The 72089-nt window shown below is 37.9% G+C and overlaps 4 protein-coding genes and 1 pseudogene across 5 annotated transcripts; 4 read left to right on the forward strand and 1 right to left on the reverse strand.

Moving 5' to 3' along the window:
- Positions 1–6376: 6376 nt before the first annotated feature.
- Positions 6377–13300, forward strand: LOC120106531 (calcium-dependent protein kinase 29-like). Of its 2 annotated transcripts, XM_039119474.1 has the most exons (8): positions 6378–7135; positions 8876–8999; positions 9110–9253; positions 9503–9655; positions 10213–10328; positions 10411–10578; positions 12392–12622; positions 12861–13300. In XM_039119474.1, exons 1-8 carry the CDS (start codon positions 6572–6574, stop codon positions 13002–13004), a joined length of 1644 nt encoding a protein of 547 aa, XP_038975402.1. In that variant the 5' UTR covers positions 6378–6571; the 3' UTR covers positions 13005–13300. The 2 variants fall into 2 exon arrangements, with proteins under 2 accessions (XP_038975403.1, XP_038975402.1); XM_039119475.1 differs by lacking the exon at positions 9503–9655 and having other exon boundaries at positions 6377–7135.
- A 4216-nt stretch (positions 13301–17516) lies between these two features.
- On the reverse strand, positions 17517–21805 carry LOC120106530 (annotated as a pseudogene).
- Positions 21806–23796: 1991 nt separating this feature from the next.
- Positions 23797–26350, forward strand: LOC103722104 (nicotinamidase 1-like). The gene is made up of 5 exons (XM_008812544.3): positions 23797–24055; positions 24646–24829; positions 25060–25193; positions 25364–25549; positions 25964–26350. Exons 1-5 carry the CDS (start codon positions 23894–23896, stop codon positions 26078–26080), a joined length of 783 nt encoding a protein of 260 aa, XP_008810766.1. The 5' UTR covers positions 23797–23893; the 3' UTR covers positions 26081–26350.
- A 20436-nt stretch (positions 26351–46786) lies between these two features.
- Positions 46787–52180, forward strand: LOC120106532 (protein farnesyltransferase/geranylgeranyltransferase type-1 subunit alpha-like). Its single transcript, XM_039119476.1, has 5 exons — positions 46787–47092; positions 49425–49534; positions 49826–49946; positions 50256–50351; positions 51594–52180. The coding sequence occupies exons 1-5, from the start codon at positions 46856–46858 to the stop codon at positions 52026–52028; spliced, it is 999 nt and encodes a 332-aa protein (XP_038975404.1). The 5' UTR covers positions 46787–46855; the 3' UTR covers positions 52029–52180.
- Positions 52181–55527: 3347 nt separating this feature from the next.
- Positions 55528–71366, forward strand: LOC103722106. The gene is made up of 9 exons (XM_026810408.2): positions 55528–56002; positions 63834–64356; positions 65751–65901; positions 66140–66247; positions 66358–66952; positions 67364–67547; positions 68165–68340; positions 69621–69693; positions 70823–71366. The coding sequence occupies exons 1-9, from the start codon at positions 55826–55828 to the stop codon at positions 70969–70971; spliced, it is 2136 nt and encodes a 711-aa protein (XP_026666209.2). The 5' UTR covers positions 55528–55825; the 3' UTR covers positions 70972–71366.
- The last annotated feature ends 723 nt before the right edge of the window (positions 71367–72089 follow it).

The raw sequence follows: 72089 nt of genomic DNA on the forward strand, positions 1-72089 counted from the left end.
GCTCCACGGGTTTGGTTCGCCAAGTTCAGCTCTGTGATTTCACAATAGGGGTTTGTGCCCAGTTCCTATGACTCTGCATTGTTCCTCCGATAGATTGATGTTGGCACCATCATTGTCCTTCTCTATGTGGATGATATGATCAGTACAAGTGATGATGCCATTGGCATTCGAGCTCTCTAGGATTTTCTTAGTCAGCAATTTGAGATGGACTTAGGTACTCTCCATTACTTTTTTGGCATTGAGGTAACCTCCTCCTCAGATGGCTATAATCGCTCTCAAGCCAAATATGCTTTGGACCTTATCTTCAAAGCAGGCTTGACAGATAGTAAGACAGCCAGCACTCCTTTAGAGTATAAAGCCTGACTTAATCTCATTGATGGTGTGCCTCTACCCGATGTCACTCTCTACAGACAACTGGTCGGGAGTTCTATCTATCTTACAATTACACAGCCAGATATCGCATATGCAGTTCACATGGTTAGTCAGTTCATACACCAGCCTCGTTCTCCCTATTATGCTGCTATCCGTCGGATTCTGTGCTATATCAAGGGAACTCTCCTTCATGGTCTGCACTACTCATCACAGTCTTCCTTTGACCTACAAGCCTACTCTGATGCAGATTAGGCCGATGACCTTACTGATCATCGTTCTACTACAGACTATTGCTTCTTATTAGGGTATTCCCTCATTTTCTAGCAGAGTAAGAAGCAGACACCTGTTGCCCGTTCCACCACTGAGGCTGAGTATCGTGCACTTGCCAATGCAACTTCTAAGCTCTTATGGCTACGCCGACTATTAACTGACATGGATGACCCTCAGCTCTCTAGTTCTCATCTTTATTGTGACAATCAAAGTGTCATTTAGATTGACCATAACGATGTCTTCCATGAGTCACTAGATTGATTGTCACTTCATTCGACAATATCTCAACGAAGGCATTTTCTACTTACGATCTGTTACTTCTACAGATCAGCTTACTAACATCTTCACAAAGTCTCACCCACCGGATCGTCTTAGTTACCTTACCAGCAAACTCAACATAGTTTCTACATCACCACCTTGAGTTTGAGGAGGGATGTTGAGATATATAGATATATTCCATATATCTCCTTCCTTTATACTCTTGTACTTATCCTTTGTACTACACTTGTACTTCTTTTTTGTAGTATACTTTGTACTACTCTATACTCCACCTCCTTTGTACTTCTCCATCTCACTCTCTATAAAAGGGTCACTCCTTGTATAGCTTAAACACCAAGAAAATATATAAAATTTTTCCTCTTCTATACTTCCATTTTCTTCTCTTTTATATCGGCTTCCTCCTCCACTGCTAAAAACAGCATCAACACTCATGAGACCGCTTGGACCTCTAATATCTCTCTCCCTGTATATGTAGTTTAAAGTCTATACTCTAATATAAACCACCGGAACATACCATATCAAATACAGTCAGGGGCGGCCCAATACATTTGGGGGCCTTAGGCGAACTCATTAGAAGGGGCCTTTTTTATTATTATTTAAATAATAATTTTTTAATAAGTATAAGAATATTTTAAAATTTTTATTTAAAAATAATTCGCCTAGCTTTTTGAGAAGCAAAATTACTAATTAAACTTTTATACTCAAGATTCATTAAAATACTATTTTCAATCGATAATATAGCTAATCCATTTAATCTTTCTTGTAACATAGTTGATCGCAAATAAGATTTTATCAACTTTAATTTTGAAAAACTTCTTTCAGCAGAAGCAACTGTTACAGGTATTGTTAATAATATCCTATATGCAATGCATGCATTTGGAAAAGAATCTGTTTTTTTATAAAACTTAAAATATCAATAGGGGTACTAGTTTCTGTTTGTAAAAATTCTTTTAAAATTTTTAACTCTGAAAACAGATCAATACCATCAATATCAGAATATTCACCATGCTTTAAAAAATTTTCAAGATTAAGACAACACTTTTTCAAATCATCTTCATTCAAAGATTTTAACTTTCTAAAATTAAACAAAAAACCAAAAATATTTTCATATACGATAAATTGTTCAAACCTATTTTGAATTGAAAAAAATAGCTTGATCTACTATATATAAAAAGTAATCAATTCTAAAAGATTCTTCAGCTGATCTTGTTATCTCATCATCATTATTTTCATCAAAATATTTTTTTCTACGGATCACACGTTTTTCACGAAATATAGGTTCTATTTTCATTTCATTTGCAATTTCTTTAGATGAATTCAAAGCATTCATGAATCTATTTTTCCTATAACTTTTCAAATAAGAAAGAAGACCTTTTAATTGATCTATAGCAACATCAATATGCATGTCTTCAGATTGTAAAATCTTACTAACTGAGTTAACAGCAAACAATATATCATACCAAATATTCATGCCTAATAAAAATTCAAAATTTTCAATCTCATATGTAGCTAAACATGTGGCTTCACTCTTTATTTTAGGATCTTCACTAGTTTCCGCTAATTGAACTAAAGCATCTCTTATTTTAGGCGCTTGGTTTTTAATTGCTTTGACACTTTCAATACGACTTTTCCATCGTTTTGTAGAAGAAGAAAATAAGGTATAAATTCATTCTATCACTCCAAAAAAAGATATAGCTTTAGGACACGAGTTAGCAGTATCACATAATACTAAATTCAAGTTATGACATCCACATGGTGTGTAAAATACTCTAGGATTTATATCTAATAATCTTCTTTGTACACCTTGATGTTTTCCTTTCATATTAGATCCATTATCATACCCTTGTCCTCTTATATCATTAACCTCAAGTTTATGTTTTTCTATTATATTTATAAGTTCATTAAAAAGGCCCTTTCCAGAGGTATCATCTATTTCTAAAAATTCTAAAAAATATTCTTCTACTTTTACTGAACTTGTTGAAGTATCTACACATCTTAAAACTAGGGTCATTTGTTCCTGATGGCTTGCATCAGGAGTGCAATCAAGTATTACAGAAAAATATTTTGTTTCTTTAATCTTTTTAAGTATTATAGCTTTAATTTCATATGCTAACATTTGAATCAATTCATTTTGAATATTATGACCTAAATAATGATTGTAAATTTCACCATGTTGAATGCGTCGAATATGTTCTTGCATTATTGGATCAAATTCTGCAATCGTTTCAATAAAACTTAGAAAATTTCCGTTATTGCTTTGATAGATCTTTTCATTCTTTTCTCGAAATACTAAATTATTTTTTGCAAGATTTTTTACGACAGCAATAATTCTAAATAGAACTTTTTTCCAATGATCCTTCTCTTGGTTTATTTGTTCTTGGAGATTTTTATCAATTATATTATTTTTTAGCAATCTCACTTCTAACTCAATCCACCTATTCATGCTAATGATATGTTCATTAGTTGTTTCATGACTTTTAAGCTTGATACCTAGATTTTTCCAATCCCTACTTCCTTCATTGACTAATTGACTCGTGCTAGACTTTGAATCAAATAATTTACAGCAAAAACAATATACTCTATCCAAATCTTTCGAATACACTAACCATTTTCTATTATGTTTTTCACCATTAGGTAACTTACGAATATAATATATCGTAGAAAAGTGTCTATTGTTTTCATCCTTAGAAAAATGAAAATCATAATCCCTAATTGGACCTCTTTCCACTATTAGATCTCTAAATTTTGTATCAATTATTTTCCATTGACCAGGATCATATAAATTTGTAGGAATAGAACTAGTTTCACAATCTTTTTTCTTGTTTATCCTATCTCCATCTGACTCTCCATTGTGTTCTTCACTAGATATTGTTTCACTGGCAATCTCATTTTTTAACTCTATTTCGGATGCCTGTTCTATTACTAATTCTTGAGTTGAATTTGATGTAGTGTTATGTTTGTTTGTAACAACAAATCTATCTAGAGCTCCTTTTTGAGATTGAATGAGTTTATCGATTTTTCTTTTTTTTTTTTGAGTTTTTCATACCCACAGTCATATTTTCTATTAGACATTTTAATCTATAAATAATATTATCAAACTAAGCAATTAAAAAACCACCACAAACAAATCAAAATATAAAAAGTTAAAAATGATAAAACTTAATTGTGTCAAGAAAAACAAACTCGGGTCCCGACAAGTAGTGCCGAACTTAATTGTGTCGAGAAGAGGTGGAATAGTTCCGAACTCGACAGCGAGAAGAGGCCGAATAGTGCCGAACCGCTGAAGTAGTGAAGTCACAACCAATCTACAATTGAACCAAAAAATAACAAATTTTAAATTAATTACTTAACTAAATATAATTTAATTAAACCAAAAAATAATTAATAAACTAAGTAACTACATACTACAGTTACTTACTCACCTCAGTGGGATTGGGGAATCGGAATCAGTGGACTGTAGACAGTGGCACAGTGCCACAGTGGGAACTGGGATTTGGGAACAGCCGAACCTCGGGAGGTGGCCCGGTGGGACCGTGGGACTGGGAGCCTGGGAGTGGGAGGAGGTCGGGTGTCGGGTCCGTCGGCCGTTGGGACTTGGGATTTGGGAACCGGGAACCCCGAGGACGAGGAGGCCGCCGGCCGGAGCGGCGGAGGAGCTGAGGTCTGAGGAGAGGACGGGGCCACCGCCGGCGCCGGTCACAGCCTCACGACTTGCCCGTTGCTTGTCGGAGAGAAGGGGGGAGCCGGGGAGGAAAAAGCCGTTGCCCACTTGCCCGTTGCTTGTCGAGTGTCGACGACTCGACCGCTCGACCACCGACCACGCCATCGCCCGTCGCCCGTCGCCGCAGTCGGCCTCAGCCTTTCACCGTTTTACGTCGCGTCGCCGCCGCCCAAACCCGCTGCCCACTCCGCCACTCGGCCACTTCCTCCATAGCTGATAGCCCATAGCCATAGGCATAGCCAGTCCCCTCCGCGATAGCCCTGAGCTGGAATAAAAAAAAAAAACAAGTGGGTGGTGGCCCGTGGGGGCCTTCCCTGGGCCGGGGGCCTTAGGCGACCGAGGCGGTCGCCTAAGGCTCGAGCCGGCACTGAATACAGTGGCTTTGAAACCTCGTCTCATTTGGACGACTCGTGAAATGGTTGGGTTGTCTACTCTTCTTCGACTCAAAAAAGTGTAGCCATATATAACCATTTTTTGCTTTAAATGATTAGGAACAACTTATTAGCCCCTCCTGTCTTCTAATGGTGGGTCTGGATAGGGGTGAGCTTCACACAAAAAAAAAAAAAAAAAAAGCCTTGGTTTTCAATATAATTACTTAAGGAAGCTTGGTTGTATCAGTTTTTTTACAGGACAACGTATTCTCAACTTTTTCTTTTATTTTAAATGATTTTTCTTATACGTTACGTGTTGCAAATGTTAGACATCGAACCTTGTCAGCCAGCTGAAAGCGTACTTCATTAGTTTTGACATGTATTTTTAATGGTAAATGTTCAACTTTTTCAGAAGTCCCAGACGAACACCGGTTCATACTATTTTACCATCTCGCTCCCTGACTGATTTTAAAGGGTCGCATTTAATAAATATTTATTTACTTTGCATAAGTGATCTTCTTATGACTTCATTTATTTTACCAAACCATGGTGTCCCTACCCTCACAGGAGTATTTAATTAATGCACGCTTACCAGTAATGAATACATAAATAATGCTAGTTGATGAACGCTTAAAAATTCTTTTATAAATAGTCACAGCTCACAAGAACCTGGATACAACGGTGACTCGGTGACATAAAATTTGAAATGAACTCTTCCGGCAAAATTGAGAGAAAATTCTACAAATTGAATAATTAAGTAAGGCCCGTTTGGTTCGCGAGAAAAAAAAGAAGAAAAGTATGGTCAACGAAAAAGTAAAAAGATGTTTCTTATTTGGTTGGAATTTTCAAAGGAGAAAGACAAAAAAATTGTATTCTCGTAGGAATATGAATCTCATGTTTTATGAAAAAGTCTTTCTCATGAAAAACTTATTTTTTCATGAGACGTTAATCAAAATATTTTTATTTTTTTCAAAAGATTCTTCAGCTATCCTTATTTGATCTGAAGCATGAAAGATCTAATTTTTATTAAGGATATAATAGAAATTACACATAATTTTTTCAGAAAAATGGATGGTCAATCAAAAATAAGCACTTTGAAAATCTATTACTTTTTCATAATCAACAAAATATACCAAAAGTATTTTTTTAGATAATTTTTTTAAAAAAAATTAAATAAACAAAAATAAAATATTTAAAAGATTGGATTTTTTTTCTTAGCATCCTAAGTAGCTGCCAGCTAAACAAGTAAAGACAATGCAGTCCATGAGTGGCCCTACAGCCTGCGTAGCTGCTTCTCTTTTGAAATCTAATCTTATGCGTGCGTATATCATATATATATCCAGCTGTGATCAACAACTCGCTTACGAAACGGCGAAGAGCCCGAAAGTGGCGGGAAGCCCGGGCGACCGCCCGAGAAATGAGCTCTTCCGTCCCCACCAGAGCTAGTATTATGAGAGAGCATTAACCTTTCTCTCGATCGAGAGAGACAAAGAGAACGAGCGAGCGGGGAGAAAAGGTGACGAGGAAGAGTGGGGCAGAGAGAGAGAGAGAGAGGGAAATGGGAGGCTGCTACTCCGCCCCGTCTTCCAGCGACGCCTACTTCCGGCGCTCCCGGAAGCTCCGCTGCCTCCCTTCCATTTCCTGCGACTATGACGACGACGACGACGACGACGGTGATGGCGTCGACGATGACCCCCTCAGCCGCCTCTCTTCCGGCAGCGCCTCCCCTGACTCCGTCCTCCGCGGCCCCCACTCCTCCGCCGCCGAGTTCCTCCGCCGCTTCCGCCTCGGGGTGGAGCTCGGCCGGGGAGAGTTTGGGGTGACGCGGCGCTGCTGCGACGCTGCCACCGGCGAGACCCTCGCCTGCAAGTCCATCTCCAAGCGGAAGCTTCGCACGACCATCGACGTCTCCGACGTCCGGCGGGAGATCGAGATCATGCGCTGTCTCCCGGAGCACCCCAACATCGTGCAGCTGAGGGAGGCGTACGAGGATGGGGAGGCCGTCCACCTCGTGATGGAGATTTGTGAGGGAGGGGAGCTCTTCGATCGGATCGTGGCCAGGGGACATTACACCGAGCGTGCAGCGGCCATCATCTTCAAGACCATCGGCGAGGTCGTTCAGGTATCGCATTAATTTATCGAGATTTTGATTCAATTCGATGGAATTGAGCTGTTTGTTTCTCCAAAATCCAATCTTTCTTTCTTTTTGGTGAAAAAAATTCCAATCTTTCTTAGAACGCTCTGTGATTTGTCATCAGTCTTGTTGGATCATTACTGTGTTCTCTGCTTCCAGTCTTTCTTTAGAGTGCTAGTGATTGTTCTTCTTCTTAGATCCAGATGGACCATGGTCTTGGGGAAGATCTTGACTAGTGAATATTTATAAAAGCCCCGAAATGTTAGCAGTCGACACATTTGCCTTATGTTAATGGACATGTATTCTATGGGCTCGTTTGGTTCGCGGGAAAAGAAGGGGGGAAAGTGTGGTCAACGGAAAAGTAATGAGATGCCTCTTGTTTGGTTGGAGTTTTCAAAGGAGAGAGAAGGGAAAGTTGAATTCCTATGGGAATATGATTCCCACATTTCATGGGAAAGTCTTTCCCATGAGAAACATGGGAAAGTTACTTTTCCATGAGGCAGGAATTACTCTATTTTTACTTTTTTCCAAAAAGTCCCTTCAGCATTAAAGAAGCATTAAAGAGACATTAAAAATCTAATTTTTATTAAGGGCATAATAGGAATTATACATAACTTTCCTAGGAAAGTGGATGGCCAACCAAACATAAGCACTTTGGAAATTTGCCATTTTCCCATGGTCAACCAAACATGCCAAAAGTACTTTCCTAGGCATCCTTTTCCTAGGAATTTGTTTCCCAGGAATCATATTCTTAGGAGGAAAAATGCTTCCCGCGAACCAAACGAGCCCTATGTGTCTCGGTGGAACAAGAGATTGGTTGATTGCTGGAAAGTTTATTCGAGGAATAGCGGATAGCAGATTTTTGGAGCTTTGTTTCTGCGGGTGGTCATAGAATGATTTGGAACAAGAGTAACCAGGGACAATTTGAAGATAAATCCAAATTCATTATTCATGGGATTCAAAGGAAAGCTGTATTTTGGTTACTGGTTTCCTTAGAGGATATCAATGTCTTATGTAGCGTGTGATCAGGGTTGATGAAATGATTGATGACACGGCTTTCAATTTGACATGGTTGGAGTTGAAGCAACAATGGAAAGTCTAGAGGATTTCTGTATTTGACTAAATCCTTTGGGAGTTCTTCGATTAACAAACTTTTGCTTTCTTTCTTTCCTTTTTTTGGGTAATTCAGGACTTTCAATTTGGTAGGTTGATGAGGATCCCAATGGATTCATTTTAGAAGGAAGTTTTCTTCGAAAACTTGCTTCCAACACGAATGAGGTTGTGAATATAGCTAAGGATGCTGGGGCATCTCTGGTTCATACTTGCAGGAGGGCCAAGTATTTGGACTTATTAGAATCATTTGTAAAGGAAGTGGATAATAGATCTTAATAGATAGGGCTTCTCCTTTGCTCCCCCTCAAGTTATTTCAATAATTTATTATGTAATTAAAAGAACATTAGGATTTTTAAAGAATCAAATACCTAAATCAGATGCAAAGCCTTCACAGTTGTTTAGTGCACTAAATGTTTATGAGGCACTACAATGCTTATCAAACTTTTTGTGTCTTTAATTTAATTGGAGGATGTTGTCTGTTTTCCACTATTTGTCTATAGTTACCGTAGAGCTCATGTGAGAACTGCTAACTACACATGCAAGATCTTGCTTCTGTGTTTGTAGATTGATGGAGTTGTACCTTGACAACCTAATTTTTAGTAATCTGTGCCGCAGATCTGCCATAAGCATGGGGTAATACACCGGGACCTGAAACCAGAGAATTTCTTGTTTGCAAATGAATCAGAAGATGCTCCATTGAAGGCAATAGATTTTGGCCTCTCTGTATTCTTCAAGCCTGGTAGGCCTCTCATAGATTTCTCTGACATTTGGCTAGCTCAAATTGTGAGACATAAATGCTATCATTGGTTTTCAGCTGTATAAAAATTTCCCTTTCCTTTGTTGTTAAAGGTCAGCGCTTTAGTGAAGTTGTTGGAAGTCCATATTACATGGCCCCTGAAGTCCTGAAACGGAACTATGGGCCAGAAGTAGATGTATGGAGTGCTGGAGTGATTCTCTACATCCTGTTATGCGGAGTCCCACCTTTTTGGGCAGGTAAATCTCCGGCACCAGCGCAACACCCCCCCCCTCCCCAATTTCATCTCACAACCCAAAATGAAAATGTAGGCATATGCATCTCTGCCCACTGTCTTGTCTGTCTGTTTTATGTGTATATATGTATGTTTGTATGTACATATGTATCTTAGATAGTTATATATTCAAGATGGGCAAGCTTATTAAATTTGGAGGCCAGCATATTAGAGACAGCGGTAGTCTAATTAGCCTCTGATACAACTAATGCAGAAACTGATGAGGGAATTACCCAGGCGATTATCCGATCTGTTATTGATTTTGAGAGGGAACCTTGGCCGATGGTATCCGACAAAGCTAAAGACCTTGTGAGGCATATGCTTGATCCTAACCCAAACACCCGGTTGACAGCTCAGCAAGTTCTTGGTATGCTGTTTCTTTCTTTCTCTATATAAAATGTAGAACTAGTCTAATGGATCATAAAATGATGATATTCTCCCGATAATACTAAAGATATGCATAAATCAAGGGGATTGTGACAGAAAACCACCATGCTTAAATAACAAGTCTAGATGCTTGGAGGATCAACATTAGTTTGTACTTATCATTATTTGTGTTGGTTCCATATAATTGATATTTTGCAGTCTTGAGTTACTCATTGATGTTTTATAGTCTAGAGTTATTCTTTTTATGCTTTAGCTTACATTGTTGTTTTTGTGTCTTGGAGGCTTTTCAAATGGAGCAGAAATAACCAGCAACATATCCCATCTAATGTGTATATTCATCACCTTTGCTCCTTTAAGAGCATAAACAAAGACTTGACTGTTTTATAACAAAAATTGCAGTGCTTTTCACCACTTACCGTTGACTTCTCTCTTCATCTATTGCATAGTTTGTACACTTATAAGTTCTCTCATTCTACTATAGGCAAATCTTCAACACTGTGACTTTGATTAATTTTCTCTCTTGCCTTTTATATGAAGAACATCCTTGGCTTCAGAATGCTAATACAGCTCCCAATGTTTCACTTGGAGAAATTGTCAGAGCAAGACTGAAGCAGTTCTCAGCAATGAACAAATTTAAAAAGAAAGCCCTAAGAGTAAGTTTGTGACCTTGCGAAATCATGCCACTCATTTTTTTTTTCTTCTGATAAAAGCTTTGACTAAGATAACATTTTGTAGGTGGTAGCTGAACAATTGCCTGTGGAAGAAGTAACTAGCCTTAAACAGATGTTTCACATGATGGATAAGGACAAGAATGGACACCTAACATTTGAAGAACTCAAAGAGGGCTTGCACATAAATGGAGAGCGTGTACCAGAACCTGATCTTCAGATGTTAATGGAAGCAGTGAGCCCTTTTAACGCTTCACATCTAATTCAATTTTTGCATTTCCTTTGGCTCTCTGAAATCTTATAAAACTGTAATTATGAGTCTATGACACTGTAACAAGACATCAGCCAATTTACTACACACTCTGCTGAGCAGCAGCGGAATAAAGTTTCTGCTGGATGTTGGTGCAGAAGACGTACAACTGAAGTTAGAAACTTTCTTTTTGCACTGTGCAGTGGGGCTAATCCACATCTTTTACAATTAGGTTTGCACAGTCATTAAAATGACACCACCCCTAGCAGCTCTAACATCAGCAGGTAGAAGGCAAACCACACAGTTGCACCATAGGAAAATGATGGTTTCTTTCTTTCTTTCTTTTGTAATTATCTTTTTCTGAGTTTCTTAGATTTAGCGTCATCATCTTGTGGAGGATCTACTGTGTGAGATGCCAGAGTGACTGCTGCACTACATAGGCCACATAGCATTCAGCATGTGGAATCCATGTGACTGATTATAGAATGAGGATGAATGAACAATCAGTTCTACTTTGATGGTTTTGATAGAGCAGTTCCCTTCTTTTCCTCATACATAGGGAGAGAAGGGGAGTTGAAACCAAAAGGGATTTACTTATCATTATGGCATTTATAAGGGAAAGAGATAGAGACGGTCACAATATTTATGGGATCTGAAATATCTCAGGGGAGGTTCTTCCTCATGGCGTTGGAGATGCCCCTTAATTAATTTGCATCATATATATAGAGATCAGCAGCTGGCACATACATGAGTATTATGTAGTGTGTCATGGCTAGCAGTCATGATCTTAGGATTTGCTGTTTGACCTTTAGCAGAATGGTGCTCTGAGGCATACATAGGACATCTACTAACTATTATCTTTAAGACTACATTAAGAAAAGGATTTCTGCAGAAGGCTTAGCCATAGGTAAAAAAATTGCATAGACACCTTACTAGTAATTAAGCATAAAAAAGAGTAATTGTGTGGCAGAATACAAGTCCATCCGATGAAACCACATTGGGCTCTTGGAACTGACATCAGGAGTGGAAGTCCATGTGCCTGGATGGTGATTAACCTCCGTACATGTTGGTGATTAACCTCCCTGCCGGTAAAACTTGCATTGGAATGGAATGGAGATTATATGGGTATAATTTTAGTTGTGTCAAAGCATTTTCCAAGAAAATTATCATGCATATCTACAAGCTGCATATATGATTTCTTAGAATGTGGTAACAATTTGTTAAATATGTGGATTCTACTATAGATGAGGATAGGGAATCATAACATACACCCATGAAACATGCATTGGAATTTCATTTTAATGCAAGCAACAAGTTCATAAATAGGACAGTTTAGTATCATTTTAACAAAGGAGTGGTGAGGCCTGGTGGTAGAATGTAATGACCAATTCATACACTGCCATCCTTAAACCAAATGGCTGCATTACTGTTCTTGCCTATGCATGTAAGTGCTGCAGGTGTTTTATAATCATTATTTCATGTGCTTAATATGCTACATATATTTGGGTTTAGATTGATATTTTGCAAGTTGGTTAGCAAATATATGGCTGCTTACACTCATACGAGTGCATCTATTGGTTTGAATCCAGCTGTATGCTAAGTCATTTCAGATTTAACCATTTATACATGCATTTGTATATGTGCACACATATATATCCATGCACATAGACATATGCATGCACATGATTATACATGTATGTATTGTACATACGCTTGTACATATATAATGTCGTCAATCTCAATACTATCATGTCTGTTGCTTGTGTTACTCCATCATGCTTGCTTTTTCCTATTGTAGGCTGACACTGATGGAAATGGAACTCTGGACTGTGAGGAGTTCGTGACCGTCTCCTTGCACCTGAAGAAAGTCAACAGTGAGGAACGCCTAGCCGAAGCATTCAACTTCTTTGACAAGGATGGGAGTGGCTTTATTGAAGTTGAAGAACTGAGAGAAGCTTTAGGTGAGGGTGATCTAGGTCCAAATGAGCAAGTAATCTGGGAGATCATCTCTGATGTTGACAAGGACAAGGTCAGTTTCTTATATCCATCATTGTTTACGTATCTTGGTTGTCTGGTTTAAATCACAAAAATATTGCACATAACTCGTGGTCTAATGCCTTGAACCAATAGCCACTATTTCACCATTACCAGATTGCTGCTTATTAAGCACAATCCACAAATGCATCATATCCTCAATTGCTTCTAATCACTTATAGCCTCATAATATTGTCAATTGCTTTACATTAATTTATGTATAAATATTTCAGGATGGACGTATCAGCTTCCAAGAATTTGAGTTGATGATGAAAACTGGATCAGACTGGAGAAATGCCTCACGGCAGTACTCAAGACAAGCACTTAGTACCCTTAGTCGCAGGCTGTTTAAAGATGGTTCCATGAAGAAGGGATAGTAGAAAGGGCCTTCACTTGAAACATGGTTCATGAAGCCTCCATCAAGTCATCCATGCAGATAAGTTTGTATCTTACTTCCCTATCTTCCTCATAAGTAATTCTCATGAGTGTACAGTGTCCCAATTTGATAACCTGCATACTCTCAAATACAATCCATTTTCTCCTCTCATTCTTGTGTGTATAATGTTCATGATCAATTATTCTTCAGTGTGGACCTGGTAAGATGTATGCCATATTTGTATAATGACTTCAAATTCCTATATAAAATATTAAATATTGGTTTATGATGGTAACATTTGTACATTTCAATATGTAATTCAAGTTGAAAGAAACCTATCTCCACTTGTCATAGTTTTATCCTTCTAGACCATGCGATTCCACTATCGTATGCCAGATCTGTCAGGTTGCAGACCAAGTATAAGTTGAAACTTGAAACCACGTTTACTTCAGGAGTTCAATACATGTGGAGCCAGTGCAATCATATCTTTGCTCATTGCCAGTCTGTCTGTTGTAAGAAGGGTTATCAAATCAAAGCATGCCTATACTTCAGAAGCCCGGCCATTCCAGATGATTTAGTCCACTGAGTGTGTGGGAAAAAAGATTCCTAGTGGGCAACTACCAACAAGGGGTTGAGATAAGCCACAGACTGAAACTCTTCTCCCCAGTGGAGTCGCCACGCAGATCCCCTGGGAAAGCCTCACGGCCTGGTGGTCGGCGTAACAATAATGACATTTGTCGATATGCCACCGTCTGTTTACTAAGATCATCATATATTTAGTTGTTTCAGTGCATGGCTGCAAGCACCTTACAAACTTCAAAATAGCCATCTTTATAATGTCGACGCCGTTGCAATAGCTTTAGGCTCTTGTAACGGCTATCATAAACGGAGAACAATGGTAATTATTTGCCAATTTCACTGTTCATCAGCAAGAATAATATTTTTAAATTCAAATTTCCCTATCAGGTAAAAGTAATTCTTCATTCAGTAAACAGTGACATTTTCCAATATAACAGCTAATAGTGGATATCATAACAGCCATTGTTCATTCTTGAACAAATACAGTACAGAGAGTTCACGATGATTGGGGATATCAGTGTTATGGCGAACTGTGGACATTGAAATCTTAGCAACTCAAGCAGAGGTTAGGAGAAGATGAATACTTTAAAGTGACCTGCTTTTGTGTATTTGATGTCAACTATGTTCTTATGCATGGTTAGGGCTTTTTTTTTTTTTTCTTTAAAAGAAAATATGCAGATCTATGTTTCCTTTCAGAAAAATAGGAGTTACTGCACCAGCATAATTTACATACAGAGTCTTCATCAATTGGAGTACAATCAGCTGATGCAGGGTCGCATGAAAGCTATCAGGCAATAATCTGAGGGCATCCCTAATCTGGAAACTCATAAAGATTGTTGTTTTTGCTTAAATGCTTCACCACATGCTACCCATGTTAATTTATCATCACTTGAGCTTGTGATGACTGATGATGAATGTACAAAATAAAGTTCACTGGCAAAGAAAAAGAAAAAAGGAAAAAAAGAAAGTACAAAATACACTTGACAGAGATGCACTCTGTCATTGGATAGTTGTAGAATTAAATAGGTTGTAAATGTGAAGCACAAACTGAGAGTAACTAGGGTAGTAAGATATTCATCAACTTGAGGGGCATTTTACACAAACTGAGATCTAATGGTATGTGATGGAGGCTAATGAGAGTCTTTCCTCAGCTTGAAAGTAACTTTTGGTATTTGCTTTTGTCAATGAAGATGAGAAGTACTATTCCTTTGGTATAGGTCAGCACCACTATCGCAGGTAAGTAAAAAAAAAATATATATATAGCATATGAAACTTATGGTTAGATTATTACATTCATCAAGTCACTGTAATTCTTGCATGTATGAAGGACATGGTGCTGCCCTTTTTTCCAAGACTGCATGTGAACTAACATTCAAACTTATCCGTAGAACATTGCAGTTTGTAGCATCCTCTAGATGATTTAGCACATAGGCCCTGTTTGGTTCGCGGAAAGAGGAGGAAGAAAAGTGTAGTCAGTAGAAAAATACAATTATGCCTTATATTTAGTTGGAATTTTTATAGGAGAGGGATGGAAAAATCGCTTTTCTATGGAAATAAGATTTCATATTTCATGGAAAAAAAATCATTGTGGGATATGGGAAAGTTCAATTTCCATTTACTGAAAAATTGGATTTTTTTTTCCAAAAGTATCCTTAAGTTTTAAATAGAATAGGATAAATTTTTTTTTTTATTAAGGGCATAACATGTAGTTTATGACATATATAACTTGGCTGCACCTAGCTCTAGAAACTTTTATGACATATAAACCACATGCATAAGATATGTAGCTATAGTGCCAAAAGAATTATGCCAAGAGCTTACCTTGTCTTTTAATTTAAACATTAAATATTTATGTTTGAGATTATTTTTTTAACTAGTTATCAAGAATTTCTTGTCTATTTTATTTAAAGTTAACTCAAGCCCTACCAATTATTATAGTTATAAAATGGTAAGACTATGGATCAAGTATTGGTTGAAAATAGATTAGGTCTAGGTAAAAGGGTCTCGTGTAACACAGTATAAAGAATGATGAAAAGATGAATAATTGGTACATATGAGACTTCACTAGAAAAACAGAAAAAATATTTGTTTACGTACATACCCTTCTCAATAGTGAAATTTACATGAATATTCTTCCAAAATTGATATTTGCATGTATATCCTCATAAAATACTTGTTTTATATATATACTTTTTTTTGTGCATATGTACCCATGCCATCTAATGTTATTAAAAAATTAAGTTGTTTAAAATTGAAATGATGAAAGTACCCTTAATGGGTAAACATACAAAAAGAAATATTTATATGGAAATACATGTAAATAGCAAGTTTAAAGGGTATTTATGCAATTTTACATATTTAAGAGGGTATACACAAAAAAAAATCTTAGATTAAAAAAAAAACTTAGATTTTTTCATAAATACCCTCCTAAATATTGCAATTTGTATGAGTATCCTCCCAAATTAATATTTACATATATGCTCTCACAAAACACTATTTTTGTATGAATATCCTTGACATTGTGATTTAACTGATGTGATTAGCCAAAATCACATTTATTTAAATTAAAAATTAATTAAAATTATGAAATAATCTTTTTACCTATGAAGCCTTTAAAAAGTTAACGGGTCTTGTGGGAAACTAATATTGCTATCTTCTTTGAGAAATTTTCTAATCTCTCTCGATCCCTCTCTTTCACTCCTCCGTTCGAAATCAAAACCATTTCCTCGACTTCTTTCTTCACATAGGTAGCCCTTCTCCCTCTTTTTCATTCGTTGGAGTTCTCGCCACCAGAATCTGAGTTCTTCTCATTGCCACCGAAGTTCTCCCTTTATTATATCCTTTTTGATATAAAGATGGAAAGGTCCTACCTTTAGCTTTATAAATTATTTAAAGAAAAGTATTGTGAGAGATTTGCCATATTTATCTTTTAGTATATGAAATTTGCAATATTTATCTTTTAGAGCTAAAAAAATTTTCATGTGCAAGCTTGGGGCTGATTTAGAATTGCTGTGACAATATGGGTCCCATATACTAAATCTTTTTTCTTCTAGAAATTCGAAGCTCAAAGAAAAGTAGCTTAAGGCACACAACATAAGGGGTGACCTTCTACCATGAGGCTGTGGAGGTTGTTGATAAGTCGGAAGGATTTTGAAGTCTTTCAATAATTTTGCTTGGAGATGATTGATGTTATTCTTTCACCTATGAGCAAAGCAATAGCAAAGAAGCTTGATCATTGCAATCTATTGTGTGCCTTTAAGAGATTCTAATCTCTTTCTATATTCTAATAAATGTTCTCATATATGTATCTATAATAATAGATATTACAAGTTATATTTCAATGAAATAAGATATAGTGGTTATTATAAATAAAGAATTTGTATAATAAAGTAAAATAATCTCATGATTTGTAAAAGAACTTCTATAACTCTTTTTATTATCTAATTATTGAATCAATCTTTTTCTTGAGCAATATTATTACAGAAAACATTGAAGAACAGACACTAGACTAAACTCTGAGTATTAAAACAAGATGAAATAGATAAAAATAAAAATAAATTTTTTTTGCATGTAAACCCTCCTAAATATGTGAAATTGCATGAATATCTTCACAAAGTTTTTATTTGCATGTATAGCCTTATAAATATTTTTTTTGCATGACTATCTATTGAAGATATTTCAGTCATTTTTAATTTTAAATCGTTAATTTTTTAACGGCATTAGATGATGTGGGCACATATGTAAGAAAAAAAGAAGAAAAATGGATATACACGCAAAACAAGTGTTTTATAAGAATATACATGCAAATATCAATGTTGGAAGGATATCCATGCAAATTTTAATATTAGGAGGATATGTATGCAAAAAACCCCCAAAAAACTTTTCTTTGTAATCTAAGACTTCAATATTGCAGTCTAGCTTTGCATGAACAATTTCAAAAGTTTCTACTATATGCAGTAGATATATAACCTACGGAAAAGTGGGCTAATTCAAACAATCTTGCTTGCACAATGTAAAGAGCCACTTGCTTATCTCTTCATCGAATTAAATTAGCCAAAGGTGTGCATTCATGAGCCCATGCTAAAGTTTCAATCAATTCCTTCCAATATCCACGCCAGAAAATTAAGAACATAAATCTAGTAACCCAAAGAAGATGTCCAAATAAGAACATCCACACTGATACCGATAAAGTATTCATACCAAAAGGGTTATATCCATTGATAAGTTGTGAAGAGTTTAACCATAGAAAATCTCTTGACCATCCTATCAAATAAGTGGAGGATTCATTAAATTGTAAAACGTTGCCCTGCCATAATGTGATGTGTTTCCAATGCCAATAAAAAGTAACCCATCCAATGGTATTTAACATTCGGAAAACTGCCAAATAAAATGCATCCTAAGCAAAAATATCACAAGTACCGCCGCGTCCTAGGCCGTCACAAGAAAAACTATAATCAAAATTCTTTGTATCTAGCATTAACTTGGAACCATGTGCATCTAAGCACCTTTTACTAAATTTAATGTAGTTGTATGCCAACCTAGAGAAATAGCATGATGAACCAAGAAATCTCCAGGGCTTATTGTTAAAAAAAGGGAATTATTATTCTCATTAACAGTATTCAACCAGCCATGTAACCATATGCTTTGACCAGCATTAAATGCTGGACCATTCGTTGAAGATAAGAGTACATCGAACCCATATGAAGTCTTACCAGGAGCGGATTTTATCCATTGGGCAAATATGCATTTGATCAAGATTTGTTTTTTTGGAGTACCAAAAGCGAGCATAACGTCGTTATGGATATAAAGGCCCAAGGTATGGAACCCGAGAAACAGGCCGGCCCAACTTAAATGAGATTTGGTAGCTTCTTTATGGTCTAATGTTTTTTCCAATACATTATCCTTATTCTACTCTGGATTGTAATCTCTAATAAAGAATATAGCTCCATGAGTAAAGGCTCATGTCATGATGAACCCTGCATATATTGGTGATGAGTAGTAAAGTATTGTGCTATAAATGCATCAGCAAGTAAAGAGTACATGTGTTGAGCTACTGAGAAAGTAAACCCTAAAGATGCTAGAGTAAGGCTTTTTCAGAAAGCTGTTTCAGCTTTTGCAGAAAACTGAAAACAGCTTTTGGGGAGAAGCTCCAATTTGGAGCTCTCCAAAAACGCTGTTTTCAGCTTTGTCGGAAAGTTATTTTTTGGACCAAAATACCTCCATTTAAGTTATACTTTTTTCTCCCAAAACCCTCATCCCGCCTCTTTCTCTCTCACCCATCCTCTCCCTCTCTCTCTTTATCTTCTTCTTCCTCTCAACGCCGCCGCCTCTGTTCCTTCTTACTCTTTTTTTTTTTTTTTTGGAGCTCGTGGCTACCCACGGTGGCAGCCACCATGCCGGCCACCGCCCATGGCCAGTGACCCCTCTATATTTCAATAAAATAAAATAATAAATAAATAAAATAAAAAGATAAAAAAATAATGAGTGAGTGGCAAATAATCTGATCTAAATAAATAAATAAATAAATATATTAGTAATTATTTAACCAATTTTATCACCTAGCTAGAAAATTTGTTAGAGAGATAAATGATCATTAGAAGGATGAAAAATTTATTTACACTAATAATTATAATATTTTATATATTTATTATTGTATTATACTATAAATACAATATTATATTACATTATATCATAAAACATTGATATGTTATGTTAAATAATTTAATATTATATTGAATTATTATTCTATAATACATAATGTTATAATACTATATTATAATAATATTATATTACATTACATTAATATTATACTATATCATATATTTATATATTAATACATATTATATTTTATTATGCTCTGTTATATAATATTGGTAATGTCCTTTATGGTCATTTTGTCACACAAAAGTATTTTCTTAGTTTGTTTACCAAATACATGTTAAAGTGCTACAACACTTTAGAAATGTAGTTACCAAACGGCAAACAGCTTTTTATAAATGCTCTGCTTCAAATAGCTCTACTTCCAACAGCTTTACTTCCAAAAGCTCTATTACTAACAGTTCCCCCAAACAGGCTAAGACCTAATTGAAAATGAATCGAATTATTGATTGTGTCATAAAGACCCTTATGCCCACGTCCTAATCGACCCCCCGGAGGAATATGTGTTTCTAAAAGATCTTTGATACTGTGTCCAATTCCGAAGTTAGTTCTATACATATGCCCAGCAACGAGAAAAATAAATGCAATAGCTAAATGATGATGAGCAATATCGGTCAACCATAAACTTTGTGTTTGTGGATGGAATCCCCCAAGAAGGGTTAGAATGGCAGTTCCGGCTCCTTGGGAAGTACCAAATAAATGACTACTCGAATAAAAATTTTGAGCATAAAGATTTCATTGACCCGTAAAAAGTCGTCCAACCCTTGACGATACGATAATGAGGCCCCGTTTGGGGGAGCTTTTGGAGAGCAAAAAATACTTTTTGGCTCTCGAAAATCACTTTTAGATGAAATAGGGATATTTGGTAAAAAAAAATCGGAAAACTATTTTAGCTTTTCCAGAAAGCTAAAAACAGCTTTTCGGAAAAAGCTCTATTTTAAAGCTTTACCAAAAAAGCACTTTTAAGACTTGTCGGAAAGCTATTTTTTTGACCAAAATATCTATGATAAAATATAACAATTATATAAAATATCCCTTTAATAATTCTTTAACCAATTTTATCACCTAGCTAGAAAATTTGTTATATTATAAAAAATTAATTTATGCTAATAAGTATAATATTTTATATCTTTATTATTGTATTATACTATAAATATATATTATATTACATTATATCATAATACATTGATATGTTATGTTAAAAAATTTAATATTATATGAAATTATTATGCTATAGTATACAATATTATATTACTATATTATAATAATATTCTATTATATTACAGTAATATTATACTATATTATATATTTATGTATTAATACATATTATATTTTATTATGCTCTATTGTATAATACTATGCAGTATCCTTTATAGTCATTTAATCATACTAAAAGTACTTTCTCAGTTTGTTTACCAAACACATGTTAAAGTGGCGCGACACTTTTCTCAGGAGCTAGATCAGTTCCCGATGAACAAGTCAAAATTGCCTCAAAAAAAGTGGATGGAATTGGACCTAAAAAAGTATGCCACCCTGCCCTGCTGCTTTGTTGGCATTGGCATGATGAGGTGTTGTGAAATGGTTCGATGGACTATTGGAAGATGCACTATTGCAGACGGAAGTCGACAAAAGATCAGATTGTTCGACGATTGGCTGCTTTAGCTTGAGCAATAGCTAGATGAAAGAAGACGAAAGACATATGGGTTGGTTGCTGCGGATTCGCAAGAAATGTAGTTACCAAACAACAAACTTTTTATAAAAGCTCTACTTCAGAAAGCTCTACTTCCAAAATCTTTACTACTAACAGCTCTCTCAAGTGGGGCCTACATCTAAGAAATAATTCTAACCGATGTACTCTCCCTTGAATCCTTGAATAACAATATGAACTAAATGTCCTGCCCAAACCATAAAACTTACTCTAAAAAGTCCTGACAAATGATGATTGAGACGAGATTCGGCATTTTTGAGCCCGAAAACACTTGGTTTCCATTTGGACTATAGATGTAACCAATCCGCTATTAAGGATGTAGTAGAAAGAAATAATAGAAAAAGAGCTCATGTATAAAGATCCTCATTGGTGCGTAATCCGATTATATACCACTACTGATAAATATCGAAATAAGCGATATTCCTTGGGCCGATAGCACCCCTTCAAGTAAAGGCTTCTATACCTGGTTGACCAAAATGAGGATCCCAAATTGCATGAGAAATAGGTCTTACATGTAAAAGGTTCTGTTTCTATGACTCAAAATTTCCTTGCCAAGCTACATGAAATTGATTTCCGGACGTCCACAAAAAGATTATTGCTAACTGCCTAAAATGAGAAGTAAAAATGTTCTGATAAAGTCATTTCTCATTAATATCATCATGACCCTCGAAGTCATTATGCTGTAGCAATACCAAACCAAATACGACGAGTAGTAGGGATCTAAGATAAGCCGAGGCTGCAACTCGAAAATCTTAATGCCATAATGTCTTTCAAATCCTCCTAGCCATTATCCTACTGCAATAATTCTTGCTAAGAAGAATGCCCATGTTGTGGCAATTCCACCCAGAATATAATAGGTTACTCTTACAACATGTCCTTGTACAATGCTTAAGGCTCTAGGCTGAGTAGCAAGAGTAACTTTTAATTTGTTATGGGCCCAACTGATGGATTTAATGAGTTCTTGCTAATAACCACGGTCACTGAATAGAAACATTAAACTGAAAGCCCAGATAAAATGAGCACCTAAGAAAAAAAACCATATACGGATAATGAAGAACCATAACACTGAATTACTTGAGATGTTTGTGCCCATAAGAAATCTCGGAGTCACCCATTAATAGTAATGGAACTCTGTGCAAAGTTTCCTTCTGTGATATGAGTCATCATCCTTTGATCACTTATAAGATCCCAAACATCCAACTGCATTTTTCAACTGAAACGGACGTCGGCATTAGCTTGATAACTTATAATACCTAATTTTCTGACTACGTTGTGCCAGAGAGAATAGCTTGATTTCTCTATTAATATATTCGATTGGCCTTTGCCATTTTTTCATAAAAAACATTAGAGCATAGAAATTATCACATATATTCTTACAAAATAATATATTTATGTACATGTATATATGTATAATGCATATGTGCATGTTTGTATAGGTATGTACATACGTATGTGTGTGTGTGTGTGTGTGGGGTATCTTAAAACTGGGTTCAACTTTCGGCATTGTCGTTATTTTTTATGCATCCTTCCAAGTGGTAGTTGCTTTGCATGTCACCTACTTTTAAGAACCCGAGTATCTATGCAATAACATCCATTGATCAGAGAGTTCATAACTCTCCCATCACGGATGTAGGTATATAACTGGCCTAGTGTGATGAAGCCCAAAAGTGGAGACTAAAGGTTAGACATTATACTTGAGGTGTTAATCCCAACTACCAGATATCAAAAAAAAAAAAAAAAAGTGGGTAATTTTAATGGCTCATTTGGTTCGCAAGAAAAAAAATAGAAAAAAATAAAAAGATGTGATATATTTAATTGAATTTTTTAAAAAATAAAAAAATAAATTTTCTATATGAACAAGATTTTTATATTTTATAAAAAAAATTATATAAGATATAAGGAAGTCTAATTCGCTGAAAAATAGAATATTTTTTTCTAATAGTGCTAGCTTAAAATAAAATAAAAAATATTTTTTTATTAAAAAATTAAATATATAAAATTAGTTTTAGACATTATATTTAAGTATCAGCTTTGTAACAAAAATAATCTAATAAAAAAATTATTTTCTGAACCAAACGATCCCGGGGAAGTCGACAACGAGAATGACCTTGCACTCTTCATGATTGGATCCTTGCAGGTATTTACGTAATGGTTGGAAAAAATGTGCACAAAAGGGCGGCAAATTTTGTCGGGCCCGGCCAAAGACCCGGCGTCACTTTGAATAGTCTGGATCCAGACAAAGACCTTTTTGTCCCAAATCCAAATCCAAATTTGGATTGCTCTATTTATTTATATTTTTTAAAAAAGAGAAGATCATCACCTATCTTATATACATACCTAGAAGTAAGTATATAGAGATGTACTATCTGTCCCTATTTCTTACCTAAACGTTGGCTGAGCCAACTTGAACAGGTCAAGAGGGCTCAATGCTGCTAAGCACCGGGCTTAATTATAATGGTTAAAGCTTGGTTCTAGAACGCTACTTTGGCAAATGAACATGGTTTAATCTAATTCAGCGGCAGGTCATTGTTATCTGGGTATTAATATAGGAATGCAACATATATGACTGTGAATTAAAATTTGATCATCTCTTCTTTAATTTCACAGAGTCGATACATAAATCGCCCAGCCATGCTTTCTCCTTTCATGGCTTGCAACCATGATTGCAATTTGCAAGTTGGATTCCAACTCATCGAGTGGACCGACAGCAATATCTCACATCAACTGTTTAAATCTTTTGTGTCAGATTTCTCTACTTAGTCAAAAGTAAACATAGATTTACCTTAAAAAAAAAAATCAAGGTTCGGTCGCCGTGTGGTGACGGCATCTCAGCTCTTCCCACGTCTCTCTTATCCGTTCGATGAAATGCGTGGCCCGGTCCCAGCTTCCTTTCTCTATAAATATCTAAAAGCACTCGTGAAATTTTAATTGAACCGCAGAGGGTGATGGGTTCAGAGACGAAGATGGTGGATTTGTTGAAGGCCGAGATACCCTTCGAGCAAGAGGAAAACCTTCTCCTTTTGCCCGAGGTGGAGTCCGGAAAGGCTGTTGGTCTCGTTCTTGTCGACATCCTCAATGGCTTCTGTACCGTTGGAGCTGGCAATCTGGTATACTAATGGAGATGCTTGACGCTTGATGCTTCCTTCTAATTGTTGGTTACAGAAATTACGATTTAAGCTGTTGCCATTAGATTTTTTGCTTGTATAATTTTTTTTCTCTCCCTCTTGTGAAAATTTTTTATTTTTGCGAAATTTAGGAGTTGGATGTTTGATAATTTTGCTGCTAGATTGGAGTCTTTAGATTTGATGTTCCTTCTTTCATAATTAGAACGGCCGGTAGTTAACTTTTCTTCGGATGATTTCTGGGCTCTTTTTGTTGGGTATCTTCGTCTGTTTTGCTTGCTTTTGATGCCAAGGTATTTTGCATTGACTCCTCAAAAGTTGGTGTTCTGAATTGCAAGAAAGAACAAATAGAGAAGCCCAAGTTAGGCTCTTTCTTGGGAATATATATATATATATATATATATATATATATATATATATATATATATATATATATATATATATATATATATATATATAATTAACTATGCTACTAATTTAACATCTGATGGGGTTTATTTGAATTACCAAGTATAGGAAACTTTGTGGCATGATCTAAATTTAGTTTGATGGATTGAGTTGTTGCTCATGTACAGGCACCAACCGAGCCCAACAGACAGATATCGGCGATGGTAGAGGCGGCGGCGAGGCTGTCGAAGGTTTTCTGTGAAAGGAAATGGCCTGTCTTTGTTCTTCTTGATTCCCACCATCCCAACAAGCCTGAACCTCCTTACCCACCTCACTGCCTAATTGGATCAGGTGAAGAAGATTTGGTCCCAGGTACTACTGCTGCTGCTGCTGCTATTACATCTCTCTAGCTCACATAGATATATCAACAACAGAAGATTGAACACTTAAAACAATTACATCAGCAATGGATATAATTGTCGATCGCAAGTATGAAGTAACAACTACTAGTAGATAACCTAGCTGTTACAAGTTTAATACAGTTTTGAATTAGTTGATGGCTTACTTGTAACACTGTGCTTCTGATTTACTGGAAATCTCAGCACTGAAATGGTTGGAGACAGACCCAAGTGTGACAATCAAACGCAAAGATTGCTTCGATGGGTTCATTGGTTCAATGGAGATGGATGGCACTAATGCTTTTGTAGAGTGGGTGAAGACTAATGAAATCAAGATTGTAAGTAAAACCATATCTAGTAGCAAATGATTGGATATTCGTTGGTTGGAGACGGAACAAACTTTTTGCATAGTTATGCTGCTGTCATAATATGTTTTTGTTGTGCAAGTGCTTATATTTAATGTGTTGGGAATGGCAGCTGATCCTAAATAACTAATAACTTGATGCAGGTTTTGGTGGTAGGAATATGCACAGATATCTGTGTTTTAGACTTTGTGTGCTCCACGTTATCTGCTAGAAATATTGGCCTTGTACCACCACTGGAAGATGTTGTGGTTTATTCAGGTGGATGTGCTACCTTCGACTTCCCCATTGATGTTGCTAGAAATGTCAAAGGAACCTTAGCTCATCCACAGGTTTGATATATCATCCTCTGTCAACATTTTCTATATTGCATTTGCCATTGATTTCAGGTCATTTTCTGGGGGGCTCATCACCATCTTTTATAGTTAGAATTCAGTGGTAGCTTGTTTTTAAATGGATGTCAATTAACATAGGATTCACTCTCATATACATTCTCCCTTTATTAATTCAAGCAACCAGACAATCTTCTTTCTTTTAGGCAGAATATCTATAATTATTAGTTAAAACTAATTCTCTTGTCAAGTAGAAAGAAAGAGAATTACTTTATTTACTTGACATAACTGATGAATCAACTATTCTGCCATAATATATAGAATTAGGGACTAAAAGTAGACTTACTTTAGAAAGTTGGTGTCCAATAAATTTTGATTCTTATGCTTTGAACTTTGCTTGTTTCTCTCCTACAGGAATTGATGCATCATGTAGGACTTTACATGGCAAAGGGAAGAGGAGCCAGAATAGTGCAGAAAGTATCTCTTGGCTCCTCAGAGGAACTGAGATCCGGCCATATTCAGCATATTTAAAAGGAACCAAGGAATATGAGACTAGTGAAAAACTTATCATGCTAATGTTCTTGGATGGTTTCGTACATGCAATTGCGAAATAGGCTCTCCTTAATGTATAAAGTGAAAATTATGGTATCCACCAATGATCGCATTATATGGACTAGTCCATGTTCTTCTAGTGTTTGGGATGGTTTCCTCCAATGTCTATGTAATTCCGTTCTTATAGTTCCAAAGCTGCATGGCAATCCTCTAGATGTTTAGTAATATAAGCATTCGGTTTCAAATTGTGGTCTTTTAAAGCTTCTTGTTCTTGAATGGAACTCTGCAAGCCCGAGACTTGCAAGCTATTGCGTATTTCGCTTGCAGAAGGACTAGAGATTGACCATTTCCTTATCATTCCCCTCAAGGCATTTGGCACCTTGGAAAGCTTGTGGAAATAAAGATAGATTGAGTGGCATAAACTGGGAGATATCTTGTTGTCCAAATCCTGAGACAAAGTGAATGACAGGTAGGCATGAAAAGTTTCCTAACAATTGAAAGGTTCTATGTTATCAGGCACTGCCTCCTCTCGGCGAGACTTGATACATGCTGAAGTGATTTCTTACCCTGCACTGTTCTCTCCAAGCAATCACAATTTTTCTATAAAATGGCCTGAATATTAAGTTCTTTTCTTTTCTTTTTTTTCAGAAAAAAAAAAAAACAAAGCAAGATGATGATTAAGTCGACCTTTAATAAATGCAACAGCAACTTCTATCAGCATGAACCAAGTCTGGAAGGTCCTGCAAGCACTATAGTTTTGGGATTTCAACTACAGAGAGAAAGGCAATTATAGTTTTACCAATATAAAGCTAATCTCCATACTACATATTTTAAGAATGCCTACCAAAAGAGGCCGGCTGACTTGAATCCAGAAGCGAAGGGATATGACCACTGAGAAATGCTTGTATATTTGTTATACTATTCTTTTCTTGCTATACTAATTATAATAACAAAAGGAGGCCATTGTTTGTTTGTTTGTTTTTATATTATCACAGTCGTTATATCATAATGGTTATTGTGTAATGTTTACATTGTTTGCCTAAATAAAATAATGACTTTTAAATACAAACTTGGTACCTAGATAGTAGCTGAAAAGTAGTAACCTTTAATGCATTGAACATTCATTTTTTGTTAATGACACCATTAATGTCCCTTATTTTTCATTATTATAATGATCATTTTTTTTTCTAAATCAACACATAAATTGCTGAGAAAGGCCAATAATGGCATAATTTCCGTTATAGCAAAAGACGGTTCAAGAGGGTCCATTATTTAGGGATATGATGGTGTTAATGAAACCTTGATCCAAATTCCAGAACGGTGCATCCTGAAACCTTCATACAAAATATCAAAATTGCGCAGATATTACACACACACACACACACACACATATATTATTTTTATATATTAATTATGTTAACTAATTATATTTATAATAATAAAATTTTATACTATATGTTTAATGAATACATCAATATCAGGTCTGTTTGGCCAACCTATATTGACCTTTCAACATTGGTCAGGGCCTGGACAAAAATGAGGTCCGATATCCCGGCTTGGTTGGGCCTAAGCATAAACATCAAGCCTAATTTTTATTGTAGATCCCATCCCGAGCCCGACCCAGCCCGATGTTCGATCAACTCTATTCCATATACAAATTGACTATTTTAATAAAAAAAAACAAGTTTCTCAATTCTACTGCCACAAAGAATAAAAAAAATGCACAACAATGTGAGAGTGCATACCTTTTCAGTGTGCATGCTATGCAGATCTGCAAGTGCCTTTTGCCTTGACCGCAAATTAAGAGAAATATTATATTTAGTTTAGAACTTTACTACCATTAAATGAAAACAAGTCAAGTAGCATCAGATAACTGATACAATGCATTAGGAAATCAAGTCCAACGATTTCAGCATGGACATGTGCATCAGATAGGAAGCAATTTAATCATGTAAGCATACATATAGTAATATAAGACAGTTCCCTTGTGAATTACCAAATAATATCTATCTCTGTTAAATAGCACAAAAAGTGTATAATGTATGAAACAGATGAGAAAAATGAAAGCGGCATTTGTTAAACAAAAAATACCAACTTAAGTTCTCAGAATTCAAAGTCTTAGAACTTGAAGTTCGAACACTTCTAACACTTAATGCATCCTTGCAACTAAGGTCCACAATCTCGGTACCGGATACCGTATCGGCACCTTATCAATTCGGTACAGTATGGTATGGTACGATATATTTTGTACCGAAATAGCTCTCTAATCAATTTTTCTTAATTTTTATCATAGTACGCCCAAGTACGGACTGGTACGTACCTCGGTACACTTAGGTATAGGTTGGAACTCTTTCGGTATAGTACGGTACGCTCTGTACCGGATGGTATGAGGCGATACAACATACCATGCTTGCAACAATAAAAAGATGTTGAATGTATTGTGTGTTAATTGTGTATGAACTGTATTGTTAGCTATACATGAGCTGTATTGTTAGCTATACATGAACTGTATTGTTAGTTATATATGAGCTATATACATGAGGTGTATATGAGCCGTACATAGCCACCTTCAATTATAAAAGATGGGCTATGGCACTTTTGAAGTGTGGAATAAAGTTCATATCCTTCTCTCTCTACATTTCTCTCTCCTCTCCTTCTATGCTTAACATGGTATCAGAGCCTCGCCTTGTATAGGAGATCCTTCTCTAGCCTGACGAGGCGAGACCCCTCACTGCCAAGAGCCTCCGAGATCCCGGAGCCGCCCTCGTCCCACTTCCCCCACCTCCGCCTCCCAGCTCTTTCGGCAACGACCATCCGTCGCCAACGACAAGCTCCTCTGCTGTCGCCTCTCCTATCAGCTATTCCGGCTTTCGTTCCTTGGGATACTGCAGGCTCGCTGCTCCTCCACCCATCTTCGTCGCCAGCAAACACCCCCGTCAGCTTCGTCGATCTCTTCTTTCGGTGCTCTATTCCAATTTGAGACAGAGAGCGGGGGACGAAGTTGTTGTTCTCCCGATCTCTTTCGACGAGCCCTAGCGCCCCTTGCCACCGCATCTCTCATTCTTTCCCGTACTCTTTTACCCTCGCACGCCTCCGTCCTTCCGCCTCTCATGCATCGCCTCTCTCCCGATCTCTTCCGAAGGAGTTTGTCCCGGTCTCCGGTGGTGGTGGGGGGCAGTTTTCTTCTGCGGCCGGCGATCCTGCAGCGGAGCGGGAGCGACGAAGAAGTGCTGGCATCCAGGCCACCCGCTCGGGGTTGGGGTCCTTGCTGAGCCCCTCCAGCATGGGCGACAGCAGCTTGATCCTCCGCGCCCGATAGTCAGAGAAGGCCGCAATCTCCTCCACCGTCTCAATCACCTTCGGCAGTCACTTCTCCATCTCTCTCCCGACCACTTTTGAGTACGTAACCTCCCATCCTCTCTCTTTCTATCACTAAGATGAGACATATGGTGCGGTGAGCGTAGACATACAGCCACTACGCTTTGACACTAAGACGTGACACGAAGCCACTGCGCTTTGCCCCCTCGAGCTAAGTCCAGAGACGGTTCAGTCACATCTCTCTGACACTGAGATGTGACACAAAGCTAAGTCTAGAGACGGTTGGCGTTCTGAGTCTGTTAACATCCCGAGATTTCTATTTAAAAAAAAAACAATTTTTGCTTGAAAATTCAATCATGGCTTTGCCAAATAATGATACATGTCCTATTAAGACCATTCTAGATGGAACCAACCATAATATTTGGTCTCAATAGATGTCAGTTTTTCTCATTAGGCACAAATTATGGAGATCTATTACTGAAGACAAAAAAACTCCTAAATAGGGTCCTACAGAGTCCGATGCTGATTTTAAAGAATGATAGGAGGAATGGGATAGTACACACTGTAAAATTTTATCTTGATTTATTAATACATATGTGCCCTCTATTCAGACTCTTCTCCCAAAATTTTGAAATGCCAAGCTTACATGGAAATTCTTGGCAAATCGTTATAATTGTTCAAAGGACTTAGCTTTTCAGTTCCAGTTGCAGTCCATGGTTCATCAATTACGTCAAACATCTAGTCAATTTATTCTTGACTTCCATTCACAGATTAACAATCTTTGGAATTAGCTTGCCTAGGTTGATCCTAATTTTATAAATGAGGACTCTGCCAAAAAATTTCAAGGGATCGTCGGTAATATATTCAACTTATGATAGGCATTCGAAATAAATTTGAGAACACTAGAGCTTCTTTACTTCATCGATCTCCTCAACCGACTGTTGAGGTAGCCCTCACCGAGCTTATCTCTAAGGAGACTCGTCAGGCTACTCGTCGAGTGTCTCTACTGATACAGTTATGGCTACATCAGCTGGTATTTTATCCACTCCCTTTATTCCTTCTGCTTTTGTTCCAGTGGTTGCAGCTACCTCTTCAAAGTTAGATAGGGGAAAGCTTAGTAAATTTCAGAAACAATGCTTCCATTGTGGCAAAATAGGCCATAAGATCTCAGAGTGCAGGAAGAAACAAGCTGAGGAGAAAGTAGCTCGAAAAGCTCAAGCGGTCTCGTCACACCAGATTTTGGCTATTGCTTCTACTGGTTCATCAGCTTTTGCGTCTTCTTCTTCTATGCCCACTTCATCCATTACTATAGCTGATATTGAGGCAATAGTTCGTCAGGTTCTATCTCGCACTGCCCTTTCTATCATCTCAGATAAACCTCCTTCTTGGTTTATTGACTCTGCCTGTTATAATCACATAACCTCTGCTCTCTCCTTAGTTCCCTTGAAAACAAATTTAAATCATGTTCTCGTTATTTACATTACTAACGGCTCCCATATAGATGTTAACCATGTAGGTTCTATCTCTACTTCTATCCTTTTCTTACATAATACATATCTTGTTCTGAAATTATCTTTCAACTTGCTATCTGTTAATTAACTTGTGGAACATGGCCTTAAAGTAACTTTTACTGACAAAGGTTGTGATGTGCGGGATCAGAAGACGGGTCAGCTCATTAGGACCGGGCGTAAAGTTGGTCGTCTGTTTAAGCTCACATCATTACATGTACCTAGCTCTAGTCCTATTCCATCAGTCGCTGTTGTATCCTCGAATCTCTGGCATTCTCATTTGGGGCTTTCTTCTCTGTCTCACATTCAGTCTTTGGCTTCGAGTGGTTATTTAAAAAAAGTTAATTTTCAACCTTTTAATTATATCTCTTGTTAATTAGGAAAACAAAATGCTTTATCCTTTAATAAAAGTATTCCTTTCTCCACTGCACCTTTTGATTTGATACACTCTGATATTTGGATACCTGCTCTTGTTGCGACTAAGAAAAGATCACGATATTTTGTGATATTTGTTAGATTAAGTTTTTATAAGATTGATTTTGATGATAATAAACATTGTGTGAATATTTATTAAGAAGATTTTTAAAGTGTTGTTAGTATGTTGCATATTACCTTGTTTATATGTATACATGAATTTCTTGGCATTGCACTTTATAAAAGGTTGGTTATAAATATTGAATTGAATTAATAATTGATGATAATATTTTAGTGGTTATTTATACTTTTTTAAATATTACTTTTTGTAAAAATGAAAGTAGTATACATTCAAGTAATTGAATCATTCTTAGTAACATGATTGTTATATACACTCTTTGGATATTATCTTAGTATTTTTGGCATATCTCGAGATGTACCAACTAAATTGCTATGAAATTTGATTATGTTGTACTAGACTCATATAGCTATAAGTTTTATGATTTGCAAACTTTTTAGATCTAACTTGTAGTAGATGAAATAAGAGCTGCAGATGGAGTAATTGCAGCAGACAGCTTTTCAGAACCAGCTTTGGTATTTGGACTACATCTCCCAAACCACGTAGAGGAAAAACTTGAAAAACATATATCAAGTAGACAACTCATAGATCTACTTTTCATCCTTCTATGGTCTATGCAGAAAAAATTGTTTGAAGAGGTAAACAGAGGCTGCAAATAGAGTAATTGCAGTAGACAGCTTTTCAAAACCAGCTTTGGTATTTCGATTACATTTTCCAAACTACATGAAAGAAAAATCTAAAACAAATATAGAAAATAGATAACTCATAGATCTACTTTTCATCCTACTATGGCCTATGCAGAAAAAATCATTTGAAGTGAGAAACAGAGGCTCCAATCTGTCATATCAAATTAGAAAGTTAAAACTCAGAATTTTCAAATTTGAAATTCAAAGTTTGGAGCCCAATTCAAGGATATTTTGGTCTTTTATCAACACCAACGGCTATGAACTCTTGAAGCCTATAAATAAGAGTATATTCATCATCATTACAATAAGAAGAATTAATAGAAATCAAGAGAGTACTGTGCTTACAATATTGTAAGAGAGTTGTGAAGTTCTTGTTAGCTTGAGTGATAGAGAGTAATTGCTTAGGAGGATTGTACTCTAGATAAACAAAGAAATATTTGAGGGAGTAGATCAAACAAGGGTTAGCTCGAATATCACCAAGTGTAAAGGTTGCTTGCACCCGAAAGACAAGCAGTTTGTAAAGCTTTGAAAAAGCATAGTGGATTAAATCTCGAAAAGGAGTCTCGGAGAGTGGATGTAGGCTCATAAGGAGACCAAGCCACTATAAATCATTGTGTATTATTTTTCTTTCCTTCACTCTTTATTTTTTCATGCTTAGTTGCATAGTTATGATTATTACTTGCTATACTTGTTGCATCTAGTTTATTTCATTAGATTTAAAAACTTGAGAGGATTTGATTTTATTTTCAAAAATTTTATAAAATCCAATTCACCCCCCCCCCCTCTTGGGTTTGCCACTCTGGGCCAACAATTGGTATCAGAGCAAGATTCAAAAATTATTTTTTAGACTTCACTGTCTTTTGAAAAAAGATCTATGGCAAACTTTTTGAACACCAATATTATTGAAGGGCATTCTACAAACAAATCTCCATTTTTCAATGGCTCGAACTATATGTATTGAAAAGCCTGTATGAGAATCTTTTTATGTGCTCATGATGTAGAAGCATGGACAAGTATCTTAGTAGGTTATAAGCCACCTAAAGAAGAAGGGGTTATTCAACCATTAGAAAAACTTAGTGAGCTTAAGGCTTATTAAAATAATGCTAAGGCTATGTATTCTTTGATTTGTGCTCTTGATTGTGATGAGTATAATAAGATCTCAGCATGTGAAAGGGCTAAAGAAATGTGGAATAAATTAGAGGTTATGCATGAAGGGACTAATCAAGTGAAAGAATCAAAAATTAGCATGCTTGTTCATAGTTACGAGTTGTTTAAAATGAATGAGAATGAATTTATCTTTGAGATGTTTACTCCTTTTACTAACATCACTAATAATTTGAAAGTTCTTGGTAAGACTTATTCAAATGTAGAAATGGTGAGAAAGCTCCACCGATGCTTGCCAAGAAATTGGGAACCAAAAGTGACGGCGATCCAAGAAGCTGAAGATCTCAATCGACTAAGTCTTGATCAACTCTTGGGTTCACTCATAACTCATGAGATTACCATGATGAGTCACAAGGAGATTGATGACAACAACAAGAAAAAGAACATCGCTTTGAAGTGCACTTCCAACGATACTAGCGACAATGATGCTTCAAGTAACGATGATGAAGATATGGCTCTTCTTGCTAGAAGATTCAACAAATTTCTTAAATGGAAAAAAGAAAGGTGGGAGGAAATTTCAAAAGAAAGATCGCTACAAAGGAGAATCAAGCAAGGAAGATGAAATTATTTGCTTTAAATGTAAGAAATCTGCACACATCAAAGCCGAATGTACTCAATTCATAAAGAGCTTAAAGACGAAGGACAAAAAGAAAGCAATGATGGCGGCTTGGGGAAGCGATGACAATAGCCCGGATGAAGAAAAAGACAATATCGCCAACCTTTGCTTAACGGCCATTGACGATGAATCGAAAGAGGTATACATTTCTTCTAATGAAGCTTTTTCTAATGAAGAATTACAAAATACTTTTGAAGAACTTTATGATGAGTGATGCGTTCGCAACACTGCGCTCCCAAGTGTAGGAGAATCGCATAAGTAGTAAAACTTGGAAGTCCAAGGTCGATTCCTTAGAGAGCGATCTATGTGTTATTAGCGTAATTTCAAATGTGATTTGAGATGATTTCTAGAAATTGAAAGTACAGAATAATAAGTAAATAAACCACGTTTAATTAAATAGAGATGGTAAGAGATCCAAAATCCCGCTTGACTATATTGCATTCAAGAAATAAACTTTACGGTTCTTGATTTAGAGATTTAAAAGTAGAATAGATCTAATCATGAAATATATTTCATGATCATATGAACTCAACTTCTAAGTATTCAACGTACTTATTACGTCTACGATAAATCAAATACTAAAGCAATCTATGTATCCATAGACACGAACCATTAAAGAACTATCTACAAAATAAATATGCAAGAATCCAGAACATATCAATAGATATAAATTATTTAGAACAAAAGTTCAGAGTTTACTTCAAAGAAACAATAAATCAAAGGTTCATCCATCACTCTTCACCAAGAGGATCAGCCTTTCATTACAAGAATCAGCCTCCCTCTCTTTTTTTTTTTCGAAATCAAAGCATCCCCTATTTCTTGGTACCCCTCTCTGTTTTCTTTTTTTGATATATATAGCCTGAGATAGATGGATAAACTCCCCTTCTTTCTTTCCGAATGAGAGAATCCCCCACACGCTGGTCCTCGAAATAGATGGCTGGGATGAATCCGAAAGGTGGAACAGGATTGCTGGGAGATTGCGGATGGTTGGGCTCAATCCGGAATGCTGGAAGCAGATAGCTAAAATTTTATTGGGAGGAGGCGGTCGTCCGGGATGCGCATCCCAGTTGGCTGTGGGATACCTGGACGCAGAATCCGAGAGGCTCAGATGCAGGTCCGTCCTAGATGGAAAGTGGATGCGGGAGCTAATCCATAAGGCAGATGGCTGGATCAGAAGGTGATCCGTGGAAGATGGAAATCTTGGATTGCGGTCGAAGGAAGACTGAACGCGGGATGCTTGAACGGTGAAGATGGAAAGGCTCCTGGAAGGCGGACGAACGGGATGCATCGTGGGAGGGAGCTGATTGCGGAAGGATGCGGACTCGGAAGCTGGACACGGTTGGATGCTGGAATGGCTGAAGAAGAAGGCTGACGCAGGATCTTTGGCATGCATTGCGGGAGAAGGCTGAGATGCATGGAATGCTGATCTGGGAGCTCAGGCGGCTGAAGATGAAGCATGGAATAGGCAGCTAATACTCAGAATATGTCCCCAGCCGTATGTGATTTTTCTTTATTTTGAATTCCAATGTGCTCTAAAAACTGTGGTGTGTAGACATGTGTCACTCGAGTGCAAGTATGCTTGACCAGATTCAATTATGCTTCAACGTTATCAGGCTTGGGGTCATGCATCATCCCAATCTGTACCAAAGATGCATTTAAACTCTAATTTACGATAACCTGTGCCAAACAAAAATATAATATTAAATCAACAATTTTATCATTATCTATTAACAATAATACTAATATAAGTAGCATGTAGATCACACTTTTGTGCTCTCATCACACCCCCCAACTAGCTTATTGCTAGTCTCTAGCAATTAACGAGCAAATGATAAAATGAGAGTACAAAAGGTGCAGTTTAACCTATGTCTTTTTATTGAAGATAAATATACAAAACTGAGATACATACCCACTTTTGTAGAGAATCACGATTGCATTTAGCACGTGCAACAAGCCGTTAAACCCCTAGGTTATCCTAGTGGACGAGTGCTGTCTCGTGAGGGTTTGCAGAGATGTTACCCACAAATATCATGAATGATATGACATGACATCCTAATAGAAATGTGAAATAAATCCTAAACCAATACAAATGTAATTAATATATATATATATATATTTTCAAGCATTTCAACTGTCAAAGCTAGGAGAATATAGAAGTGTAGTGTGCATAAAATAGCACGCCTTTCTCAGAGTACTAATACCTCACCTCCACCACAACAAGGCACCACCCGTGTTTTAGGCGCACTACTCAAGTTCACAAGTATTTTCTATAGTTTGTTAGAACTTGATCCACCAAATTTTCAAAATATCACATATTGTCTAACTTTGTCAAAAATGGTTTGCATATAAAGAAAAAGCTATCAATCTCAACTAACCAATCCGGGTACATAGAGGTCCAACACAATGAAGTCAAACTAGCCATTACCACATGTCACTGGGTTCAGTCTAACCAACCATTCATGTTTATTTTTATTTTTATTTTTAAACGCATATGACGACTACAGAAGTCCAACCACATTAGGCTCTAGTAAGGTCCATGTAGTGAGCTTTCGGCCAATGACCCCCGATCTAGTTGGCTCAAGGCGTTAGGTGAAACATCCCTCGAACTTAATTACTCGAACTAGACTACGCCACGAAACTAGACTTGTTATCATAAGTTTTTTTTTTGTGTTGCAAAAAAAGAGAAAGTAGCTGAACCATATAGATATTTTTATTATAGACGTGACTGCATCGTGACTATAGGTCAACCAAGGTTGGATCATAAGGCACCTAGGTGATCTAGCCGATATTCAATCTCTATCTTTATGTGAAAACCAAATCATGAACCTCATAGTACGAACAAAAATACTCATACTTCTTTTATAGATAAGGTTTACAAAAATGTAGTTAACAATTGTGAACTCCTGAGGCCTTCCTATTGTCATTAAGTGCATATGCGGGGATCTAATAATAGGTCTCTGATCAATCAAAGTATACATATGTTCCTTGCCTTAACAGTTGCATGAACTTAAAAGGGCGGTGGGTTGAGAGACAATAGTTATTCTGTGCTACATTGCTTATTCTATTTGGGTGGCTAGGAACAAGAGGATTTTTGATAACGTAGTTGAGAGCCCATAAGAAACAATGCTGAGAGCTATGTTTGATGCTACTGACTTCTTGAGGGCCATGACTTTGGAGGGGTCTTTGATAGTTGGGGAACCTAGGATCCCACCTTAGCAGGTTCTGTGACTCAGGTGATTCATTTTTTATCGAAAGCCCCACCTCATAACTTCGTCACTTTCATCTTCGATGGCAGGGTGAAGGATAGAGGGTAGCATGGTAGAGCCGGCTTTGTCATTCGTGATGTGAGATCATCCCTTGTAACTACTGAGGGAATGTCACCCTTTGACACGTCTGTGCCTCAAGTAGAACCAAGGGCTATATGGGAGGGCCTAGTGTATGTCGGTTCTATCCTACACATTAACAGGATTATCTTAGAAGGTGACTCCAGGACAGTGGAATCTTGGTTGAGCATTGGGACTGAGCACCCTGAGGTCCACTTCTCCTTGCTGGCCAATACTCAGGATGGCACTCATTGCCCGGTGCATCTATTGTTTTGTTCAGCACACCTACAAAGAGAGCAATAGTGCAGTCGATTGGATGGCATCTTTTGTAGTGGAGCATAGAGGTAGAGTGATGTGGGCATCCTCTTCTGAGCTACCTTGGCATATCCATGACTTGATTGTGTCGGATGCTTACGGGTGCATCTATTCTACGGTCTCATAATGTAACCGGTCCCAACAAAAAAAGAAACTAATACAGGATTCCGTGCACACACATATAAAATAATTATTTATTTCACATAAATAATAATTTAATTTCAAATATGAAATAATAATATTTAATAAATTTGTTTTATGCGTCTCTGATTGATGAAAAAAATATTCTTTTAAATAAGTTATGAAATCAAGTGAATGTACGAGATGCAATGAATGGGAGTAAGCGCACTTTAATAAATAAACATTTTTATGAATGATCAGTTATTTGTGTATGAACTTGCAAAACACATCTTCATAAAATAATCATTTTTTATCAATTTCGCTTGTGTTTGATATTCTCCAATATAAGAAAAATATTTAACATACAAATGCTCAACCTTGATACCATTTATTTGTAAGCCCTTCAAGGTTCAAGCTGATTGAACTGCCACCAACCCATTGCGCGACTGTAAAAGCAGGACAAACAAAATCACCTCAAAAACGACGTAAAATACAAATATACCATCGACTCTGGTCTTCCACCCCTTAACCCCTCATTTCTAGTGTAGTTGTTCCACTGCTGCTAAGAAATAATCGTTACCTTGTTCTGAGTGGTTGGACTTGTTCCTGTAAGTTGAGGATACAAACTTCCCTTTCACTTCAGGTGGGCAACATTTCCTCCCTTATTTTTCTTTTCTTTTTTTTTTCTTTTTTACTTTAACAAAAATCATGTAAGGCATTTAGAAACTGAGTGCTCATCATAGGAATAAATGCAGTATATGAACCATTTTCTGGAGACAGCTCAACTTCAGAAGTCTTCTTGCAAGGGCCAATGAGAAATGGGGAAACTCTTTTTCAAGTAGTTTGGGGTGAAAAGAGGGGGAAATTATGCCCTAGCTTTATAATTTTGCAATTAACTACGATGAACCAAGTCTTTATGTATAGTGTCAGTATCCTTTTTCTTTTCTGTTCATTTTATTTTATTTTTTTTTTGGATACAACGGCTACTCACACTACTCTAACGTAAGTATCAAGAAAAAGAAAAAGGCAAAGTGGTGGAGGAGCGGCCCTCTCGTATGTCCAGAGGACCTCTCCAAAGTGTTGGGCAACAAAGGAAGCGATCCAGTCGGCGGTCTTATTCGCCTCCCGATACACATGTATGACCTAGATGTTGCTACAATCCCCCACATCCAACGGATGTAGCATAGTAGAGGGTTCCTATCCCCCCTCCGCCCCTCATCCTGTATTCACTTAATCATCATGGCTGAATCTCCTTCAAGGAGTATGTGCTCAACATTTAGCACCCGTCTCGTATAGGTGATGCCCTCCCATGCTACCCTGAGCTTCACCTCTATGGCTATCAATCCAACGGTGCGTCGTCCACCAACAGCGATTAGTCTTGAGTCATGACTCCTGATAACAAAGCCCACGCCTATTCATTTTGCTTCGCTGCTCAACTTTGGCATGGGCTTTGCAAGAAGCCTTCTGCTACCCCTCCTCCCTTTCTCCTACCTCTCCCTATGGCAATGTGAGGGGATACATCTTAAGGCTCGTTTGGTTCGCGGGAAAAGAAGGGGGAAAGTATGGTCAACAGGAAAGTAATTAGATGCTTCTTGTTTGGTTGGAGTTTTCAAGAGAGAGAGATGGAAAAGTTGTATTCCCATGGGAATATGATTCCCACATTTTATGGAAAAGTCTTTCCTATAAGAAACATAAGAAAGTTACTTTTCCATGAGGCGGGAATCACTCAATCTTTATTTTTTTCCCAAAAAAACCCTTCAGCATTAAAGAGGCATTAAAGATTTAATTTTTATTAAGGGTATAATACAAATTACACGTAACTTTCCTAAAAAAGTGGATGGTCAACCAAACATTAGCACTCTGAAAATTTGTCATTTTTCCATGTTTAACCAAACATGCCAAAAGTACATTCCCACACATTCTCTTTCTAGGAATCTTCTTCCCAGGAATCATATTCCTCAGAGGAAAAATGCTTCCCGCGAACCAAACGAGCCCTTAGAGAGAAGATGAGAGTAATTATGGGGTCATGCTCAGAGGGGGTGTACATCAGCTTCAATTGGGCGATTTTTGATGTAAAATTTTCGAACATATCAGACTCAACTTGCTTACGTTTTGTTCAAGTTTGACGAAATTTACAAATTAATGTGGCCAATGGACTGCACAGGGTTAGGTTCATCATAGATTGCAAAATATGTCTTTCTTCATATTGCCAAAACATCTATAACAAAAGAATTAGGAACTTGAACTCAAATACATCTTGTTACTAAATTGACAACATGACTAGGTTGGTTTAGATCATGTATGGGGCCTTTCGTGCTATTAAGGTAACTCGATGCTGTTAAATCAAATCTAACATAGTTAATTCATTATTGGCATGATTTGCCAACTAACTATAGGCATTATATAATATTTCTTAAATATATTTCTTATATATTACTATTACATCTACATATAGCAATTGAATCATTTCCAGGTTGAGATCGTATTTTTTAATTGTATAGATCAATACGAGATAGACATGTCACATCGCTAAACCTATAACCAACTTATGCCCTATTTGGAGGAGCTGTTGGCAGTAGAGCTGTTGGAAGTAGAGCTGTCTGAAGTAGAGCTTTTATAAAAAGCTGTTTATTGTTTGGTAACTATATTTCTAAAGTACTGTGGCACTTTAACATGTGTTTGGTAAATAAACTAAGAAAGTACTTTTGTATGACAAAATTACCATAAAGGACATTACATAGTATTATACAATAGAGCCTAATAAAACATAACATATATTAATGCATAATACACGATATAGTATAATATTACTGTAATGTAAAAATAAAATTATTATAATATAGTAATATGACATTGCATAGCATAGCATAATAGTAATATAATTATTAAAGTAAATTAATTTTCCATAATATAACATAATATTAAATTATTTAATATAACATATTAATGTATATATATTATATTTATAGTATAATACAATAATAAAGATATAAAATATTATAATTATTAGTATAAATTAATTTCCCTTAATATAACATAATATTAAATTATTTAAAATAACATATTAATGTATTATGATATAATATAATATAATATAATATTTATAGTATAATACTATAATAAAGATATAAAATAATATAATTATTAGTATAAATTAATTTCTCATAATATAACATAATATTAAATTATTTAACATAACATATTAATGTATTATGATATAATATATTATAATATTATATTTATAGTATAATACAATAATAAAGGTATAAAATATTATAATTATTAGTATAAATAATTAATAATGTAAATTTATTTATTTATTATTTTATTCATTGAAATATATTAATTTTTTATCTTATTTATTTATTCATTCATTCATTCATTTATATACATATTTATTTATGTATGTATTTATTTATTTATTCTTTCTTTCTTTTCTTGTCTTTTCTTTTTTTTCTCTTTTTTATCTTTCCTTTTCTTCTTTTTTTTCTTTTCTTCTTCGTTTCTTTTTTTCTTCTCTTCTTCTCCTTCCTTCCTCTCCCCCGTTCTCCTTTCTTCTCCTCCCGTGCGGCCGGCGGTGCCCGAAGGAGGCCACGCCGCGGCGGCCGTGGGAGGGGGCCGGGCCGTGGCCGGCGGCGGCGGCGGCTGCGGCAGTCGCGGCTGCCCCCCCGAGTGCTCTCCTCCCGCAAGGCCGACGGCGCCGGAAAGAGGTTGGGTCGTGGCAGATGCGGGAAGGGGGCGGGTCGTAACCGCCGGCGGCCACAGGAAGGGGGAGGGCGCCCCCTTCTCCTTCCTCTTCTTCGGCACCTCCCCACCGTGGGACCTCCTTGTTCGGTGCCTCCCCTTTCTATGACGGGGACATCGGGAAGACCACCCGTCTTCCTCTTCTTCGGCACCTCCCCATCGTGGGAGAGGGAGGAGGTGCGGCGGCGGGGGAGAGGGAGTGGGGTTGGGTGGAAGAGGAACAGGTGGTGAGAGAGAGTTTTTGGGAGGAATTTTTTTTAAATGGGGGTATTTTGGTCAAAAATGCAGCTTCCCGATAAAGCTGAAAACAACATTTTCGGAAAGCTTCAAATTGGAGCTTTCCCTCAAAAGCTGTTTTCAACTTTCCGAAAAAGATAAAATAACTGTCTAAAAATTTTACCAAACACCATTTTTTGTCTAAAAGTACTTTTGGAGGGCTAGAAAGTACTTTTTGACCCTCCAAAAGCTCCCCCAAATAAGGCCTTAATCAAAAATCAATTAGATTCGTTAATCAGATAAACTAATCTATGATCTGAATCCCATCATGATCAACTGAAACTGGCTCAAATATGAGGAATTCAAATTCGAGCTGAACGCGAACCATATGCGAACAGCCTTTTTTTTTTTTTTTTGCTAAAGCGGTCATTTCATACATCACGGGTACGAATACACCCTAAGGAGTCAGAATACAAAATGTCCCGAAGTGCGCCGGGCATCTCTCTCGCCCCAGCCCATAGGGTGCCTCCTGAGTGGCTCGCTACATACGCAGCCACCCAGTCGGCCGCCCCATTGGCCTCACGATATACATGCCTGGCCTGAAATGTAACCCCCTCTCCCACCATCGTCCAAATGTCGCGAAGCAAAGGATGAACACATCCATGACTACCCGGGCCCCTACGGATCCAGCTAATCACCGTGGCCGAATCACCCTCCAGAAAAACCGAGCTCGCTCGGAGTACCCGCCATGCATAAGACAGGTCCATCCATGCCGCTCGCAGCTCTGCCCCTGGAACAGAGATATCAAAAATCTGATGGCCCCCTGCTGCCACCACATCAAAACTCGGGCCCCTAACAACAAATCCGGCCCCTCCCCTCCTGCCGCCATCCATGACAGAGCCATCAAAATTGACCTTGAGGAAACTCGGAGGTGGGGGCTCCCAGGTAAAGAATACCCTGTGTGGAGCTGCCGAAGCAATATAGGAACCCCAGATGTCCCGAGCTATCAAAGGTCGATGAGCTGACTCTACCTGAACAATCTCTGCAGCCTGAGCTCTGGCCCGCTCCATCACAAAAAGTAGGGATAGCCGACGCTCCCCAAACACTCGGGCGTTCCTGGCCAGCCATATCTGGTACGCTGTACAAGACGCCCTGATAGCCAATACCCGCGTCTGAGGTGCACTAGCCCACAGCCGAACCTCCTCTAGGAAGAGATCTCTCCCACTCCAGGTGGCACCCAGGATCCCAGTCAAACTCCAAACACCTCTCGCCCATACGCAGTGGAATAGAATATGATCCACCGACTCCTCCACCCCACAGTCTGGACATGAGGGGGAAAGGCTCATACCTCGTCTACACAGCACTGAGCATGTCGGCAACCGCTCCCAGGCCACCTTCCACAGGAAGAGAGCAACCCTCTGGTGTAGCCCAAACCTCCACACCCAGCCACAATCTATGCCCGACTGTGAGCCTGACTGAAGGAGCCGGGCAACCTCTCCGACTCCAACGCTCGCTCGAGAGGTAGTGCTCCAGACCCTGGCATCTGGACCTGCTGATCCCGAAAGGGGAATCGACCGAACACGCTCTACTAGGTACTCTCCAAACAGCTGGCCCAGCCTGTCACCATCCCACTCTGCCTCTCCCAGCCGGAGGAGATCGGAAACTCGGAGTCCCTCCCCCACCTCAATGCTGATAGTCGTCGGCCATAGTCTCAAAGGAACTGCATCCACCCATGGGTCATCCATCACATCAACACTCCGTCCGTCGCCGATCAACCACCTCGAATGCGCCAGAGCCATAGGCACATACCTCCCAATCTCTCGCCACATAAAAGATCTCCTCCGCCGGCCTATCGCCTGGCCCTCGAGACCCGCTCGGCCATACCTGGCTATCATAACCTGGCTCCAGTGACCGAGCGGCTCCAGAACAAGCTGTACTGCCCTCCGTGCCAAGAGAGCCTCGCGTCGTACCAAGAGTGACTGCACCCCCAGCCCACCCTCCCTCAGTGGTAGACACACTCTCTCCCAAGCCAACAGATGTATCCCATGGCCCCCCCGGTAGGAGCCCCAAAGAAAGCTCCGCATAAGTCGCTCAATCCCCACCAGCACAGTCTTCGGCACCACTGTGTGAGCCATCAAGTAAATAGGCATGGAACACAGAACTGACCTGATCAACGTCAATCTCCCCATCATAGAAAGAGACGAGGCCCTCCATCCCTCTAATCTGCTCCGCACCCTCTCCAATAAAGTGGAGCACTCTGCCACCTGTAACCTCCTCCCTGTGATGGGGACCCCGAGATGCACCAGGGCCCCAGTCTGCTCCTGTATCCCCAGAGTCGCCCTGATCTCCCGGCGCACCCTCCCCTCAGTGCTAGGGCTGAAAAAGATAGTAGACCTTTGTAGATTAACCCTCTGCCCAGACATCACACAATACTCTGTCAGCACACGCTGGAGGGCTCTGGCATCTGACACCCTCGCCCTGGCAAGTAGGAGACAGTCATCTGCAAATAATAAGTGTGAAAGAGGTCGGGCACCCGGGGCTGGGCAATAGGGTGCCAGCTCCCGGTTCCCACAAGCAGCATGCATAGCCCGGAAAAGAACATCCGAGCAAATAATGAACAAAAATGGGGACAGAGGACATCCCTGGCGAAGTCCCATAGTAGCACGGAAGAAGGGCGATGGCGTGCCGTTGACTAGAATGGAGAAGCTAGGCCCCTGCACACATCCTATAATCCAGTCAATCCAAATTCGGTGGAATCCAAAGCTCTCTAATGCCCGCCGTAGGAAGTCCCATCGGATCCGGTCATAGGCTCGCTCCATGTCTAATTTTACTGCCATCAAACATCGCCTCCTCGAGGCTCGCTGCAGATCCCCCATCATCTCCTGAGCCAGTAAAATGTTGTCTGAGATACTCCTCCCTCCCACAAAGGCTCCATGCTCCTGACTAATGATCCGTGGCATCAGGCTCTTCATCCTCCCCACCATGATCCTCGCCACCACCTTATACAAGGTGGTACACAAACTAATGGGTCTATAATGACTCGGTTCCGAAGCGTCCACACGCTTCGGTATCAATGTGATAAAGGTGGCCTTCCAATCATCTGTCATCCCTACATGGCTAAAGTAAAACTGAACTGCCTCCACCACTGCCCTTCGAATAATACACCAATATCTACGGAAGAAGAATGGTGGGTAGCCATCCGGTCTAGGGGCCTTGTCCTCTGCCAGACCCCAAACTGCCTCCTGCACATCCATCTCCGACACTGGCCGAATCAAGGCTGTATTCTCTGACTCATCCACTCTGATCTCCGACCGGGGGAGTAGGCCCGTCTCAAATATCCCCCCATCCTCAGTCCATCTAGACCTGAAAAAGTCGACTAATACCTGTCTAACTGCCGAACCCTCCTCCACACGGTGACCCGCCCCATCCCTCAAGGAACGGATCATATTCCTTTGCCTTCTAATAACTGTCGATCGGTGAAAAAAACTGGTATTCCGGTCACCATCCTTGACCCACTGAATTCTGGACTTCTGTCTCCAGAAGATCTCCTGCTGGCGCAACAAGGAATGATGGGAGGCTAGTGATCGCCGCAGATCCACCATATCGGTCTCCGTAAGCTCCTCTCTTCGATCCTCCCGCCCCTGGGCGTCCAAAATCGCTGCCTCCACCTCCTCCAACCTCCTAAAGACATTGCCGACAGTCTCCCGGTTCCAACGCCGAAGCCGGCGTTTGGTGAGCTCCAGCCTGCGTGACACTCTCTGCATAGCGTCCCCTCGTACTGGCACACTCCACGCCTCCCTGACTACATTCCATGACTGGGGATATGACAGCCACAACTTCTCAAAACGGAAGGGGTTATGGTGCACCGATCCTGCCTCTGTCGATATCAAGAGAGGGCAATGGTCAGAGGCAATCCGAGCTAGATGACTAACCTGGTAGGCTGAAAAACGCTGGATCCAGTCTGGGGATGCAATGGCCCTGTCGATCCGCTCCCACACTCTAGCCTGCCCGGATTGATTATTGCACCAGGTGAAACGAGGTCCAGAAAAGCCGAGGTCCACCAATCCATTCCTCCCCACAAACTCACGAAACTCCCTCCTATCCACCGAATCAGAGTATTGTCTACCTCCTCTCTTCTCTTCTGAGCTTAAGATGCAGTTAAAGTCCCCTACCACCATTGTTGGTACTCCCTGGGTCAACAGACTAGTTAATTCTCCCCAAAGGGTTCTCCTTACCCTGTAGTCGGTGCTAGCATAAACCCCACACAACACCCACGGAAGTTCATTTGGTTCTGAAATGACCATTACCACTTGCTGAGAGCACTGACAAAATACATCCACAGAACCTAACCCCCGCTTCCACAACATCAGGATGCCTCCAGATAAGCCCCGAGACTCCACTGCAAAGGATTCCCAATCTTGTGCCACTCGCCGCTGAACTCGACGTAGTCCGTCACCGGATACCCGTGTTTCACAAAGGAAGCAAATTTCAGGATTATGAAGCTGTACTAACCTCTTAAATGAGGAGAAAAAGGAAGGTTTGGCGGCCCCCCTACAGTTCCAAGCTAGCACCTTCATAAGAACTAATTGACTTCCCCTGCACCAGGAGCCTGCTTGCCTTCCTGGATTGAGGCTCTCAGCAAATCTACAACCCTCCCATGATCCAAAATCGGAGACCCCTGTCTTGAGCCCCCGGACACGCCCCTTGTCACAACCGCCCCTACTAGCAAATTGAGGCTATTCTCTGTAGTCGAGCTGCCCAGCTCCTCTGAGCCACTTCTCCCAGCCACAGTGGTCGACAGAGCATGGGAAGAGCTCGCCACAGTCTCTGCAAGGGGCCAAGAAACTCCCTTCTCCTTGCCCAGCTCCACCATGAAGGCTTCATCACCCTTTCCTCCTTCGGCTCGAGCCGGTCCACCGACATCAGCCGCAGCCACCGGCGGCATCAATCCCCCCCGACTCGGGATGGGCACTGGGCCGGCCCCGCCCCCCGCGCTGGACTGGGCTTGGACGGGCTCCTAGCCCGCTTCATTGGGCTTCATTTGCTAGCCTGATGACCTTGTGCTCCAAACCTAGGTCTCGTGTACACGTGTTACTCACCTACTTGCTGGAAAAGCTGTCTGCTGTCCACGGAAAAGCCCTTCCAATCTCATATGCCTACTCCACTGGCTCTTTTCCCATCTCCGTGATCCAACCACCGTAGGAGAAATCGCCTCGGAAACCCTAGACTTCTCGTCCCCCTTCGGATCTCTATGTCGTCCTCCGACGACGATGACGAGCGGATCCCCTTCATCCAGCGGCCGGAATGGTCGGACGTCAGGCCCGTCCCTCAGGACGACGGGCCGCACCCGATCGTCCCCATCGCCTACCACGACGACTTCCGGGAGACCATGGACTACTTCCGCGCCGTCTACCTTGCCGACGAGCGGAGCCGCCGCGCGCTTGACCTCACCACTGAGGCCATCGGGATGAACCCTGCGAACTACACTGTGAGCTATCCCCTACACCCTCTTGCTCAATTTGTCGACGGATTATATCAAAAATTCCAATTTTTGAAGGAAAATTCTTCTTCTTCTTCTTTTTTGTCTTCTTTTTTACAAGTTAGCGAGTCCTTGTTGACCGAATCCTGTTTTAATTATCCATTGTTTAATCTTAATATCCTAGCTTTAATTAGTTGCACCAATATGAGCTGGAAATTGTGTTATGAGAACACATGTGGTTGCTTGAATTTTTGGCTTTCGTCCATTGAGGAAGCTTGCCCATTAATTTTCTTCTCGTGCGCTTTGATTTGAGTGGAAAGCAGGAGAAGTAAATCACTCGACTTCTGTAAGGTTTTTTGATGGAACTAGTTTGCTTAGTCGCATTTCATTGTCGAGCAAGTGTCGCCCTACAAAGCAGAATGCTTGTGCGTTATTATATTTTCAATCATGGGAAGTCTTAGCATAGTCAATGAGCTTGCCTTTGAGATGCTAAGTTGCGAGCTCATGCACTTTGGTTGTTACAGGCTGCTAGCAGTTTAGACACGCTCAATGAACTTACGGTGACCCTTGAACAGCTTTGTATTTGAATTGACACTTAGGTCAATTGATTTTGCCAGAATTAAATAGTGAAACTAGTGTTAGCTTTGGTAACAAAGGCAAATGCCAATATGTGACTTGAAGTATATTTGAAGGTTGTCAGTTAGCGGGCAACGATATGGATCCCTGTTAGAAAAGTTCTCAACTAGAGGTTTATAACTGCAGAGCATATGTGAAGAAAGTTCTAAAATTACCTGTTTGATTAATGATATAATCATGTTAGAGCTATGGAGTTAGGTCAGAGGAGTTTGAGTTCCGTGCTAGTATATGACATGGGTGCAGCTTTTTTCTTTTCTTTTTTTTTTTAAGAGAAGGGAGCATTGATGGATGGATGTGATCCCATTGATCAAGAAAATCTAGAACAGATTTGATAAATGTAGTCCCTATTTAATCTCTTGTTTTTTTCTTCTTTCTCTTATTCTAGTTATTTTCGAGTGAATGGAGGGACATGTATTTAGTATTTATTATAAAAAGAGTGCATATATAAGAGAAAAGGGAGGCGTACTGCCAAAGGAGTTTGCTTTAGAAGTGCCTGTGGAGTATGTTGGGATGGACATTAAAAAAGCAGGCATAGAGGCATGCTGATCCACCCATAGGAGTAGGCATTATAAGAAGAATATATAGATTGAGATTTAGTTCCACTTTAGCTACAAATCATTTGCATATTCTTAAGGTTTGATCCAATATCTCAAGTGGATCCAAAACCATAAGCAACTATGAATTGTATGCAGAGTTGATTAGCAGAATTGTCACTTTGTATACTTATATTAATAAAATATTGGGTGAAGCACTTTTTGGAAAAAACTTATTACACAATTTTTTAGAATATGAATATATATAAATGGATTTGGTATCATAAGGATTTTGTTGGAGTGTTTGCTAACAAAAGAACTTCACCTTTAAAGGATGTTGTCCTGCTGTTAGCAATGTAGTACTCAAGCATTTGACACTATCAAAGTTATACGTAAAAAAATGATTAAGAATATTTGCCAACACAGGTGTTCGTGAGGGAAGTGAAATGATTTTCAAAGGGAATGGAGATGATCTTTTCAAAGCATGCTTGGTAAATGTTCACATGAGTTTATGATTGGTGTGTTCTGAACTTGCACCATTCACAAAAAAATAAAATAAAATGGTAAATAAGGCTTAGTTTTAAAGCCATACTTCATCCCCAAAAAAGTTATTGTCTTTTTTATTGTTAAAATTATTAAGCACTTGCAGTATCCCCCTCATTATGGGACCATCTGTCCAAACTTGTGGCACATGCTATGCATAAAATTGATAATTGTTTCCAGTCATATATTTTGATATCACTCTATCTATTGCACTACCATAATGGACTTTAATAGAGACAATTTTTGTGCCAGTTATCCATTGAAGATATAGAGTGAATCAATTTCTTGGGCATGTTTTTCGACTCTGTTAATAATTGTATAATAATATGATTAATATTGAGCAATATGATACCATGCAGGATACATGTGCAAGCCTTTGTGCTCCACATGTAGTTTTAGTTGCACACTAAAACTCGTTATATTCTGAATTCTGGATAATGAGATGGTTTCCCAGGATATGTAACAAATCAGGGATATTTTATTGTTTACCTGTTGCTCGGTTGCTTTATGGTGTTTGTCTTGCCTCTGGTTTTGATTGGTCAACCATCTTGTCTCATTGTTATATTATCATGCTATGGACCTTTTTCTTTAACATTTATAAACGCAGCTTATTCATTTTGATTTCATAGGTCTGGCATTTCAGACGCCTTGTACTTGAGGCATTGAATGTCGATTTGCATGAGGAAAGGGATTTCATTGACGAAATTGCCGTACGCAATTCTAAGAATTATCAAATCTGGTGAGCAGCTGCATAGTGGATCTAATATATATGATGCGTGAAGAATATGAAGAATATGCAATTATTATATATATTAGTCTCTGGAACTTGTTTACTATGCCATGGTATGTGCTTCGATTTCTTCTACTCAATTGTGAACATGAGAAATAATTCTTCGGGCATTTTTGCTTCTATCTTCAGCATTTTTTAGGTGTTTATGTGCAGATTTAGGTAAATTAAGTTGTGGCTGGTCTGTAGTTATGCTTAGTAGTTTCTCTTTGTATTGATTGTGCTGGTTTATTTATCATATAGGCATCACAGGCGGTGGGTTGCAGAGAAACTGGGACCTCAGGCTGCAGATAAAGAGCTTGAATTTACAATGATGATACTTGCTCTTGATGCTAAAAATTACCATGCCTGGTCTCATAGGCAGGTGTGTTGCCTTCTTTAATTCCCTTCCTTTTCCATTTTGACTGTTTCTTGGAGTTAACTTTTAAATTGTAACAATTTCCTGAATGACTAATCAGACCAACCATCTAATATGTATCGATATTCTCCATGCTTTTCTTACAACCTTGTTGAGATTAACATACAATGACTATATTTTAGTTATCTGCATGTTTATGATTCTCCATAAATTGCTAGTGCAAGAAGCATATTCTATGTTAAGAAGTGGTAGACGAACACCATACTATTTCTCAGATAAGAATGGTAAAAGTAAGATGAAATGCTTTCTGTGCAGTGGGTTCTTCAGTCACTGGGTGGCTGGGAAAAGGAGCTTGACTACTGTTGTAAGCTGCTTGAAGATGACATTTTCAATAATTCAGCTTGGAATCAGGTATGCCTATATAGGTTCTTTGATACTAAATTTAGGTTCCACAGACTCTGATTTATGCTTTTAGCTTTTCCATCATTTCCAGTTTCCTGCCAGGCCTTTGATTTTGAGCTGTCATACAATCATGAAATACAAGAAGTGGTTCAGCATATTAAAAAAATTGTAAATCTGTACGTGAAAGAGCTACTAATTAAAATTTTCTCTGAACATGAGTGTATCTGTTTTAAAATTTTAAAATTTAAATGCAGAACATGTCCTCCTAGGATGAATTAATTATCCTTTGATGTACTGCATTGCATCTGTGATCGTTGATCAGTGACTCTCTTAAAAGTGCAATATTGGAGCATAAAAAAGAGCAGTCCAGTTTTCAAAATGCTTTCAGTAATATCAAACATGAATGCAGCTCGTGATGATTTAATGTTTGCCATAATATTAATCCAGATAATTCCTTTTAGAATTCCTGATATTTTTGTGCTGCTTTTATGTATTTCTTGATGTTATAGCAAGGCCGGACTCCAAAGCCTTAAACTGTCTCCTTTTCCACTTGCATATGAAAAAAATAATAGAAAAGAAAAGGGAAAAAAAAACCCAGAAGTGATGACCTTCTCCAGCATGGTCTCATTTGCATCGCATGTTCAGTGTTAATCTGTATAAGAGATGCCTTCATTTGTGAGATGGTCTGCAGTATTCAGAACTTTAGGGATTGTAGGATCTCTATGTGCTTAGATGTTTCGAACGTTAACCTTTGTCCTCCGTTTCTAAACTGACCAACAAAAGTAAGTTACTTTAAAATCTTTCAGTTTAGCATGTTATCCTTGTGTAACATGCCTGGCAGTCTGAACACCACCTGTAGCCTACAGTTACAAAAGAGTAACTAATCATTAGAGGATCATAGGGTTCATGCTTCAAAGTCTGCAACATACATGTGATGATGTTCATCACATTTGAGATACGGGAAAATTTTTCTGTTCTTCGGTCTCCATTATGCATTGGCATAAAAATTCTTAGGTACTAGATGTGCACAATGATTTTGTGATTCTGTGGTTAGCTGCAAATTAAGATTCTTGTAATTTAGCTTCCAAGGTGTCTGTAGGCGTGAAAGCATATGTATTGCAGGCATGCTGATTTCAGTGCCTTCAAGTTATTGGGTTCAATTATGTCTAATCATTTTGAATGCAGTCACATACCCCTTTTTATATGTAGAGGACATATTACTGCCAATTAGTAACAGCTGTTCTGCAACAGAGGTACTTCGTCATCACAAGATCTCCACTCCTTGGGGGCTTGCAAGCAATGCGAGACTCTGAAGTAAGCTACACGGTTGAAGCCATCCTAGCCAACCCTCAGAACGAGAGCCCTTGGAGGTACCTCCGAGGTTTATACAAGGGTGACACTGACTTGTTGGTAAGCGACAACCAAGTCTCCGATGTATGCCTGAAGGTCTTGAAGACTAATCACAACTACATATTTGCATTGAGCCTGCTCTTGGATCTCCTTTGTTATGGTTTCCAACCTTCTCATGAACTCAAGAGGGTCGTTCAGTTTTTGGGGAAAACTGAGACAGACTCATCGGATGCCAATTTAGCAACTACCATCTGCTCCATCTTAGAGACTGTGGACCCAATGAGATCAAACTACTGGGCATGGCGCAAAAACAATCTTCCTTCTCAGGTTTGTTGAAGCAGCCTGCTGCATTTTTCGCGTCTGTATCAGATTTGTGAGATATTTCATGTAAGATACTGATATTCAATCATATCTATGTTTGTTTCCTATTTAGTCCTCTTCTTTGATGTCTTTAACCTTTCGGACAACCAATGATGGGTTAAATATTTCTTAGTGTTGTTAGCAAAGGTCCTTTGATGATGTAGAGATTGGTATTTCCTCCATCTGGAGTTGCAAGGTATTTAAGCCACTGCACAAGCTATCAAGGCAATCTCCTATTTTTAGCTTGCTGTAAGTTGCCAATCAAAGTAGAACATTTGATCAAACAAGGGCAGAGTGATCCAAGGACTTAAATTATACATGTTTAAGATGATGTGGATTCGCATGCAACCTAATGCAAGGTGACATGTAACACTCTTTTATTCAGCTGCGACTCCAAGTGATCTACTAAACCAATTATTTGTGTTATGCAATGTTCTGTCTATGTACTGTTCAATGCTATTTCATTGTCTTAGCACATCAGCTTCACATGAGTTGATGTGTTAAAATTAATTGTTGTTTGCATTGTAGATCCAAGTTATAACTTGAAGTTGTATTAGCCTTTTATTTTCCCCCCAAAAAGCAGGGCAATTCATTCCTCATTCCTCAGAATAAAAATCTTCAACAGCTTTTTTCACATTCAAGAGATGAAAAATTGGAAAATCACTTGCAGAAAGAACTTTGGATGCCATTGGAGTATTTTCAACAAATAGTGATGAACATACATGGGCGTGTTGTAGTGGAAGGATTAAGTTGAACAAGGTTTGGTCTTCCATCAAAGTTAGCGCCTGCGCTTAGGAGTTATTGAAAATTTAACAAATTAAGATCTTATGATCTTTGAGATATCCCAGATTTAATAACCTATGGTATTGCTGCTTTGTGATGTGACTAAGAGTTTCTTGACTCAAGCTTAACTCTGTGGAACCTTGAAGCAATTGGGACTATAATGATGTCATGTTCGACAAAATTATTCTTCATATGGATAAACGATCAGAAATCAAAAATTACAGGGAGCTACAGGTATCTCATTTTCTAATTTTATTATGTGGTACATCAATTTTGCTTTCCTGGTTTAAGAACAATTACTACTATACTGTAGTCCGACCTTTTATTTTGAAAAGAAAAAGCTTAAATGTGACTTTAAGATCACTTTTCGACGGCCATTTCTTTTTGGTTTCATGTTAATCATATGAAACCAGGTACTCCATATAAGTAATATGAAACCAGAAGGTTAGTCCTCAAAAATCAAGATTAGCACCAATAAATACTTACTCGGATGGTATCACACTTTGCCACTTAAAAAAGAGGTCGAGGTTCGGCTTGCATCAGCTCTCGAAGAGAGGACATGTATAGGGTAGGAGATGGAATCAGCTCCTCCTAACCACTCAGAAAAAAAGAAATTAGAAAAGGAAATCAAGGTTAGCGGCTGTCTATGCATTTATCATGGGTTTATCCATTACAGCCATCAAACATATGTGATGCACATGCCAAGGTCTACCACTTATTAAGTAGCATTGTGTTGGCATAATGAAATAATTAATAACATATTGGTTGTTGACCCATATTTGGATTCATGAAATGATAGAAATTGTCTATTGGCAGTAGGTAAAAAGAATGCATTCTGCAAGATGCAAGCCATGTAATAGTCCAAGTAGCAGTGTTAATAAATTACCTTTTTGCATCAAATATCTTAATTGTTTTGAGTGATACAAGTTTATATCACTTTGAGCTGATGATAGCCTGCTAATCAGACTTATAAGTGACTTGAATTTAGGAATTGGGCTTGAAAGTGACCTAATAGCTTAGACCACACATGAAGCTTGAATTCTGCATGATCATATGTCTGTCCTTGCACAAAATGTGTTCAATGTTTTATTCTTATTCAATTATCTCAGCTAAAAGTAAGTTTTCATCTCCCTTTCTCATTTGCTCTTCTTCCTTTTCTTCTATAGTGAGAGTGGTGACAATGGTGCCAATGACCGCTAGGGTCAACAAGAAAACTAGTGATTTTTTCCCCCCTCAATTCATCTGTATCTCTCCATTGCTTCACCCTTGGCCATGCCCATTCACCTAACCTCGTAACTGAAATAGATCCAAAAGAGCACTAAATTATCCCATAACAACAAATCCAATTAATACTTCCAACCCCCTCCCCCCCAAAAAAAAAAAAAACTTAATTTTTTATGAAACTTTAGGTCAACTGTTTTGCACGGGTGAAGGGTTGTGAATTTAGTTGATGTTTATCTTTGGATTTTGTTCATTTGATATGGAAATAGATTTAGTCCCAAATCTTTGGAAATTTTCAAACAATAAAAAGCAACATGATTCCATTTGACAGGTCTACTCTTGTACATTTTTTCTTCATTTTTGAAAATAAAAATAAAATTGTTTAATACTTTCATGGTAGTGTTTTAGATGGAGATGAGTCTAGTGGAGCAAGGTTTGTGATTAGAAGAGCGAGTGGTGGTAGGAGGTGTCAAATTGTTTGATACTACAATTTTTTTGACAGAATTGCATGCTGCATGAGTAGGCATGTCATATATAATTAAAACTTTGAAGATGTATCATATTATTCTAGAGAGGGATTGTTTGACATTGTTATGTGACTTTTGGGTTCTACATTTTTAGAGATTAGTATTTATCTCTTCAGACAAGATTGTTTGAGAATGAGAGCAACTCTTTAGTCTTATCAAGTAAAATATACTTATAGAGAGGCTAATAGTATTGCAAACTATATGGTAAAATATGTTACTAATCACATAGGATCTATTTTATGAATGATTCCAAATTGTTAGATATTTTATTTTTTGATGCTCACAACTGTATTTACTCTTGATTGATTAAATAAATCCAGTTTACCAAAAAAAATAAAACTAGAAAATAAAAGCAATATTCAATAGGTTCTCACAGGATGTATTCTTTTTATTCAAGCAGGCTCTTAGAGTGCATTCATGCTTTTCTTGCTTCTCATAGTTGAGATATGGAGCGAGATGGCCACAAACAATAAAAAATGATGCAATCACTTGTTTACTTCGTATTGTAAGTAAGAGAAGTTAAACCCAACATTAGAGCACTCTATCACTTTATCAATTGAACTAGTTGACGACTAATTTGAGAAAAAACACTTGGCACCCAAAATAGGAAGGACATTTATTAGCTCTTTAATTAGGTAGTTGGATGTTTGAGTGTTTTTTTTTTTTTTTGCTTTTCTTTGAAAAGCTTAATCCACGGTCTTTTCATCGGTTGAACTTTAGCATATTAGTATTCAATTTTTAGTCTAGCATACAAAGTCTGCACGCACTTAATTTGTATGCACACACTTGTAACATAATTTGTATAATATAATTATACTATCCCCATACATAGTTAATACTTAAATCTCAATGTATATAGTTATTTGAAATTATGTATATATAGAGGTAGAGGCATGTAGAAGGGACTGGGAGTTGAAAAAAAAATTGAAACTTTTGAGGCGGTGTTTGTCTAGTCCCAGTCATCTCGGACTAAAAGCCATAGAATGGTCGATGGAGAGACCAGCTATTACATGCATGTTATTTTTTAGTGATGAGCGTTGAGATTTCGCTCTTGGAAGCTGAACAGCTGAAGAGCATTCACGCCATCTGCGCGCCATTTCCTTTCTAAAAGTAGTTCACTCCACGCTATCGGACTGACCTCCCCAATTCCCTCGTCGCGACCCGATATAACCTCGAGCCCTTCGATCCCTGAAACCCTAATCCTTCTTCTTCTTCAATCTCTTCCCTACTCTCCTCTCTCTGATGGCGGGAGGAGGAGGAGGAGGAGAAGCTCCGGGAGCGACGGATTCGGCCGCCGTCGTCCCGATGGAGGACACCATCGATGCCCTAATGGACTACCTCGTCGCCCCTCTCCTCCCCTTAAGGGTCTCCCAGCGGGAGGCCCCTACCGACGATCAGCAGGAGGCCGTGGCGAGACAGGTAAATCTCTGTGGGAACATTTTGATTGGAATTTTGGATTCTGAAGGTTTGAGGCTTGGTGTGAAATCAGATCATCTGCAATGGGAAAGAGGATGCTCGATACGCTTTTGATTGAGAAAGCAAGCTTTAAACTGTCTTTTCTTTCTTAATTATGGGTAGAGTTTAAATTTCAGACACGATGACACTACAAAGAGGGTCCATTGTGGTACTGGGAGAGCATTAGAGAAGTTGGCTTCCCAAGTTTTTTCAGTTAATTGGTCTATTTGGCAGGTTCCAGCGATTTAAGAGGGTTTTCGAGGAATGATAAGAGGGTTGAGGACACCATGCAAGTTTAGTGTAGGATCTGGTTAAGTTATGTGGGAGGGGTTGGATAGATACATCAAGTTTTTATGTATATTTACTTATTTCAGTTGGTCATTTTGTTTGCTATATGAGCCATGTCGTGGTTTCTGCAATTTGAGTTGCAGAAACTAATAAAGGCTTTTATTGTTTTCTATTCAGTTACAGGAGTGCCCTTACGAACTTGCAATTAGCTTCCTGAAACATAATATGGGGAAAAATTGTAAAAGGAACTATGAGAGTAAGACAGTGAAAAGGTCTTATATAAACTGCCTTTCACTGTGTGCAATGTCAATCTAGGATTGCATCGATAATGTTCACCTTAGCTTGCATTAGTCCTGCTATCTTGAAGTAAAAGGCTTTTAACAACTAGTAACCTCACTTTCAACAACCAGCAGCCTCACATATTATTCCTCTTCTCTGGTATTTTGGCTAATTCTAGACTGAAAGATACTAGACAGTCGAGTAATGTTAAATAGGAATTCTATACAATTGTTTTGGGTTTAATGTAGGTTGGTTATATTCTGACCACTATATTACCTGGATATTTTTACTCCAAATGTAGGTTGTTTGCCACTAGTTGGTTTGGGATTGACTGGCAGGGGATTAGCAGCATTCACACACAACATTAACATGCACATGTATCTAAACACATATATACACATAATACACACAAACAACTTCTCTATAGACATACACATAGGTACTTGAATACTTCTAAAATATAGGTCAAGGTTTAGAGTTGTCTGAAAACCATTCATTTCATCCAAAACCGATTGGTTTTGATCAATAACAAATCTGAGACTAACCAACATGTTGGTTTCGGTAAATTTCAGCTGATTTCGGTTGGTTTCTGCAGTTTTGGCTGAAATGGATTGAAACTTTTGTTTTTTTTCTTATTTGGCGGGTCAATATGTTCATTGTTTTCCAAAATTCAGCAATCCAATCCAATCACACATTTATCTACGGAAAACTTGATGTGGTCTAAGGTGTGTCGTTTACATCTGAGCTTTGTTATTATGGTGGGCAACATGCAATCTTGATATGTGTCTTTATGTTATAAGCAAGGTTTGAAAATTTTGTTGCTATTTCAGCTCACACTGGCTTTGTGGAATTTCAATTCAGTAGTTTGGAAGTTTACTCCAAGTACAAGAGGTTCAATAAAAAAAATAAAAAAAATTCAAATAAACTGAAAAATTGAAGAAAAATAAAAGAAGTTAATAAAAGTTAATACACAGCATTTCAGATTATTTTATGTTATATAATTTTTTTTGGTCTAGTTTTGTTAATTTTGGGCTGAATCTAATATTTAAGTGAAGTTCAAGTATATTGATATTTCATACTGTGAACAAATGTATATATATTTTTCCTTTTGATCTTCAATTGTTCAAAAATTTACCATATTTAGCAACTTTGAAGCTTTCTAGGGCCCAATGCATTCAAATCTTTCCTTCATTTTCTAGTAGCACTTTCAAATATAATGATTTTGGGCATTTCTTTTTCATATTTTTTAAATTAAGCTGTAACGTGATCAAATTCTTTTTGTTTTAGAAAGCTATACTTGTTTTGCACTAAAAAAGATATTATTCTTGTGAAACGTGTTATATTTAGTTGTTCTTGGTAGTCTTTGTAAACCACTGTAGTAATGGTCCCTTCTAAGTTCTCAGCTCATCAAGGGTTATGCTTATTATCAGTTTTCTCTTTTAACTAGAGAAAGATAAACCGTTGAAGATTGATACCAAGAAGCTTCTATACTTAAATAACTGAAAAAATGACCGCAATGTGATAGAAAATAGCATAATAAAAACGACACAAGGCAGAACAGGGTAAGTTTTGGTTAGTATCAGCTGAAACTGGATAAAACCACCGAAACTAGGCTGAAACTTGATTAATTTCAGTTGAAACTAATTAAAATGGCTGAAATTGACTGAAACCTAGTATTGGGGGTCAGTTTTCATTTTATCTTGGCCAAAATGGTTTGCTTTGGATGAAACTTAAAACTTTGGTTATAAGCAATTGTAACATGTAGAACTAATTATGGATTTACATATTTAGGAGTTTTTACTACTTTGGAGAGAATCTTTGGGGCATAAAGGCTATTGTTGTTGCCTCAATATTCCCAACTTGTCTTCATTTGTTTATTGAAAGTGGGTTATTCATCCCTCTCCTACCCTGAGAGTGGTAGCAGCTATGATGGATAAATATAAACATACATATAGATGTATAATTACATAAATACATACCTAGACACATACATACAAGCACAAACATATATGTATTATAATGTGTGCATATATTTGTGTGCACATATGTGAATGTATGTAAGTCTATAGGTATATAAATGCACAGAAAAAGAATACCATCATTATTAGTTTTCTCATATACTATTAGCACAAGATCAGTGCTGCCCTTTCATAATGAAAATGAGCGAAATTGTCTAGAAAAAAATGAAGTGTTTTAGAGGTTTACTACCTCTATATTAAGTGGATAAAATGGATAATTGCAATGGTTAATGAGGTAAACTACATCACAAGCCTTATAAATGGAGAACTCAAACTATTGATCTTGATCTACATAAATTACAACATGTAGCCAAAAATTTATTTGATTTAAATGCTTTGAAACATTAAATCAAATCAAAATATCATATCACATTGTTAAGATTATGCATTTTGTGTTCGCTTGGTGCATAGGTATGAGGCCTCCAAAGCATTTCATTTCTAGTTTCTAGGAAATTTATATGTTCTTAAATTCTCATCAACGGTGTGGATTTTTCTAACAAAAAAATATGCAGCTACATGCAATGTTCATCGTGTTGCCCAGAATTGCCTGATTCGAGGCATGCTGTACCATACTGGGGGCGGATCGGCACGGTTCCGCCCTTCTGTTTGAGGTACCAGCAGGGGTGGGGGAGAGGGAGAATGGGAGAGAGGAAAAGAGAGAGAGAGAGATCGAGAGGGAGGTAGATGGCTGGAGAATGCCGGCGAAGCATCGGAGAGGGTGCGGAGAGATGGAGGAACGAAATAGGAAAACTAGAGGGCAAAGCCCTTCTTCTGCCCCTATGCGGCCCTTTGTTGGCCTCCTCTAATCATCGGTCTCTCTCCCTGTCTCTCCCTCCCTTCCTCCCTCTCCTTCTCTCCTGCCCTCTTTGCTATGTCGGTACGTGCTTGGCACGGGATTGTATGGGGGCATACCGAATAGTGTTGCCGGGCAACCGAAATGGGCTTTGATACCGGCACAATGATCCTTGGCTACATGTATAAGTGTACCCATGCAATTATGCTTAAACATTAGTAGTTAATAGTCTATTTTAATTCATGAAATTGTTTAAACGTTGAAAAATTGAAAATAGTTATTTAACTGTTTCAGCTACCATACATGACTAGGCTAAGCACTACATCAACAAGTTCTTGTAGGTATATGTTTAATATATGAAATGAAAACCTATTTTACTATGATCTATTGGTTCAACCGCTTATTAATGATCAAAGTAGTTCAAAGATATTTTTGAAGGCCTTTGAAATTTGATGTTTGGTCTATTTAAGATACGCCAGGTTTAGCTAACTCATGGTTTAAAGATACTAAGGTTTTTTCTCTCGATACTAGACCCTAAATTAGTCCATCCTATTATAGTGTTGGTATGCGGTACGGTATGAGATGGCAAAATGTATTGAGTATTGGTATGGTATGAGACTGTGTACCAGTTCGGTACCGGTATGGTACGGTATGTCTAGTACAGTACGATACCAACCAGTATGGTAAATCTTGAAAGATACAAATTTGGCCTTGACTCAAACTCATTATTATTACCATATTAGAAATTCAACAAAAGCAACATTCTCGTTTGAATACAAAAAGAAGTATGCAGAAGAAAGGCTTCTTGTTGCTAACCAATGCAAATATTACAATTGCTTTCTTTGCTTGAAATTCGTAGGAAGCACACCAACCATGGTTTTCTGTACCAGGTGCACCGAATCGTACATGTACTGATCCGAGATTTAATATGAGAGGTGTACTAAGTTTTGGTATGCTGAACCAACCCCCATACTGGGCATACCGATATTGTACAGTATGGTACCTGTATGAGGTGTGATACCAGGATTGTGAACCTTGACGCCAACAAGTCTAGTCCTAATATATTATGTGTTTGCACAAATCATCTTTTATATGCCACTTCTGCAACACGTAGAGAAGGTTTAGTGGGTAAGGATTTTGGGAATGGAAATCACTTTTCCCAACACGTCTCATTCCCAATATTTGGTAGTTTCAATGTAATGAAAATTTAACATTTTGAGTGATATCATATTCCTATAAAAAAGTTAAAAATGATACCCGTATGAGGGGATGGTTATCATTTTATGTAGCCAAACATAGGGAATACAAAGCTGACAATTTTATTTTTCAAAAACTCAAGCCCGATACCACCCATGTCCATGTTGTTTGTGCCCCCTCTCACATCTCTCCCTTCCACTCTCTTTTCTTCTTGCTACCCTTGATGTCACATGATGCTGATGACAAAGCTGCTATCTATGAACTCTAAGCATCTCTCTCTTGCCCTCCCCCCTCCTCCCCTTCCTACACACACTAGACATAAAAAAAGCGGCGATGTTAGGGTGTTGGTGCTTCTCGTTTTGGAATCTCTGTAATATGTCTTGGACTTTACTCCTATTATGTATCATGTTATGCAATCTTTGTTTTGTCAGCTTTTGCTCCATGAAGGAGGCCTACTTTGTTTTCTTCTATCATCCAATTAGGGAAAAGCCTAAATGGGGTTTCATAATATCAATGTTTCTTTTTCTTAGGATTGACATATGTAAATATTACATCAGCCAGACTTTTCTCTTCATAGCATCAGATCTGGATTTTTGTTTCAATTTTGCTTCTTATACTTTCAATTTTGGCTTTTTTCCTTTGTTTTTGTTCTATTTCTACATCTTAGTTATATAAAAGTATTCTGTTTCAATTTGACTTCTAATACTAGAATAGGGAGCAAATGGCAAGGTATTATTCTAGCAAAGATTTCCGAGGGAAGTAAAAGTTGGCTACAAGGTCCATGCAGCTATATGTTTGGCATTTTTGACATTGCCGCCACAAAGCAAAAAAATGATTATAAGATTCTTGGACAAAGTGTAACCTTATATCTTGATTTGATCAACACAAAACAATGATAAACAGCCAGATATTTGAATGTCTTGGACTCCTTTATTTTTTAAAATTTCTCTAGGTTCTACCATCTTCAAGGTCATGGAACAACATTTTTCAATCCAAAATTAGTAAAATGGTAAGACTCTATTCCTAAAGTATCATCCTAATGCCTTTGATCAAGATGTTGTAAAATGCTTTGATGTTCATTTAAATTCTTATCATGTTTCCAATGTATTCATTTAGCCTGTTCCAAAGCTTGTTTATATGACAAATGGTCATTGCAATAAAAAGAGCAGCAAAATATCTAAAGTTTGATAATAGGTAATGCCATCAGCCAAAAGTTTAACGGGAGGTGCAAAACTGCAAGACAGGCAAATTGAGGGGTATATATGCAAATATTGAGGACTAATATACAATAAGCATATCTGCAAGGGTACAAAATGTAATAGGGTAACCAGATTTTGTAGATTTGCAGCACTCTTTAGATCATGGTGACAAGACCAATCCTAATTTAATCCTCTTCAAAGATTGTGGTGCAAGACAGCTACCTCTTAGAGCACCACATAATAATAAGAAAAAGCATGAAATGGCATAACTAGTAGGAAGCCCACAAATGAGAACATATTTTCCCATTCACTTTGCCCCCATCCCCCTCCTTCCCTTTGCTTCCTCTCCTAAGATATCACAACTCATGATGTGTTTATGTAGAGAAACCTAAAAGAGAGACAAACCAATCCTTATATAAGTTCATGGTATTCATAATATCCATTATTTAAGAAAAGCTTAATTAGGAATAAGTGTCACTAGAACATAGGAAAAGTTAGGTATTTTGCTTTGTCCCAGAGGACACAACATGCCATGGTTTGTGTATCCAGTGTAGTTGGCTTGGTAGGTTGCACGTCTTGCCCCCAAAATGGGAAAAAAAACCTTTTGTCCTAAGCCTCACCAAAAAAGGAAAGAAATAAAAAATAAAAAGGGAAAAATCCTGAACCTTTGAAGAATGAAGAAGGAAGAAAGGGTGGGGTGGGGTGGGGGGACCTAATGCAAAGAAATTAGAGAAAAGAGGAATGAAGAAAGGGTTATGGCTTCAGAGATGTACCTTCCTACGCATATGTATTGATCTTGCATGTTACTACTATGGCTGGTTTCTCCTATTTTGCTCAAATATCAAGTTTGCTCCCTCCCCCCATACCATAATATGTAAATAATTCATAAGTTTAAGACTCAAGATACTTAAATCTCTAGCATATATATAGAGTAGAGCTAATATGTGGGCACCCGATGACCATGGGACCAGCACGGATGATCTGAGTCGTTGGATGTGATCTATTATCTGCAAAGTGCTTATTGTTAAAAAATCATGTGGAAATCCTATCATATACATCATTCATGCATCTACTAGTCAAAAATGGACATTTTAAATAACACGAACAATGCATATTTTTTGATCACTAGATGCATAGGCTAGGGATCTTTAGATTACATGATTTTTTGATAGCAAGTAGTTTAGAGATTGTGGATTACATCTGATGGCTCGGATCATGTGCACCGGGCCCTCAGTCATCTGGTCTAGATTGCACTTGCTGGAGCTGCTGTGGGGGCGCCCACATCTTATCTCTACTCCCTCTCTCTTTCTCTATCTACACACACACACACACACACATATATATACATACATATGTATGCATTGTGTATGTATATTGCACACACACACACACACACACATATATATAGTATTATAACTGTGTGCTCATATCCAATACCTGACACCTAGACACTTGACGCCCACATCCCTTACCCAGGAAACACTGCAAGAAATGGATTATATTGCAGATAAAGATTTTTGTATTTAATAAAGACCATAGATTTATGCACCGGTGCATGCTTGTGGGCAGGTCAGCAAGCTTGACTAATGTAAAGTCTTTACATAGTTCAAGCCTATGGGTCAATATTATATATCAGATTTTGTTTAATTTATATTACCACTTCTCAGAATTATGTGCTACCAATTATTGGCAAGGTTAATTATGAATGATAAATCACCGAAAGCAAAGAACACAATGTATAGTGTTACACTTTTGGTTTTCTAATCTCATTGTGGACCTAAACATTCCTAGGGCTTTGTACATGACATAATAGAATTTTGATATGCTACATTTTACGGACACAACTATGTCTTGGACATTTTGGAATATATCTTATTATAACGATAGGAGCTGCACTTTTTTGGTTTCGATTGCTGGATTCCTCTTATTTTTGAATAACTTCTGAATGTTTACATATTCCTTCACATCTTGGAATTTTGTGATGGTTGTTTAATTTGTTATTCTGTGTTGTGGACCTGCAGATTCATGCAGTTGTGCTGCTCTATAATTATTACCACCGGAAGCAGTTCCCGCAACTTGAGTTTCTTGCTTTTGAAACTTTCTGCAAAGCTGCTTCTGTAGCTAAACCTAGTTTCTTGACATACTTGAAATATATGCATAAATATGATGATGGATCAGGAAATCTGAACAAACAGCTCTCAATCACAGAGAAAAAGATCATGGATGCCTGTAATATTTCTAAGTCATTAGATGCATCAAATAATGCTCCAAACATAGAAGGTTGGCCAATTTTTAAAGTTGCCATGTTTCTAATTGATCACACCAAAGAAAGATGTTTGCTTCAGTTTGGATGCTTAACCCAGGGGGTCTGGTCGTTGTTGGAACAAGAACTTGAAGAACCTATTGACAATCAGGTAGCTGGCACCCAAATGAACAATAATGTATCAAAAAACAAAGAGATTGCAATTAGGTGTTCACGTGGGTCTTGTGAAAATGATTATGCGCTTCAGCAACTTGCATTTTCTATCGTGGAAAAAAAAGCAGGTGATCTTATTTTCTGACGCCGCCTCCTTTATCCCTTGTGTTTATTGTGTTTACTTGTGCTAAGCATTAAAATTCCTGTCCAGCAACTATATTTGTATAAAATCTCTTTTCCTCTTATTTCATGCTCTTACTGCTTAGCTTGAGAAGTTCATGACTCATTAACTGATAGTAAATAACCACTAGAACATGACTATCAGAAAAGAGTGGGTTTACTTCCTATCATCTAAACAAAAGGGAAAAAAAAGGCCTGAGAGCTCTTGTAGATCATGTTTGAAGTTTTATGGTGATATATTGGTGCTTGACTTTGTTTTCATCGGATTTGTTTTCACTATGGTTTCAACGAGTGTAATTTGGAGGGGTTTATTTTCTGATTCCAATTTATGTAAAGTTTTCTGGCTCCTAGTTTTTTTCTTTCCCTTTTTAGGCTCCTTGACAGCAATTTTTGTTTTAGGATTGATATGGGTCATACAGATGGAATATCATGCCCTCCAGCATTAAGTGGTTATGGGTTTTTACTATTCCATAAAAATGCAGCAAGTGAGATAAATGTTACTGTTGTTGAATAACCGTAGCCAGGTCTCTTATGGTAATGCGAGCAATAAAGTTGGCTTTATTTTCTTTAAATTTTGTGGTAGATCTGTTAACTAATGGGATTGTTGTGTTATATGCCATAATGGGATCATCATACCCTTTAAGCGCAGGAATGTGTGAGATATAATAAAAGGAAAAACTGACCTAACTATAATAGATGAGACTAAGTGATAAAGTCAACAAACTGCATCTGTTTTCCTTGACTTGTGAAACATCTTTTTTAAGGACTGACCCTCATTCTTTTTTTCTCTCATATTACTGAAGACCTTAATTTAGTTAATAACGCTATAAGGATTTGCTTATTCGAAGCACCTCTTTCATATGTGCTACATTATTTACCAGATTACACCACTACATTTCACCCTTTCTTGGTCATGCTTAAGATGGCTTTATAGTCTCATAATAATATTTTTATTTTTAATTCCTTTCAGAATTTAGGAATTAAATTGTGTGGAATTTGCTTTTACTGTCATTATGCTCCATGCTTAACAGCTTTGCAAGAACCTGTTAGATCATGTGAAAGAATATACATTTAAATGCTATAAATTTCTATAGAGATGTCTTTTCATGTCAATGGCAAACTGTCCTGATAGTAGGAATCATGATACACTTAAGATTGTTGCCCATGTGTTTCTTTTTGATATGTAATCTAGTTTTGGGACCAGTATATTTTGCTTTGGTTATTATGGATTTGCTGCACTAGAGATTCAGCCCCTCATATATAGCAATAAGCTTCAGTTTTGTTCTATTCTTGTTTCTTCATTGTAATATGAAAGGAAAAGGATTGATACATTATGGAACAGGTATTAATCATGCAAATATTTGTATTCTGGAACATCATTTGGCGTATTCGTTAAGTCAGGAGAAGACAACTACTAGGTTATATATAATGATGTATACAGAAACAGTAAGTGGAGAACTCAGGGAACTTCATGTCAAAGATGTTATTAGCAGGTTTGTTATCCTGGTGACTAAAGACTATTTTGGCTGTTTGCAGTTTCACCAACCGGTGGACTTTTGTGTATGGCATATGTTACCGTAAAACTGGCTCTCTCGACACAAGCAATTTGCATGTACACTATATGTATAATAGACTTGGAATTCATATATGATATTAGAAAAACTGTTACCTGTGCACAATCATCTGAGTTTGACTTGCTAGTAATCCCCTTTTTTTTGGCATTTTTTTCAGCTTGAAAGGCCCTTTGGTCAGGAGGGCTCTAACTCCTGAAGTAACACCTGTTGTTGAGCATTATAATCTATTGCCATATGTTGACATTTTATCTGATTGGCTAAACAGGTAACTAATTGTTTCTAATTTCAATGATAACATTTGGAATCTAGGCCATTAACGAACGTGGAAGTCCCATCTTGCATCCACTTTTCTCAAAATGATCTCTTGCAATTCAGGGAAATACTTCATGATGGTCCACAGCATTTGCCAAGGCTGTCGGCAGATGTGAACAAGAAATGCTTATTGTTGTCAGACAGAGTAACCACTGCTGAAGATCCTAAAACAAATAATAAATCTGATTGGGGTGGGAAAACAGTAGACAAGATGAGCAACACTGAAAATGAAACTATAATGAAGAATGGAAATAGCACATCTTCTGAGTTTGGGACATTGAGATCTGCTTGTAGACCTAAAGCCAATGCTTGCATTTTGTCTGTGGAAGCAGACACATTGTCCACTGTAAAAGATCAGGTGGTAAGTGATAAATCTTCTCAGAATGGACAAACTGTGGATATGTTGAGTAACAAGAACAGGATAAAAGAGGCAGTTACAAACAACATAGAAATTGATGGATCAAATATGAGTGGGTCATCTGCAGTTGTGTATAGACCTCATAACAAGGCCAGTAATTCATCTTTGAATCGGTATCAGCAACCATCAGTTAACGAGGATACCAGGAGGGAAAATAACATTTCATGTATTCCTACCAATAAGTGGAAAAAGAATATTCAGGGTACTGCAGATGTCACTCTGCAGGGTTGTAATGATGAGGTATGCTATAGAGTCAATCCTGTCAACATTTCTTCATTTTGGAAAACTGCACATTTTCGTAGTCATGTCTTTTCAAGTGTTGCACTATTATGAAAACCCATATGTACATTTAGCTTCCAGTTTATTATGTGCTTGTCTGCATTTGTTAGAACCCATGATCCAAACTAATGGGTTATGGCTTACCACACTAGGCAAACATATTATATCAAGTGTGCAACCAGATCCTTCCATGGCATAGTATTGCTTTCAACAGCCCATGGATAATATTTATGTGTTGACTAATCTTTGTCGTTCCTTCTAGAACCGTACCTTGTGCCTATAAAGTGCTTTTTATTTTATTGGCCTCCTTCTACATCAAAATAAAAGTTAGCTTTTTAAAAAAAACTTTCTTAATGTTTTTATCTCTGACAGGCAAGTATTGCAGATTCAGCTAAGCCATGCACAACAAAAGGCCTGGATGGAGAACAGCAAGGCAAAACAGAGATCGGTGATTCTGTTCAAGGTGGAATACCTACCTTTGATCTTCCACTTGTTCCTTTGCAATTGAATATGGAAAATCAAGATGCATTTCAACTTGTAATGTCATCAAAGAAAGGTGATCTTCTACGGTCTTCCTTATGAGTTCTTCAGAAAAGATGAGAAGTTTTGGTATGCACGTTTTGTTTGACATCAAACCAGAATTTTTCCTCCATTCTGTTGGAACTTGATTGACAAAAATGCATTTAAAGGACAGTTGCAATAATCATTTTGCTATTTTGTAGTATCAGCAACAACGCATTCTTGAAGATGAAATTGCTCGATGTGAAATGAACATCCAAACAATTTTAAGCGGCATAGTTTGTTTCTATGTCAATCATTTATGTAGTTGTTTTCACCATTTTTTATCTGGAAAGATGCATGTGATGAACATCTTTGTTCAGCCATCACACATTAAAATGCTTGCTTGCTTTTATGTCCAAGCACAAAGAACTATCAACTGGAGGACTCGATGATAGGTTCTTTCTTTAATCAGATGACAATTTTCTTACTGTATTTAGTGAGTGCTTAATAAACTATAATAACTTGATTTGTTTCATATCAATGCAGTGACATGTTTTACTATATTTGAATAATCTTCACTTGTCATACTGTTAAAAACATTTAAATGGCAAAATTAAACTAGTAAAAAGCTGCAGTTGGCTGGAGAATAACACTTATGTGGTTGTGTTGCAGAAGGGGAAGAGAACTCAGAGCCAAAATTTGAATCGATAATAGAAGCATGCAATGTTTTATGCTCAAGCCAAACACATATGGATAGATCTATGCGTTCTGGAGAAGGGAGCCGAACTCAGAAAATTAAAAGGAAGAGATTGGCGGAGGCCGTTCTCAAGTTAAGGAGCTCATGCCAGGCAAGACATGATGCTTGCATGGTGTCCAAAATCCTTTTTAGTTTGTTGTGTTAAAGGAACTTTATCTACCTTTTCTGCCTTCAATTTTTAATTCAAGCTAGATATTCTAATTTTTGCTTTTCCAACTCAATATCTGCTAAAAAAGCAATTTTGAAAATCTAGAGAGCTGTTTAATATGCAGCAAACAGGAATTCTTTTGTTTATCCACTTACCATTTTTTAAAGTGTTTGTCAATACTGAGCTGTCTTTGTTAAAAAGAGAGCAGAATTAGGAATTTTACATCACATGCCACATACAAGGATTCTGTGCAGCAAGGTTCGCGGTACCGATGGTACCGACGTACCGGTCGGCTCCGGTAACGGTACGGTACCGGTGCGAACCGAGCCGAACCGATACCGTACCGATGGGGCACATTCGGCCTGGTTTCGATCCCATCGTCGTTTTTTTTTTTTTGGAGTTCTTTCACTTTTGGATATTTTTGATGTTTTTATGTTTAGGTTTAAGGTTAAAAGTAGATGATGCAACTTATTACTTCCAAATGATTCAAATAATGAGATGAAGAACATAAAATATTTTCAAATTAAGATACAATCAATTACATACATTTAAAGCACTCTCGAATATCTAAAATCGGGTTGAGTGGCACTTTGAAAAGTGCCCCAGTGTGGCACTTTTGAAAGTGCCAGCCTCTGGCCAGCGCTGTGGCATTTTCAAAGTGCCACAGCGCTGGCACTATTTTTCAGAAGCGAACCGGTGCGAACCGGCTCGGTTCGCACCGGTTCGAGCTCATACCGGTGCGAACCGAGCGGTTCGCACCGGTTCACACATGTACCGGTGCGAACCGAGCCGGTTCGCAGCGGTATGAGGCTCCAACCAAACGGTTCTGACCCATATTGGGTCGGAACCGTTTTATACCCCTGTACCGGACCGGTGCGGCTCGGTACCGGTCCGGTACGGGCTGAACCGACCGGTACAGGTCGGTTCAGCAGACCTTGCTGTGCAGTCAAGAGAACTAAATACAAGGATTTTGTGCAGTCAAGAGAACTAGATAACTGTGAATAACTAAATGCCATGGATTTAAATAGCAGTCCATGCTGGCTGGCATGCTGGGCCAATATGGGCACACGGCACATCCTTACTGCTCGATACTAAGCCAAAATGGGTTCAGTCAATTGGAACTATATTGGCTGGAGGCACTTAACTACTTGCTAATGCTGCTCGAATTCCTTTTCAGTATCATAAAATATTTTTAAGCTTATTTAGTCTCGTCTATTCTGCAGGAATTGGATGATATATGCTGCGAGAACAGTTGGATATTACCAAGATATAGTGTGCTCCCATCCATTTCAGATGGTAGGATCAATTTTCTTATTATTATTTCTTAAGATTATCTGGATCTAAGAGTTAATGTCACTGTTAGGGGATCAGCACCTGTCTCTTGAAGGAGACAAAGTGCTACCCATATTAAATTATCTTAAGAGGTTCATTTGATGGATTAGCATGCCTATTTTGGCCAAATTCTTATCGAATAATTGCTGGATATTACCAAGATATAGTGTGCTTCCATCCTTTTCAGATGGTAGGAACAATTTTCTTCCTATTATTTTTAAGATTATCTGCATCTAAGAGTTAATGTCACTGTCAGGGGATCAGCACCTGTCTCTTGAAGGAGACAAAGTGCTACCATATTAAATCATCTTAAGAGGTTCATTTGATGGATTAGCATGTCTATTTTGGCCAAATTGTTATCGAATAATTAATTATCATACTATTTTTTATGTTCTAAAATTTGTTATGATTTTCTGAGGACAATGAAAAAGCAAGTGCTGCTTGCAGTTCTCTCATTTGTTGGTATTGGGTAGAAGATATCTTTGGATTACTCCAGGGTTTCAATACACTGATATGTTCAAGTCATGGACGCCCTCACAACCATTATATATTATTATAATGAAATAACATCCATTATTTTCTCTCTTTAGCCCAGGACATTTTTCTTGAGATAAAATAATGGCTGCTATACTGATCGCTTTGGCTGTCATAGCGGGAAATATTGGACAAATGGGCAAAGAGCAGCATTATTTGATATGTCATAAAATATTATTTTCTGAACTAAGATGGATATTCCAACTAAAAAATATTATTTGAATCAGATGAACACCTCCAAGACTGTTATAGTGGCAATTGTAGAATTATGATATCCCTTTTTTCAAGTGGGAGAGGAGGGAGACCCACCTGTTCTGCAATTTCTCAGGTCCAAATACTCGAGAATGCACCACCCGAGATTTGAACTCAGAACCTTTGGTTGCCAAGCAAACGGGTTACCATTGAGAGATGCCCCAATTCACATGATGGCCCTTATTTAATCTATGGATTACTCTCTTGCTACTTTTAACTTCTTAAATGATTTCTTTGTTAGCTCACTTTCTCCTTAAAGTTTATGTTTTTGTATTCACCTCAATGAAGTTATTGGTGATGTCTTCAGCAGGAAGGTTCCAGGCAAATGTTACAGTTAAAGGGATGGACTTTGAGTGCACAGTTGGTGGTGATTTGAAGGGCAGTCCTCGTGAAGCACGGGAGTCTGCAGCAACTAACATGTTGAGCAAACTTCGCAGCATGGCAGGCCAAACATAGAAATTAGTAGGCCAAATAGTTTCCGTACTGGCTTAAGCTCTAGTCATAAACCTCCGCTAACTCGAAGGAACTATACAAAGCATCTTTCTTTTGAGTATTCTAGGTATAATTCATGCCAATTGTGAGTGCTAAATGCTGAATGATACCATCCGAGGATGATGCCAACCTCAAGAACATCTTTTGTCTCTTGTACCGCAGAAACCATTAAAGATACTAAATTTTGATTGTAGATCATCCAGAAACCTTAACATATCCATCCAACATCAGTAAACATCTAATATGTGACATTTTATGTTCAATTTCTGTTGTAAGCCTGACATTTCCATGCGATGGTCTACACCATGGCATTGGTTGAGTAAACTCAATATGATTTACAATATAGTTGAGGAACAAAATCAACCAGCTTGGGTAGTTTTATGTTTTGAGTCGTGATTTGAGCATGTGGTCTCACGTGGAACAAGTCCAAGTAGACTGACAAAGCAATTGCAGTGCAAAATCGTGGTGGTTTCGCTGAGTAAAAGAATTGTTTGAGCCATGATTGGTATATGGGGGCCCTGATATAATTTTTGTTCGACATAATTAGTACCAATTCAGAGTCAGCATGATTACACTAGGAAAAAGAATTGTCAAATTTGAGCCATGATTGGTATATGGGGGCCCTGATATAATTTTTGTTCGACATAATTAGTACCAATTCAGTCAGCATGATACACTAGGAAAAAGATGAGTATATTTTGAAGGTTTACATTAATAGTGATGATCCTGATCAGAAAAAAAAAAAGAAAAAAAAAAGATTTATGACAAGTAGAGATTTGATTGTACTTCTATTACTTTTTTGGTCCAACAAGTGCATTGTTGGAACTGGGCTGGAATGCCATTCTATGGCTTGCATGTGCCTTTATGTACGCTTAAAAACAGTGAGCTCCCTGCTGCTACTCATCTCTTAACTTTCAGCCTAAATCCATAACAAAATCATAAATCCTTCACTAAAATTTGAGGATTTGGGGTATTTGAGGAAAGGGCTACCCCAATTCAGTAGCTCATTATCCATGGGCCTTCTATTAAAAAGGGGTTGGTGTTAGTACATTCAAATACAATAAAGCAATAATCACTTGACA

Source organism: Phoenix dactylifera, unplaced genomic scaffold (assembly GCF_009389715.1).
Source record: "Phoenix dactylifera cultivar Barhee BC4 unplaced genomic scaffold, palm_55x_up_171113_PBpolish2nd_filt_p 000559F, whole genome shotgun sequence".
NCBI classification, from domain to species: domain Eukaryota; kingdom Viridiplantae; phylum Streptophyta; class Magnoliopsida; order Arecales; family Arecaceae; genus Phoenix; species Phoenix dactylifera.

Bases quoted from the DNA above. Each gene is read 5' to 3' on its own strand.
- LOC120106531 (XM_039119474.1), top strand. From the start codon at position 6,572: ATGGGAGGCTGCTACTCCGCCCCGTCTTCCAGCGACGCCTACTTCCGG. The intron at 7,136-8,875 runs GTATCGCATTAA...TCTGTGCCGCAG, and splicing joins CCATCGGCGAGGTCGTTCAG to ATCTGCCATAAGCATGGGGT. The intron at 12,623-12,860 runs GTCAGTTTCTTA...TAAATATTTCAG, and splicing joins CTGATGTTGACAAGGACAAG to GATGGACGTATCAGCTTCCA.
- LOC103722104 (XM_008812544.3), top strand. From the start codon at position 23,894: ATGGGTTCAGAGACGAAGATGGTGGATTTGTTGAAGGCCGAGATACCC. The intron at 24,056-24,645 runs GTATACTAATGG...GCTCATGTACAG, and splicing joins CCGTTGGAGCTGGCAATCTG to GCACCAACCGAGCCCAACAG. The intron at 25,550-25,963 runs GTTTGATATATC...TCTCTCCTACAG, and splicing joins GAACCTTAGCTCATCCACAG to GAATTGATGCATCATGTAGG.
- LOC120106532 (XM_039119476.1), top strand. From the start codon at position 46,856: ATGTCGTCCTCCGACGACGATGACGAGCGGATCCCCTTCATCCAGCGG. The intron at 49,947-50,255 runs GTGTGTTGCCTT...CTTTCTGTGCAG, and splicing joins ATGCCTGGTCTCATAGGCAG to TGGGTTCTTCAGTCACTGGG. The intron at 50,352-51,593 runs GTATGCCTATAT...GTTCTGCAACAG, and splicing joins ATAATTCAGCTTGGAATCAG to AGGTACTTCGTCATCACAAG.
- LOC103722106 (XM_026810408.2), top strand. From the start codon at position 55,826: ATGGCGGGAGGAGGAGGAGGAGGAGAAGCTCCGGGAGCGACGGATTCG. The intron at 65,902-66,139 runs GTTTGTTATCCT...CATTTTTTTCAG, and splicing joins GTCAAAGATGTTATTAGCAG to CTTGAAAGGCCCTTTGGTCA. The intron at 67,548-68,164 runs GTGATCTTCTAC...GTTGTGTTGCAG, and splicing joins TGTAATGTCATCAAAGAAAG to AAGGGGAAGAGAACTCAGAG.